This window comes from Gopherus flavomarginatus, chromosome 5 (genome assembly GCF_025201925.1).
Source record: "Gopherus flavomarginatus isolate rGopFla2 chromosome 5, rGopFla2.mat.asm, whole genome shotgun sequence".
Taxonomy (NCBI): domain Eukaryota; kingdom Metazoa; phylum Chordata; order Testudines; family Testudinidae; genus Gopherus; species Gopherus flavomarginatus.
The window spans coordinates 59,706,793-59,767,740 of record NC_066621.1 but is presented as its reverse complement, the minus strand read 5'-3'; the positions used below and the strand labels follow the sequence as shown (position 1 = coordinate 59,767,740).

Here is a 60,948-nt window from a genome sequence, read left to right as displayed (position 1 = left end):
TCACTATTACTGATCAAACTCAAGGAAAAACCAACTTCTGGATACCTGTTGCTCTGTTGACTCAAAAAATAAACACACCACACAAGCCAATTTTCTGAAGACTGCATTTTGAATATCATAATATATATATATATATATGTGCATTTCAGTTTCATTTTTTACAGATATCAACTCAGTTCATTTGAACCTGCATTTAAGTTTTGGAGGCTTACATTTAAATTAAGGTAGCTTGTTTAATATCAGTTGTAACAGTAGGTGACATATAAAAACAGCCAAAAGAATGAACGTTAATTTAGATTTTCAGAGAAGAAAAAGGGGGCAATAAACCAGCCCATTCACAGCATCTTACTGCTGGTTTCTCGATAGAGTGGTTTTGACAGTGGTCCCAGAGGGAACTTTATTTTGCCTTTCTAGCTAAAATACGAGGTACTATAACAGCTGGAGATGAAGGGGGAAATTATGGCTTCAAAAGTGAAAGCTTGGTGAAACCTCAAACATCCCATCTGGATCAGGCAAACAAGAGCACATGTTAATGCTGGGAGTGCAAAAAGAGGGAAGGAAATGTAGTGGTTAAAGCCACTACCAGTTGCTAGAAACAAACAGGATGAATTATTTTGCAAAATTAGGAATAAACTGCAATCATATATCAAGCCCAAGGTAGCCGAATTAATTTTTTAATAGATTGCATATATAGATGTTTCATCCACACACTTCAATAAACTCTTTAAGAGCAGAATTTCATGTTCAATTTACATGCTTCAGAGAAGATAATGTTTCTCAGTGCTTACATTAAGATTCTGTCTCCAAATTTCCACTTGTACATTGAGAGCTTTAAGAAAAACAAAGGACACAGAGGGTGTTGCCTTTTTTTTTTTTTTTTTTTTTTTTTTAGCAGCAATGAAATATCACTAACCCCTTTTTACATAACCGAATTCAAGTCACAACCAGAGGTGACTGCACCACAAAGTCACCAGGTACAAAACTGCTAGTTAATTTTAAATTAAAACTTGAAATTATTTTCCCCATTACATCCTTTTTTTTTTTAATAAACAGCAAACATTTTGCTATTTTTGTACATAGGCTAGCAGGCTTGTTTCAATATGAAAGTGCTAATTCATTTACAGATTTACCAGTTATGTAGTGCTACGATAAGTGTCCAATATTCTACATATGAACAATCTTGATAAATGGAAATGATGACGATTAAGTAAGGCTATCCGATTACCTTATCTTATTTACATGAAAAGAATAAACACCCAATAGAGAAGATGGACAGGGAAGGAAATTGGGCAAATACTCAGACTGCCACAAGTGTAAAAATTAAATCAGCCTTCTAGCTTGTACTGTAAATGAGACATTTTAAATAGTCCTGCAGCCCATGCCTATTTTTTCCTCAGAAAAAGAAAAGTTGCCTTCATGACGTCCCCTCTTGATTTCAGATTTCCACAGTTGTGTCATTTGAAGCTTTAAAGTCAGGTTCTTCCTATCTTCAAAAAGCCTCTGGTTTGCTTTCCAGTATTAGGTTGCATGATCAGGTCCCACTTCCTGGGTTTTGTTTTTTTCTGTCCAATCTATTTATCAATTCGTTTAGAGTGAGTTGTAGATAACATGAACCAGTTCTGGAACCACTATTGGGAGGAACACAAGCTCTTCACTACAATCACACAGTAGCAGGAAAAATGATAATTCAATTCATTCCTGAGGCCGGGCCTCCAAAATTGAACGAACTTGGCACAACTGGAGCATTGAATTTGTATCCTCCATGCTTTTCAATCATTTTGGACTCTGAAAGACAAAAATATTTTAGTAAAATGTAAGATATCAAAAAATGTAAGTATCACAATCTGTCTGAGTGGGTAGCATTTGTGAATGCCTCAAATTTTGGGGGCTTGAGACACCCAAAAATGCACCTGCTGAGTAACCCTCTAAAATCAGATTCCTTTAAGGTGTCTACATTGGGCACCCAAAAATTGCTAGTCACTTTTGAAAATCTTGGCAATAGATTTTACTATAATTAAAAATATATACTGAAAATATTAATCCTAAAAATTCAAAAAAAATTACATTTTATAAATGAAGAACTTCCTGTGTGAGGGTGTTCTTTAAAGAGGAGTCAAACACAGCTGAAAGTCCGGCCACTGGACTGCTACTGAACTTCTAGTGCTTTCTGTTTAACAAGAGATACTCTAGGGACCAGTCAGTCAAGTCACTAAAAAATAAAATAAATAAAAATAAAATAAACTTGTACTAAATAAGCACCATTTGAATGTCAATGAAAAATTCACTGGTCCTGCCAAAATTCAACAGTAGGAGGGGAAATATAAACGGAACAACGAGGAGGGGAAATTGTTCTCTGCGCACACAAAAAAACTCTCTCCTTCCAGTTAAGGCTGCTACACTGCATAGGTTGGTGCAAACTATAAAAAACAAAAAGCACTTAAATTATTCAACATCCCCTCTTCATTCCACTTATCCAGTTCTAATTCTCAGTCTCGCTACCTTTCTCTCTATCCTCATCTTGAAGGGACCAATGTTACATCTGAACTCTGACCACGCTGACTGGTCCTATAGTTTCCATGTGTTTTAAAAAATTACACAGGTTCGGTGTGTCTTTTCACAAGTTACAATGCACACACAAATCAAGGCCTGGTATAGATCAAAGGCACAACACAGAGTAGTTGTCTGATTATTTCCTCTCTGAGACACTCTCTCCCGATCAGACACATTTGAATGGTGCCTCTCTTCCTGCAAATACCAAGGGCAGTTCAGATTTCTTTGTGCTGCTTCTGCACTCGGACCAGACAAATACTTCTTCCAGGGCAGCAAGGAAACACTGAGAACCAGAACTTTGCACATGCCATGAGCCTTGTGCACTGCTCCAGTGCTGTAAAGGGGCTGAAGAGCTGTTCAGTTAGGGAAATTCCTGCACAGCACAGAGTCAGCAACAGTGACTACATTCTAACCGTCTCTAACATAGGGCATGTCAGAAGTATGCTCAGTGGCAGAGGGCCCAGCTGGAGGATCCTGTGCTATGGGCAATCCCTGGCTAACATAAGCATGTAAACATTACCAGCTGATGTAAATTACATGAGCCTCAAAGTTGCTTTAATTTGTGCTAAGAATCAACAGCTGAAAATTTAAAAATGATCCTTTTCATAACATGCATAGTTAGCATACGGAGCCCACTCCACCAAGGTATAATTAAGGCCAAGAGTTTAGCAGGAATCAAAGCAGGTCTGGATATTTATATGGATGAAGACGTTCAGAGTTCCAATAGTAGACATTTGAAAACCCAAGTGTTTGAAAATGTGTTTCAGAGCATAAACTAACTACTGATAATGATTAGGAAGAAACTTTCCCTATGGGTAATTATTCTATAGCTCCTTATTGTGTTTCTTGCACCTTTCCTCTCAAGCAACTGGTACTGGCTGCTGACAGGCAGGATTCTGGAACTAGCCATACCACTGGTCTGATTCAGTATGTTACTTTTCAAGCCTATTTAATTACATACACGGACTCAGAAGGTATATCTGAAGAACTTCTGAAGGCAAGGCAGAATGGAGGAAGTCAGTCCAAGACCTTAGATTTTTCAATCTGGATCTTGACCTATCCCCAATCAGACATACTAGAGAGGAAGTAGTAAGAAACAGAAGGAAAATATTCTCCCTTTTCTAATCTTAAAACCTTTACTCTATTATGCTTGCGTTGAAGAATGATGGTTAATAGTGTAGTATTTTATAAACCTGTCAATGATCACGTGACCACTTTAGAGATATCCTCTGGTAGCTGATGCCCTTTCTGCCCAGGCTGCCATGTGCTAGAGTCCACTGAGTATGGTCCTTGATCCATCTAGCTATAGATGGTCTTGATGCTTTCAGGCCCAGGCATTTAGGAAGAAGCCTTCCAGACTGTCAGCTCTACTAAGTTATTTGCACCACTGCTCACCTTTACAATGTGCCAGACTGTTTATGTTATGTGTTGAGATTCTGTATTAGCTAAAGGAAGACTGCTAGCTTGTGAGGCACTGGAGATGCAGGGAGCAGGGTGGAAAAGGTAAACCTTGGTTACAAGACGGTGGAGTACAAAATACAAAGTCCTCATGGATGATACAGTAAGTTACATGTTCTTCAAGAGCAGAGATTTTGGAGAGTCTTCTTACCAACATGATTGCAGCTAGGATGCATGTCAAGGATACTCAGGAGGATGCTAGATTTCCTGCCAAGTGACTTGATTATCCACTTTGGAAAGAACCTGCAATGGGACATCCTTTCCCTTAAGTGGACTGGAGGCTTGGAGTTTTGGACTTCCCCCTAAAGAGTCCTTGATCACAGAGATGGTATTCCACCTTGCTGAGTCCCAAGAGATGAAGAGGACTGACCCATACTTGCAGAGGTGACTCTAAAAAAGAGAGTCTCTGATTTATGAGGGAGGAGTAGCATCCACAGACCCAAACAAACAAGTCCTCTCACCCAGCAGAGTGAGATTTCACTAGCAGAGAGCAACTGTGCTAGAGCTTTGCTCCTCCAGCTCTTGAGAGGTCTCCTTGTATTTTGAGCACTTTGTGGTCTTCAGCTTGTCCTATTTGCCGGCTCCATTGTGATGGGGGAGGAGAGAACAAACAAAACATAGGAGCTTGGCAGGAGGTCCCCGTTTGGAGAGCAAAGCCATGGAAGTTCTGCTTATTGCTGCCTATTCTCCTCATCAGCTTTAGAAGTTAAGACTACAATGGTGGGAACAGAGACATTACTTTGTTTGCATCACTGGAGGCACAGAAACAGGCAGAAGTACAGAAGGGCCGAGAGTCTTGTGGGCAAGTCTGAACTACCTCCAATATGTTTTGAGAGAGATCACTATTCAGTAAACAATTTTAAGCAAAAATACTGACAGTGTTACATTATCAAAAGCTAAAATATTAAGCTGTAAGTTAATGCTGAACTATTCAAAACACACTAATTATCCTCTCCCCTTTGGGCTTCCCAGTGCAACCCACACACTCCGTTTAATGTCTTGTTAACATGTAAGCTTTTTTGAGTAGGGTCTGTCTGTATTGCATGTCTTGTGAAGCGCCGAGCATATCAATATTTAAATAGTAAAAAGTAATAAATGCTATAAAGTATGAATGGGAAGGTACCGTGGGCTGCCCGCCTTTGATCTGCTAAAGTTGCTATGTCCTGTAACTGTTTTCTTTGTTCTTCATTAAGACCATGTGTCAACGCTTGGTACCAAACGGGGTTACGATTCTGAATTGCTACAAAGAAAAAAGGACAATTTATCTCATTAGAATATTCCATCATTCAAAATTTGTTCTCACTGCCACCTTAATCAGAAACCAGCCTGTATTTTGACTTGGTGTCCCCCTAAGAAGAGGCAATACTAAGAATACAAGAAATCTTAAAATTGGTATTTCAGAAACAGATACAAGTGTTCTAAAAAGCAATGAAAATGCCTCAAAAAATGTTAATCTCTTTAAATACTTTCAACCTTCCCTTCTCCCACCCTGGAAGCCACACTGACTTCTCTCTCTATGGAAGGAACTAAATTAATAATTTGTCACCAAATGACAATCCATTATGTACTTAATTTTCCAAAAACAAATTAAAATTGAATTAAAAATATGTAATTGTCAGCTAGCAGATGAAATACAGTTCTTACTCTGAAAAATTGCTTTAAATATCTGATATTCATCAACAGGGTTGTCTTCATCATCAATAATTGTTGAATAGCCCTCCAGAGCAGTCTCTTCAGCATCATCTTCTTCCCAGTCCTCATCGTCTCCATCTTCTCCTGCCTGTTTTGCCAGAATCTCTAGGTATTCTTGTCCATCTTCATCAATATCATCTTCATCACTCCCCAATTCCTCTGTAAGGCGAATGTCACAGAAGAGGACTCTTTTACATATAAAGCAATGAGATTTTTATCTTCAGAACCAAATTATCTTCTTCATATAGGATTTTGGTTATACTGATCAGTGATGGAATAAAAAAAAATGTTTTCACACAAAAAGGGCCCACTCCTCTCCACCTCTACCAGTGCCACACTTTCCTTTGTGGCCCCTTTCCTTATCTTCTGAGCAGTAGAAAAGGAACATGTTGCTGCCACAAGAAACTAGTTATTAATAAAAACACTTGTGGCAAATTTTGCATGGCACTTCAGAAATTTAAGCAAGACATGGTCCCTAACACAAATGAATTTAGCATCTAAAACGTTCAGGCAGGAGCATGGGAAGAGGTGGAGATTATAGATGCAGACACAGGCAAAAGTTGTGCAAAAGTTTGAACTTAATGCAGAAAGACAAATAAGAGATCTGAAGAGGAGGAAGACTGATCAGAGAGATTGGAAAGGGCGATTATTTTTGGATAGACTGGAGACAGCCGATGAGGTAGAGGTTATTTATGCTAGAACAGGCAGGAAGAAGGTGCTGTTTCAGATATAGATTCAAAGCACCAAAACAAGGGACACACTGTAGCACAGCTGGAGTGCGGAGGAACAAGAGGTCCACCTGCAGCTCTCTTTCTGTGCCCTTCACTCGTGGTTCAAATAGATACAAGGGGGAATGGTCTGTCCCAGCAATAACCCCCTAGGAAGCAGGGGATGTCTATAAAAAGAGCTGGTCCAAGACAACCCTGGAGAGAAGCAGCCCAGGAATCTCAGCTGTAAAAAAAAAAAAAGAAAAAAAAAAAAGTTTACTTCTGCTCCAGTTAGGAAAATTGCCAAACAGGTCCGTAAAAGGGTTAAAAAGAAGCTCCAAAGCCCCAGCATTAGCTGTATCTGTGGAGGTAGAGGACTCTGGAGAATTACAAGTAGGGGCTGGCTGTCTCCATGTGTTAGAGTCTGTCAGACATGGAGGGGACACGAGACATTGAAATTTAGCATTACTGTTTCAGTTTCCTTACCAGTTTCCTCATCTTCTTCAGCATCAGCATCATCATCACTGTCATTTTCATGCTCTGCATGGCAAGCGTATGCTCTTTTCAATCCATTAAATAAAAGAATAAAAGCTGGCAGGATCTGTCCTGAAACTTGATTTAAAACCTGTGGTATTTGCTCCAGATCAATAAGAGCACACAAGCCCAGCACACACATCTTTCTATCATGAAGTCTAAAATAAAAAACAACAACAACATTTTATAATCTACTTCTTTCCAATTTCTAAAAATAGAAAATAAGTGGTAGACTACACTTGGCAGTCTTCAAACTGAGAGCAGCTTACCCCAAGAAACAGTCTACATCATTAAGCCACTGTGTGATGAAGTGATTAGTGACAGGTTCCACGTTATTGGGGAAACGAAGATTTTCCAAGGTATTTAATAACAGATGAGGGTTGTAATACAAAGCAGCTATGGCAACCTGGAGGCACATCGTTCGCAGTTCACTTGTTTTCACCTCTCTAGTCAATCTCTCTAATGCAGCTTCCACAAATAAAGGTATACACTGGAAGAGATAGAACCGTTATAAACTCAGTATTTTAATGGATAAACACCACCTAGCCCCCCAGAAACAAAAGTTAATTATATACTGTCATAAACAGATAAGTAAGAGTTAATAGAACAGGAGTACTTCATATCTCTTTTGCCTGTAAAGGGTTAACAAGATCAGTGAGCCTGGCTGTCACCTGACCAGAGGACCAATCAGGGGACAGGATACTTTCAAATCTTGAGGGAGAGAAGTTTTTGTGTGTGCTGTTAGATTTTGGTTGTTGTTCACTCTGGGGGCTCAGAGGGACCACACGTGCAACCAGGTTTCTCTCCAATCTCTCCGATACAGGCTCTTATAAGTTCAGAATAGTTAAGTATTAGGTAGATAAGGTGTGCTAGGCTTATGTTTGTTTTCTTTATTTGCAAATGTGTATTTGGCTGGAAGGAGTTCAAATTTGTATTTTGCTGAAAGGATTTTAATTTGTACTTGTATACTTAGGCTGGGAGGGTATTCCCAGTGTCTATAGCTGAAAGACCCTGTAACATATTCCATCTTAAATTTACAAAGATAATTTTTACTGTTTTTTTTTTCTTTAATTAAAAGCTTTTCTTGTTTAAGAACCTGATTCTTTTTTATTCTGGTGAGACCTCAAGGGACTGGGTCTGGATCCACCAAGGAATTGGTGGGAAGAAAGGAGGGAAGGGGGAGAGAGAGGTTAATTTTCTCTCTGTGTTAGGATTACTTTCTCTCTCAGGGAGAGTCTCGTAGGGGGAGAGAAAAGGAGGAGGGAAGGTGAATTTTCCTCTTTGTTTTAAGATTCAAGGAGTCTGAATCACAGTGATCTTCCAGGGTAACCCAGGGAGGGGAAGTCTGGGAGAGGCAATGGTGAGGGAAAGGGTTTGCTTTCCTTGTGTTAAAATCCAAAGGGACTTGGTCTTGGGGGTCCCCAGGCAAGGTTTTGGGGGGGGGACCGGAGTGTACCAGGCCCTGGAATTCCTGGTTGGTGGCAGCGCTACAAGCGCTTAGAGGAATTCATGCTGGTATCCCAATCTTTTGGACGCTAAGGTTCAGAGTGGGGGAATTATACCATGACATATACATATATATATATATATATATATATATACACACACACACACCCCCCTAATTATTCCATGTTATATCATTTTAACAACTGTATTTCATAGGTACAGTTGCAGAATGGCACATAATACTGAATAAGCAGTCTGGTGCACAAAATATACCTGAGGGTATACACATAGATGAAATTTAAAAAAAAAAGTACAGTGAAACCCCGCTATAACGCAATGTTTGGGATCCAAAAACTTCCATCGCGCTAAATGTGGGGTCGCGGTATAGCAGGGTTTCAAGCCAGTCAGTTTGTCAGTGGTCCTCAATGCGGTGCATTGATGTGCGCCGCCTAGGGCCCCTAGTGCCTAATAGGGGAGAGGAGCCACGGCTCCCCACCTGCCGGGGATAGAAAACTCCGGGGCTGCGGGCACCAGTGCTCTCTGACCCAGCAGGTGCAGGGCCGCGGCTTCTCCCTGGCTTCAAGACGAGCCGCGGCTCCCTGCCTGCCGAGAACAGAAAACTCCGGGGCTAAGGGCACCGCTGCTCTCTGTCCCCGGCAGGCGCGGGGCCACGGCTCCTCTTGAAGCCGGAGAGAAGCCGGGGCCCCGCACCTGCTGGGGACAGAGAGCACTGGCACCCGGAGCCCCGGAGAAGCCGGAGAGAAGCTGCGGCCCCGCGCCTGCTGAGGACAGAGAGCACTGGCGCTCGCAGCCTTGGAGTTCTCTGTCCCCGGCAGGTGCGGGGCTGCAGCTTCTCTCCCCTGCCATGGTGTTGGGGACCACTAGTACAGTACTGTATTATGCTTTAAAGGGGAGCCAACCTATGATCACGTTATATGCTATTTCGCGTTATGGCAGGGCGTGTTATTGTGAGGTTTGACTGTAATGCAAGGATATCAACACTTCAGTGTTGAATTGGTGGTAGAAGTCAAGCCAACATAAATGCAATACATCATTAACCGTGAGTAAACCTATATGTAGTACTTTGGTTTGTAATATTACTCACGATAGCTATACTAAATATATTTAAGTGTATGTTTAATTCTCCAATAATTCTGTAATCTTGTTTCTTTTTTTAAAAAAACTAGCTGGTGTAAATAGAATATGAACATCAGTAACTCCAGAGAACAGATTTAGTCACTTCCCATGTTAAAAAAAAACAAGACACTTTTGACTTTTTACTATAGTAATGTCAGTTATTAATACTGGAGAACAGCATTACAGGATGTAACTCAAGATATCTAGCAGAAGGGGGAGAGTAGTTTCCCTGCTTACCTCAGCAGAAGGTTAGCAGTATTATTTCAACATGGATTAAGTTTACCTTCAGACAAATTAAGAACTAGAATCTTCAGGAAAAATCTCTACAAACATTACATTGGTCTTGTACCTTTACTTCCTAGCAGCCATATGTTTGTGAAGTATATATGAGGGAGGAATGATTTCTCTCACTGATTCCAGTAAGAGACAATCTCAAGAAATTCTTGCCTCCCTACAGATGGTGCTTTTTTGCCAGTACAAGTAGGGATGCTATGGGCTTCATCCTCTTTCTTCATTCTGGGCTGCCATGTGGCTCATCTTTAAATCTTTCCCTTGCGTATGCACTACAGTGTATTACAGAATTGAATCCAACAGCTAAAAGAGGTAGTTTGCTCTTAAACCGTACTCCCTAATGCATGGAAGTGTTTTAGATTGTCAGATGCACTCTACCTCTGGAGTATATCTCACCAGATTCTGTTAGTTTCACTAAAACATGGTGGATTTTGTAACATGATTTTAAGATTGCAAGCAGATGTTACTAACCTGATCAATGCCACGCCCTTTGCACTGTAAAATGATGACTTCCAACAGCTTTGCTGCATGACATTCTGCATCTTCTCCTGCAACACCAGTAAGGACCTGAAAAACAGACTACTGTTGGTTTTCTGCTTATGGGTAAAAGCTGTTTTTGATATTCTGTTTTAATCTGAGAAGTCAATCTACAATTAAGAGCTCTATTAAAATACTAGTGTCACATAAAAACTAGAGTGCCATTTCCAGCTTTCATCAGTGAAGAAGAGAAATAAAAGGGAATAAACTACAACAAAGGTTCTGGATCATAACTGGAGATATACAAGTCGAGCAAAAAAATAGTTGCAGCTAACAACTATCTACTCGTTCTGCAAAAAAGACGGTTACTCACCTTTGTAACTGTTGTTCTTCGAGATGTGTTGCTCACATCCATTCCAGTTAGGTGTACGCGCCGCGCGTGCATGCTCGTCGGAAACTTTTTACCCTAGCAACTCCAGTGGGCCGGCAGGTCGCCCCCTAGAGTGGCGCCGCCATGGCGCTCGATATATACCCCTGCCGGCCCACCCGCTCCTCAGTTCCTTCTTGCCGGCTACTCCGACAGTGGGGAAGGAGGGCGGGTGTGGAATGGATGTGAGCAACACATCTCGAAGAACAACAGTTACAAAGGTGAGTAACCGTCTTTTCTTCTTCGAGTGATTGCTCACATCCATTCCAGTTAGGTGAATCCCAAGCCATACCTAGGCGGTGGGGTCGGAGTGAGAAGTCGCGGCATGGAGCACTGCAGTTCCGAAGGCCGCGTCCTCTCTTGACTGCTGGACCAGGGCGTAGTGGGAAGCAAAGGTGTGGACCGATGACCAGGTCGCTGCCCGACAGATTTCCTGGATGGGCACACGGGCGAGGAAAGCCAGCGACGACGCCTGCGCCCTGGTAGAATGCGCAGTCACACGGCCCGTGGGAACATGGGCCAGCTCATAGCAGGTCCTGATACAGGAAGTTACCCATGAGGATAACCTCTGCGAAGAAATGGGAAGCCCCTTCATGCTGTCCGCTACTGCCATGAAAAGCTGGGGGGATTTGCGGAACGGTTTGGTCCTCTCCACATAGAACGCGAGAGCCCTACGGACATCAAGCGAGTGGAGCTGTTGCTCCCTGCCTGAAGAGTGAGATTTCGGGAAAAAAACCGGGAGGAATATCTCTTGGTTGACGTGGAAGGCTGAGACCACCTTGGGGAGAAAGGCAGGGTGTGGCCTCAGCTGCACCTTATCTTTATGGAAGACTGTTTACGGGGGGTCTACCGTGAGAGCCCGGAGTTCCGACACCCGTCTAGCTGAGGTGATAGCTACTAGAAAGGCAGTCTTCCAAGAGAGATAGAGTAGGGAGCAAGTAGCTAACGGCTCGAAGGGGGGCCCCATGAGCCGAGACAACACCAGGTTAAGATCCCAGGTCGGGGCAGGGAGTCGGACGTTAGGGTACAAACGTTCCAGCCCCTTCAGGAATCTAGTCACCGTCGGGTGAGAAAAAACGGAGCGGCCATCCCCACCCGGGTGAAAGGTGGAGATAGCCGCCAGGTGGACCCGCAAGGACGATATCGCCAGGCCCTGTTGTTTGAGGGACCAAATATAGTCTAAAATATTGGCCACCGAAACCTCCATCGGGCGGAGACCTTTCTCCACGCACCAACAGGAGAAACGCTTCCACTTGGCCGAGTATGTCGCTCTAGTGGAAGGCTTCCTGCTGACCAAGAGTACCTCTCGTACCGGGGTGGAGCAACGCAACTCAGAACTGGTCAGCCACGCAGGAGCCACGCCGCTAGGTGCAGCGACTGGAGGTCCGGGTGACAGAGAGTTCCGTGTTCCTGGGTGATCAGGTCCGGGTGAAGGGGCAGGGGAACTGGGTCGGCTATGGCCAGGTCCAGCAACATGGGGTACCAATGCTGTCTGGGCCACGCCGGGGCTACCATGATCACGCGGGCCCTGTCCCTGCGCACCTTCAGAAGGACCCTGTGGACCAGCGGGAACGGGGGGAACGCGTAGAACAAGTGGGTCGTCCACGGAATAAGGAAGGCATCCGTTATAGACCCGGGTTCCCTGCCCTGAAAAGAGCAGAACGCCTGGCATTTCCTGTTCCCCCCGGACGCGAAGAGGTCCACACGGGGACAACCCCACCTCTGGAAGATCGAGAGGGCGACGTCCGGGTGAAGGGACCACTCGTGTGAGAGGAAGGATCTGCTCAGGCGGTCCGCCAGCGGGTTCCGTACTCCGGGGAGGAAGGAAGCCGTGAGGTGAATGGAGTGGGCTACACAAACGTCCCAGAGTTGCATCGCCTCGTGACATAGGGGAGAGGATCTGGTGCCGCCCTGCTTGTTGATATAGTACATGGTCGTCGTGTTGTCGGTAAACATCGCGACACAACGACCCCGAAGCTGGTGACAGAACGTTTGACAAGCAAGGCGGACCGCTCTCAACTCCCGCATGTTGATGTGCAGCTTCACCTCCTGCGGGGACCACAGGCCCTGTGTTCTCAGGGATCCCAGGTGGGCCCCCCAGCCGAGATCTGAGGCATCCGTCCTTAGGGACACCGAGGGCTGGGGTGGGTGGAATGGGAGCCCCGCACACACTACGGACTGGTCTAGCCACCAGCTGAGAGAATCCAACACCCCCTGGGGGATTGTGATCAGCATATCTAGTGGTTGCCTTGCCGGCCGGTAATGTGCAATGAGCCACGACTGGAGGGGCCTCATGCGGAGCCGAGCGTAACCGGTCACAAATGTGCATGCTGCCATGTGGCCTAACAGGGTTAGACATGTCCGTATTGATGTTAAGGGGGCTGCCCGCAATCGCTGAACGATCGCCGACAACGCCTGGAACCTTGGCAACGGCAGAAGGGCCCTGGCCACGGTGGAGTCCAGGACGGCCCCAATGAACTCCACCCTCTGCGCGGGGAGCAGGGTGGACTTGTCCACGTTGATCATGAGGCCCAAGGTAGCAAACAGGCCGGTGATCCTGCGGACGTGGCTGCAAACCTGTAGCTCCGACGTGCCCCGAATTAACCAATCATCTAGGTAAGGGAACACGTGGATACGACTGCGCCGAAGATGTGCCACAACGACGGCCATGCATTTTGTGAATACCCTCGGAGCCGTAGAAAGGCCAAATGGGAGGACTGCAAATTGGTAGTGAAGGCGGCCCACCACGAATCGAAGGAAACGTCTGTGGTGTGGCCATATGGCAATGTGAAAATAAGCGTCCTGCATGTCGAGGGCGGCATACCAGTCTCCCAGATCCAGGGATGGGATAATGGTCCCCAGGGATACCATGCGGAACTTCAACTTCACTAGGTACTTGTTGAGCTCTCGCAGGTCGAGGATAGGCCTGAGGCCTCCCTTGGCCTTGGGGATCAGAAAGTAGCGGGAATAAAACCCCTTGCCTTTCTCGTTTTCCGGAACCGCCTCTATAGCTCCTTTGTTGAGGAGCGTCTGTACCTCCTGCCGAAGGAATTGCTCGTGAGAGGGGTCCCTGAAGAGGGACGAGGAAGGGGGGCGGGAGGGAGGAAATGATACAAACTGCAGGCGGTATCCCGTCTGCACCGTGCGTAAGACCCAGCGGTCCGATGTTATTTGGGTCCACGCCGGGAGGAAAAACGAAAGGCGGTTGGAAAACGGGGGGGAAGGATCCGTGGGGGAAACTGTTATTGCGCCCTCGGGCGCACCTTCAAAACGAAGGCTTGGGCCCAGGCGGGGGCTTGGAGGAGCTTTGATTCTGCCCCCCTTGGTTCCCCGACTGTCTACGCCTTCCATTCCTGCCGCGGCGCCTATTAAGGTCCTGCCGCTGGCGGAACTGGGGGTATGGCCTACGCTGCTGTTGCTGCTGCGGCCGGAAGGGTCTGCGCTGCGTTCCCGGCGTGTGCATCCCGAGGGAGCGCATAATGACCCGATTGTCTTTAAGACTTTTCAGTCTGGGATCTGTCTTTTCTGAAAACAGGCCCTGGCCTTCGAACGGGAGGTCCTGGATGGTGTATTGGAGCTCCGGTGGAAGGCCAGAAACCTGAAGCCAGGAGATGCGGCGCATCGTTACCCCCGAGGCGAGGGTACGGGCAGCCGAGTCTGCAGCGTCCAAAGAGGCCTGTAACGAGGTTCGTGCAACCTTCTTGCCCTCGTCAAGAATCGCCGCGAATTCTTGACGAGCCTCTTGTGGCAGCAGCTCTTTAAACTTGTCCGCTGCTACCCATGAGTTAAAAGCATAGCGGCTAAGAAGGGCTTGCTGATTTGAAACCCTGAGCTGAAGGGCCCCAGCCGAATAGACCTTGCGGCCGAGGAGGTCCATACGCCTGGCCTCCTTGGATTTGGGGGCTGGGGCTTCCTGTCCGTGGCGCTCCCTCTCGTTCACCGACTGCACCACCAGGGAACACGGTGTCGGGTGAACGTGGAGGTACTCGTAGCCCTTGGAGGGGGCCATGTACTTCCTTTCGACGCCCCTCGCCGTAGGGGGGATGGAGGCCGGTGACTGCCAGATTGTATTGGCATTGGCCTGGATCGTCCTAATGAAGGGTAGGGCGACCCTGGTGGGAGCATCGGATGAGAGGATGCTGACGACGGGGTCCTCGATCTCAGAGACCTCCTCGGCTTGCAGGCTCAGATTCTGTGCTACTCGCCTAAGGAGGTCTTGGTGTGCCCTGAGATCTAGCGGAGGAGGGCTATTGGAGGAAGTGCCAGCCACCGCTTCGTCAGGAGAGGAGGATGAGGAGACCCCTGGCAAGAAAGTGTCCAGTGGGGGGTCCCCCTCAGCCCTCGCCTCTGTCTCAGGAGCAAGACCAGGGTCTTGCTGCTTCGATATTTCCTCTCCATCAGGGGATGGAGGGGGGCGAGACAACGACGCCTCTGGCACCCTGTGCTCTGCCGTTGCAGGCCTAGCAGGAAGCTGTTGGGGGCCCTGGGCTTGATAGTACGCCCAGGGTGTCCAAAACCCCCACTGCTGCGGACCCTGGTCCTGTTGCGGAGGGTCCTGGAATAATGCCGCTTGTCTGTCGGTGCCCAGCGCATATACGCTGTCCGCTTGTGATGACACCGACGGCTGTCTGGAAGGCCATGGCGGGGCCGACCGCGGCTGATAAGAGTCTCCGCGGTCCGGCACCGAAGATCTTCTCGGTGCCGGGGATCGGTACCGGGAGTCATACCGGCGCCGGGATCGGGACCGAGTTCTGTCTCGGTGCCGGGATCTGGACCGGTACCGGCCGCTGCTTCGGTGCCGGGATCGGGACCAGGACCTGCCACCGACGCGGTGCCGGGAGGTCGACCGGGACCGGGACCTGCCACCAGCTCGGTGCCGGGAGGTCGACCGGCGCGCTGAATGACGGCGAGACTGGCTCCTAGAGTCACGGTGCCGGTATCGACGGCTGGAGTCAGTCCATGACCGTCTGGAGGTCGATCGGCGCCGCGAGTGCGACCAGTACCGCCGAGGGGAGCGGTGCCGGGACTGCGAGCAGCGGCGGGATCTCGAGCGACCGTGGCGTCGGGACCTCGATCGCGAGCATGAGTCCCGAGACAGCGCCGTCATCATGGGCTTGCCCCTAGATGCTACCCACACCGGAGGTACCGGGGGTGGCGGCTGAGTTGACTCAGTCAGGGCAATAAGGTCCCGTGCCGAGGCGAAGGTCTCCGGAGTGGACGGGACCAACAGCTCAACCCCAGATCTTATGGGGGAGCTCGGCGGTACCGGACTCGACGGACCCACCGGGCCCGGAGTCGACGGTGCCGGTAGCGCCGCGGCAGATGTCGATGCCGGGCGCTCCATTCGAGTCTGCCTGGCTGGAGTTGCAGACGTTGATGGTCTCGTTTCTGCACCCGGTGCCGGGGAAGGTCGGTGCCGGGGAGTCTTTCCGGTGCCGGTGCGATCCGGTGCCGGCGTAGAGATCACGGCCTGCGAAGCTGGTGGGTCAAGTGCCGCTTCCATTAGGAGAGTCCTGAGTCTCTGGTCTCTCTCCTTCTTTGTTCTGGGCTTAAAAGCCTTGCAAATGCGGCACTTGTCCGACCTGTGCGATTCCCCCAGGCACTTTAGACACGCGTCATGAGGGTCGCTGGTTGGCATAGGCTTTTTACAGGCCGCACATTGCTTAAAGCCCGGCGAACCAGGCATGAGCCCGGTGCCGGGTGCCGGGTGCCGGGAAGGGCTACAGCCCAGACCGGCGAACAACTATGTACAAAATTATTTAACTACAAACTAATTAACTAACTATACTTAACCACTAACTAACAACGGTAGTAACAAGGAGAGCTAGGGACGTGGAGGACAGCAATGCCGCGCTCCACAGTTCCAACGACCGACACGGCGGTAAGAAGGAACTGAGGAGCGGGTGGGCCGGCAGGGGTATATATCGAGCGCCATGGCGGCGCCACTCTAGGGGGCGACCTGCCGGCCCACTGGAGTTGCTAGGGTAAAAAGTTTCCGACGAGCGTGCACGCGCGGCGCGCACACCTAACTGGAATGGATGTGAGCAATCACTCGAAGAATAACTGTTGAATATTAGTATGGATACAAAGTTTATAGGAGTACTTGTATAAGAAGTGCTCTTAGCCATTTTGAAAACATTTATTTGCACAAAAGATTCACTGAATAGTTATCTGAACAATTCACACAGAATTTTACAAAGCTTGTTTATAACATTTGTATTGTCCAACCAGGGACCAGAAAACACCATACAAATCTAGGACTAGCCACATGGCACTAATAGAAAACAACAAGTAGTAAAGACTGACAAAGACCAGGTCACAAATAATTAAGATGAAGTGTGTTGGAAAAAACTACTCAATTACAAAATAAACAGATGAAAAATCAACCTGTCTGCAGCTAATTCACAAACACAGAAAAGGCTGTAACTCTTCACATAAAGGTTATTCACAATAAAATTCAAACACTTCCAATCACAGAATCAACCAAAGGAAATAACGTGAGCACTTAAATCTAAAGAGCAAGCTTGGCGCAGAGTACAGACAACAAAACGTACATATATAATACACAAGTCTGGAAGAGAAAAACTAACTGCATTTGAGAAGGTTTTCATTCCCCTAGACTAACTAGAGCTAAGGTTCCAAAGAACGCTCTATACCCCCACATGCTGATAGGATTAAAACGCCAACCAGTTGGCATCTAACTATACTGACAAAATTGAAGTGAGAATGCAAAGGATGGAAAATGTTGAGAGGCAGCGTAGTGCAGCGGAAAAGATGGTGAATCAGGAGTCATGAGAACAAGGTTCTATCCCCAGTTCTACCACAAATCTGCTGTGTGGTCCAGGGCAAGTAATTTCATCTCTCTATGCCTGTTTCCCTTCCCATGTTATTTATCTTGTCTATTTAGATTTAATCTGTTTGGGGCACTATCTCCTACTACATGTCTGCATAATAAAGTTCCAATTTCAGATGGGACTCTAGGCATTGTTGTAATACAAATACTACAATAAAAAGACAACTGACTCGAGCCCTGCTTGTGCATATTTCTAATATTCTTATGTCCTACACAACTCATTTGGGGGGCAGGGGACCTTATTTTAACTAAACCCCTGATAGTGACTTGGTAATTTCCTTTTTTTCAGCTGCTGTTCCTTGCAGAGTCACGGCAAATACCGAACATCATATATCAGAAGGGTACAATTTAAAAATCTCCAGTTTCAGAGACTATTGCTATAAAAGAAAGTACATTTGTACAAAATATTTTTTTTCCATTTTGTACACAAGCCAGTAAGTTTTAGACAGAAGGAGGAGTCTACCTACCTTTTTGCACATACTGTAGATCATTTCAAGATATTTTGTGTCAGACAGAAGTGTGTCTGTATCGACAGTTACATAATTATGCAAGAGAGGCATCATATCTATTAAACAAGAATAATCAATTAGCCGTTCTGTTATTTTTTTTTTTTACAACACTAGCTGTTAATATACAGCTTTCAGGTTTATTGTAAGCTAGTTAAACATGGTGTTGGCTACTGTAGTAGGATGTCACCTGACAAACCTGGTTATAAAGATGGCTTAAGCAAAACTATTTTGATCAAAATAATGTATAGCAAATATAACTCTATTTTGAATATTCGTTAAATTGCAATTAAGATTTCATTTATGCCCCAAAACAAATATATCAAACCCACTAATCTTAGGACATAATTTTTTATTAGGATTTCTTACCTGTAAAGTAATCAAAGCCATCCTGCTGAAAAACTTCAAAAACAAGAGGCAAAAGCTGCCACATCTGTGCAGAGACTTGCTGACATGTCAGACTGTGAGCCAAGGAAAAGATCTCTTCATAGAATTCTAAAATGGAAGTAGCACTTTATTAAATTTAATGCTAATGACAGACAAATAATTAACACAAACAAGGAGACACATACCTAAAACATGCTGCTGTAAAACTGTTCCAATAACTTGCAAACAAATCCCTTCCAACTGTTGGGTAATCTGAAAGAGAAAGTTTAAATGAGTTTCAGGCACATGTAAAAACTGGTTTTAAGTAAGTTTTAAAATAAAATTCTGTGAAGTACCTTTACTAGAGTGTCACCTAACGAACAATACAAAAATTACACATCTCTTGAACACCACATGTATTATAACTGCACCATTATAGCTAACAATCCGTCAGGCTCTCTTTAACGCAATCTTTTTCTTGGAACGCCATTCTTCTTTAGATCTTGAAGGAATCTCATTTAGGGATGTCTTTGCTTATACTTACTCTTATTTTAATTTAGTTTTTGAGTAACATTTTTAGTCCCCATAAAAACATAATAAATTAATATATATAGCACAACAGTAAACTAGTTAAGAAACCAGAACGTCCCTTGGTTTGTTATTTGGCAGCATCATGTTATGAGCTTTGTACCTTAAGACTTCTGTGTCATCTACACTGCAATTAGACACTTGTGGCGACCTGTGGCAGCTGACTTAGCTCAGACTTAGGGGCTTTTTAACTGCAGCGTAGAGGTTCGGGTTCAGGCTGCAGCCTGAGCTCTGGGACCTTTCCATGATCCAAACTCCAGTCCAAGCACGAACATCTACAGCACCATTAAACACCCTCTCACCCTGAACCCAAGTCAGCTGGCATGGGCCAGCTGTGAGTTTTTAATTGCAATATAGGCATACCTTTAGTATATTTTCCTAAGACCGCTGGAACTTTAAAAACATATTTATTACCAAGCTGTTTAGGCACCATGGAAATAAAACATTTATCAGAAATCAGTAGCTGTAGTAGCATAACACTCAGTAATGTAGCTTCATCAATCTTTGCTGCAGTATTTTACAACACAGATTAAGGCTGTGTGTACACTACAGAGCCTATGCTGGCATAGTTATGCCAGCAGAGCCTCCTAGTGTAGCTGCAGGGTATGTCTATGGTACACCAGGGTGGAACAGATGCAGTTGCACCGCTGCGGTTCTTCAGGGTATGCCTACACTTAAAATGGTACAGCGGTACAGTAGCACAACTGCAGTGCTCCAGTGCACACTACTGATGCAGATAGGATGGCTTCTCCCCTCGGTGTAGGTAATCCACCTCCTCAAGAGGCAGTAATTAGGTCAGCCCTGTCTATAATGGGAATTAGGTTGGCAGAGCTATGTCTTTCAGGAGTGAACATTTTTCATACCCTTGACCGACAGATATGCCGGTGTAAGTTTTAAGCGCCAACCATGGCAAAGTTGATAAAGAAAACCCCCTACACTAGAGTTTGGCCTTATACCGATTTCCCAATACTTTGCTGTATGGCAGACAGGAAACTGATACATCAGCAGCGAATGGCCTCAATATTGTATGTTTATTACTGACGCATCTATTTTCCTCCAAGGGTAGATGGCATCAAGTCAGACATTTCTCAGTACAGCTGACAAGACTGTTATATTTGCTACAGACAAACTGAGCAAGTGACATCACTCAATTTTAGAGGTTACTGCCTCCATCTGCTGGTACACAAGAATTATGTCCAAGTATCTGGACTGCTACACACATCTGTAAGATGTCCAAGATCTTAAATATTTATGCTCCTAGGTTGTACATGCAACAGTTATGATTTTGTGTGTGTGTGTGTGCAGGTGTAAATAAGCTTAACAAGGTTTTAACTAAAAGGATTTTAAAACATTGGCAGAAAGCATATGGTTGGATTTTTATTCAGTGCACAATAACTATTTTCCAGCATCTTAAAGGCATTTAATTGCTTTGAAAGAGTTTTTCCTTACCTCCTTGTGATCTTCAACTACACTGAGGAGTGTATCAATGGTATTCAAAATTCCCATTGCTGTCACTGCTTTGTCATCACTGCCTTCTTCATCTGGCCCAGTCTGAATGACCTGATTAAATGTCATTGCCTGAATAGTAACAATAAAATCCCAGATAAGTGTCACTCATGTAGTTAATTAAAAAGGGTATGTGTGGGGATAGACTATTGTACAAGTTTGAGACTCTGTACGCTGAACTTTTGAGATACTGTGTGTTAAAAAAAAAATCAGTACAGGTGAACACCAATTATTTGAAATATCCCTCAAGCTCAGAATTTTGTTTTTCCAAACTTCCCATTTTCCAAAATCTCAAATTTCTTAATTCTGAAACTGTCTAAAGTCATTTGAATAAAAGTAGATTAGCAATTATATATAAAGGAGCATCATTTACAATACAGACTTCAGGGCATAACTCAACAGTTTACAAAAACAGAGACTGACCGATTCTAAAATTGAATAGAATTAGTAGTTATGTACCACATAGTAAAGTGGATTATTGTACGTGTATCATTAATTTAGAAGAAACAGAAAAGTGAAGTTCATTATAGACCATAAAACCTAAACACTAAGGGCCTGATTTTGAGATCAGCACCAGCCTGGCCTCTGTACTTATGAAACTACAGGTACAACATATGATATGTGGATGTCCCAAGAACACAGCAGGTATTTTCAGATGCAACTAATTTAGCCTAAAACATCTAACTACTGGCACCCACAATTTGCTACCAAGAAATACTTCTAAATTTCTGTTTTAATAACTTTAGTAATGAGGTCAGTAAGACTTCTTACTCTAATCGGATTCTGAAGTGTGCTATGAAGGGTTATCACAGCTAAAATCAGGATTACTATTTTTCTATGGAAGACATTTGCTTATTGTGCTAAGAACACAGCAGCTTCTCAACACAAGGCATGCAAAACATTGGCATTAATGTGTTTAAATGGCCTAGTCTAAAATCAGCTGGCAAATGACAAACCATCTTGAATATAAGGAACAAAATCCCTCATGTTTAACAAACTTCTCAAGTGCAAAGTAACCAGGCTTACCAAATGCTGGGTCATTTCTACTGCAATGGGAGTAACCTCTTCACTATATTCACAGATCATTTTCTGAATCACATTAGTAAGATCATCATTTTCAGTCTCTCTTATAATATGAAGCAGAGCTTGCATTACAGGTCTAATAAATGGTGTAATATATTCCTTAGCTGCAAAGTAAGTGGAAATAAAACACCAATTATATTGATTCTTACATTTTTATAAAAATTATTGTTATCGGTCTAAGAAAACCAGAAATTCACACTTTACTACTACTGAAATATTTGACACATAATAATCTAAATATATTTTTCATACAACTAAGCCAACAGAGACAAAGTGTATCAACAAAGCACTACGATAACATGAAACACTTCATATTAAATTAAATGTATACAGCAAAAAACTGTTAACAGCACATAACTATTACAAGACTCTGAACAGTAGCTGGGAATTCAGCACCAGAGCAATTATATATTACAAGTTATGTTTCTTTCTAAGGGTACGTCTATACTACTCACCGGATCGGCGGGTAGAGTTCGATGTATCGGGGATCGATTTATCGCATCTCGTCCGGACGTGATAAATTGATCCACTAATCAACGCCTATACTCCACCTCGGCAAGAGGAGTAAGTGGAGTCAATGGGGGAGCCGCGGCAGTTGACTCACCGCCGTGAGGACAGCCAGGTAAGTCGAACTAAGTTACTACGACTTCAGCTACGCTTTGCGTAGCTGAAGTTGCGTATCTTAGTTTGAAACCCCCTGCTAATGTAGCCCAGGCCTAAGCTTGCTGAGCCACAACAGAAGTTTCCTTGTCCAAAAATTACTTATGTCAAGCACTCCACTTGTTTTAACCACAGCTGGCAAATTACTATCAATGGACGATAAAACAAATCTCCCAGAAGGTAACTCCAATACTAGTATATTGGTGCTTAGCCCATGAAAATAGTGCATTATATCTTTTCTGCTTAAATTATGTCCTCTTTAGAAATGTTACAGAGATATTTTCTCTAACTTTAACAAAAAAGAGTGTACCTTTCTCTTGATTACTGATCAAAACCTGAAGTGCTATGGCAGCTTCCACTTTCACAGGCATTTCCCTATCATCAATCAGACATCGTCTTGTGAGTTCTAGGGCTGTCTGGAGGTTCTGGTCACTCTTAAATTTAACTTCACAGAAATAATGAAGGACCCAGCAAGCCTGTGAAAAAATGCATCTAACAACTTCAGAAAGTGGTCATTTTAACGACACTTGTGGATTGTCAGTTCTCCAAGAAAACAACGAATAATTAATTGGTACTACATAAGCTATTTATTAACTAAAATACTAAGAACTTTTAAAAATAAAGATGTTTGAGAGTTTGGAGGCTGGCCAGTGGTAGGTTTGTCTTTTAGACATCACTAGACCAGTACTATGATCTCAAGTTCATCTTTGGCCACAGGTTTTGCGTGAGCAGTATGGTCTAAATGCAAAACACAAATGGACCATACCACTAGACACAGAGGAAAAACTATGCACACAGTACTGCAGCCATTTTAAAATTGTATGTTGCTACATCTTAAGAAACTAATACTTTTATGATTAAAACTTGAATGTACTTTATTATAGGAGGGATGCAAACAGTTTGTCAATTTAGAGCATGATACAAATCAGTAAAAACTGAAAGCTATTCAACTGTAGATCAGCAAGTGAACAAAGTAATCCTTATACATTCTTACCCGTGCTCTCATATAGCCCAGCTCATTGCTGAAGAGAGGGAACACATGATTCTGCAACATGTACTCCATCTGATCTTTGTATATCTTCTTCTGCGAGAATATTAAGGCAATTACATCAGTTGGTATTTTTAAATAAAAGCCAGAAGTGGGAGAAAAAAATTGAGTTATTGTTAATCTTATTTTATACATAAAAGTGTAAATAAAGAGACAGTGTGATGTCTTAACATACCAAAAAAGAAAACCATGCCACAAAGTGACAGATAGCCTATCTATTCACTATCACAACCAACAAACTAGGAGGATTCTATATGTTCAAGACTGATTAAAACCAATGCTTTATGGTGCAAAAAAAAAATTTTTTTTAATTATCTCTTATCTTTGGATAACTAAGGCTTCTCTATTTTGCAAGTTTCTCTCTCTATTTCAATCAAAGACAAACTACTTATGACAAGGAAGAAAGGGCAACCACCTCAAAATGCAGTTGTAACTGATCCATCTTAAGAGAAATCAGCTTCTTCCAAGTCATCCTCTGTTAGCGTAAGCAAAGAACGTTGCTAAACCTGCTACACAACTAGTTTTCTACAAGAAAATGAAATACCTAAATCAGCAGGCTCTTTCTGATCAAATAAATTTTCTGATATGAACAACCAGGAATTTCATTATCAAATGGAACTGAAGAACCTATGTAGCAATTTACTGTTTATCAAAAGGCAGCATGGCAGTTCCAAGAAACTAAAATAAACAATTTATAATGAACGTTGTCAGAAAATCAACTTTCAGTTATCCACATTCCTTTGTTGTCAACACACCAGAACTATATGTGCACGTTTTTGAAGTCTAGCTTCTTGCAAGAGATGGAAGAGCAAGATTTGTATAATGAAGTCTGCAACTGTACAAGAGACAAATCATTAAGCTCCACCATAGAAGAGTTGTATCATGATATCTAAACCAAAACTTTCAAATTCAGGGAGCTAATCTCAATTATTCTAAATACTGGGTTAGGTGTGGAGGGGATGGGTGGAAAAGGAGAAGGAAACAGAACCAGAAGACCCACTAGAAATCAGTACACTTACTTTTAGGAGAATTTCAGCCAAAGAACCAATCATATGTAGAGCACCATCTTTCTTACGAGGATCAGCATTTGGCTCTGTGAGGATCTGATAACAAAAGCCCATCGTCTTCTGCAGGACCTAGTTTGATAAGGGCTTTTTGTTAGTAAAAATACTTCAGCCAGTCTTCTAAAGTACTACTGTCAGTTCTCTAAAATGCTCACATTTGAAGAAAAAATGGAATATATTTTAACGAAGACTGGGTTTAGGCAGTGCTTCATGCCATCGCTAAAACACCATGCCGATTTTATAACTCCTGGGTGCATTAGCAAATATGGCTATCCAGCCTCAAGGAGTAAACTCATACCAACAGGTGAGTACAAAAAAAACCTTGTAGAAAATAATGGGATTATGATGAACATTATAGTTCCTATGTATTAAGCAGGAAGATTTACGACTACCTTAATAATAGATTCTTATCTTTTGTTTCAAATATCTCAGCAAGTTGCACAGAAAATATCAAATAAGACTATTTGGTTTGTTTAGTCCAAAGCTAATCCTTAAATCGCTTACCTCTTTTCTTTTACTACATGCTGTAAACAACAATGTCTGAGCAGCAGTTGTAGGAGAAATGAAGTCTTCAAACACATCTATTAAATAAATTTCATAGGCTATAAATTTTTATCCTTGAATACAGTTCACAATGTTAAAATAAATTAGATCTAATGTAAAATAAGAGCAACAGTATTCAGATATGTCACCCAGCTGTGCCTTGATATTACAAGCATTTCAATGCAGATCTCATAAGAAAAATTAAACTATGAAATGACAAGACAAGACATGTCTTGAGTTTTCTGGCATAGAAACATTCCACCCTTTGTTAGCATTATGACAAATGTCTGATTATAAGATTCCCAGGGCCAGGACCTTCTTTTATATCTGCACAAGGTCTATCACACTAATTACACTGGGAAAATATTTTTTAGTTGTAATAAGTAGGCAAAACTGGGCGAGTTGAAAACAAACTAGATCTTTAATTCTCTTCTTGTTCAACCTTCTTCAGAGGCTTTTAGAACCCTTGTCAACAGCCATATGGTTTGCATTTTGGGGTTTAGCCCCTTCAGGCAAAGAATATCCCATCGGGATCCTAAGCAGCCTAAAGCCTTAAGTGTACCTTCAGGAAGGTCCAATTCCTTCACTTTCACACCCCACTTGAACAGGCTATAAAGACTTTTGGAACACTTCAAAAGACACAATGAAGAGCCAGTGGAAATGAACATAAAAATGAACAGAACACCCAAAACTTCCATGGCTACTTTAGTCTCTATATAGATACATCTACCCTGAATTTATGCCTTATGTTGAATTACTTGACCTTGTAATGAGAAATTTTGGCACATGGTAAAGATCAGCATCTGAAAAGTAGCTACTGCACGTAAGCCATGCATGATTTTAACGATTAAGTTTAACTGCATTTTTAAAGAAAAACAAAACAGCAATTTTAAAAGTTAGCTCTTTCACAGCTATAAAAAAGTTATTGCACTGCCATATAAACATCTTGTGTTCTCTCTCTCTCTCTCACATACACACACACACACACACACACACACACACACACATATTGTTCACCTACACTGAGAACCAAGATAGCTGAATTTAAGGTATCTGGAGCCATGTTGACAAGCACTGATCTATTACCTCACTTAAGAAAAATGCACAGCACTTAAAAAAAAAATCTAGTTATCTTTATTTTCACAATGCACTTTTAAAAATACTGGCTTTGTTTGGCATATTTTTTTAATGTGTATGTAAATATTAAAATTCTCACCAAATTTCATACGTATGTATTCATATGGGTCTTCTTGCCACAACTCCTCATCAGCATCTGTATAGCACATCAATGGAAATATAACATCTTGGATAATTCCCTGCAATTAATGAGTGACAAAGAAAAAGGATTTAACCTATTAAATCAATCATCGTTTGCTCTCTTCTCTTTAAAACAATTTAAATTTTTCTCTTACATCAATTTTAGATATGGGATGGAAACCTTTTAAAATTACATTGTCATAACAGAGAAAAGCCAATTGCTTCAAATTAAAGGATGACCTGCAATGCAATGCAAGCTATTGTGTTTGCTTTGGGCAATGGAGTATTAAGCTAGTAAAGTGGCATAAATTTTGTTGCTGACATTAACACTAAATTTTTGCGGTGTTACATTGTATGTACAATTCTTGATCAGAAATACAATAGTTTAACTATGGGCTCAGTGTGCTAAAGGGCTGCTGATGAAACTACATGATTGTTTTGGGATCTTATTTATATTGTAAGGGCTTATTTAGTTTCCATTTGGATGTCTCAGTTCACACCATTGTATTAAGTCATTATGATACTAATAAAAATGTATTCTATGTTTTACATTTTAAAAGAGCATCCCAGTCCACAATAAGGAGCATCAACCAATCTGGGTTTTAGCCTTTAGTGGGGCTGCAATCCTGCAAAGAGACATGCTTGAAATTAATGGGACTACTCACAAGCCTCAAGTAGAAGTCTTTGCAGAAATGGGGCCTAAATATTGCAAATGTTTTTGTTTCATCCAGAGAAAATGAATATTTCAACTATGCTAATGTAACAAGATGTGCTTCTCCAGAGCAGATCTGAACTCTCAATAAACAATTTATAATACAAACTCATACATCTTAAGTTCTAGTAGGCATAGAGAGTTTATAAACAAACTGACTTATACATAGTAATTTGGTCATTTAGAGACTATTCCCAGAAAATGTTTTACTTGAATATGGGGCTTCAGATTCTTCCAGGTCACAGCATGTGACACTCCTTGATTGATGTAGTTCAGTGTTTGCTGAAGAACTCTAGGAGCCAGGTACTGCTTTTCCTTGTACTGATACAGCACCTTCAGCAACACCTGTGAAAAATCAAGTCTCATTAATAGCTTACAGAAATCTGCGCATTTTGCCAGCAACCAAGAAGCCATTTAATCCGCAGGACCGCCCGCACAAAGCCCCTCATAGGCTTGCAAATGTAAACAGATTTTTACTACATTAAAATAGTGTTGACTAGTCTTGAGTTAACATGTGGCGGGTTCCTCTGGTCTGTGGCACGTTCAATTCTCCAACACAAGTTTAGTTAATTTGCTCAAGTAATATTTAGTGTTCATGAGAGATGGTGGATTAACAGCCCTGGAGACTGAAGTCCTCTATTTAACCAAACAGGTATGTCTCATGCAGCAGTAGTGCAAGTTCTCTACACTCCACTATCAGCAAATGCCTCCTGGGAAAGGAGAGAAAATGGGCCTCAGAATTGTTTGGGTAACAGTGACTCATGCTAACTCTACGTACCACCCCGCACAGGATGATGGGCCCTTTCTCCCCTCAGATAAGGAAGTTAATAAGCACCACTGACATTTCATCTTGCAATTCTTTTTGCGACCAATCTGCTGCATTGCTTGGCCTGCCAAACTGCTTGCCCTCCTTGGCTGGTGCCCTCCAGCTGTTTGTTGCTTTGTGTTTGAATTTAGTATGGCATTATGGAGGCGTCTCAGTCACCTCATAGAATATACACAGGTATAATAAAACTCTTCATTCAAAACACAACATCCAACAGAGAGGGTAAAGGAGGGCTGGCTCCGTTTTCTTTCTCCTGTGCCTTCTGGTCCTACTCTTCTAAAGGGATGGAGCTCCTCCAGATAAGTCTAGCAATTTAAATTGTAAAGCCAGGGGCTAACTGCAAGCCAGAACTTGGATCCATTGCATTAATGATTGGTATTTAATCTCCAAGTGATTGGAAGAGCCTGGGGGCCAACATCCTGCAAAATTTCCTTGCAACTCAGCCAAGCCTGTAATATCATAATTGTTCTAAAAGAAACAACTGGTGGGACTAAAGGAAGAGGTCAAGTTCAGTCTCTGCTTATTTGATCTTTTGTCTCCGCTAAGACTGAAAATGGTGAAAACTGATTAAAAGAAAGTATCCACTGGGAAAATGTCATTCACATCTACCAATCCTCCAAGATCTTACCAGCAGTGAAATATTGATGAAGTTGAGATCCAAATATTTTGAGAAATAATTCAGTTTTTTAAAAATCTATATACGAGATTACAAAGTTGCCGTACACCGTCACAGGAGTTTAACTAGGGATCTAGCCACATATCCACCATGGACATCACTGCTTTATAAATTGTTTCATGATTTTTGCCTACGTATTAGCCTTCACTGAAATTAACTGGGCTCTGATCTATTAAGGTGTTTGAAAGCCCATTCGTTATCTTCGCAGACCTTGGAGATGCAGGATTTTACCTATCGCTCTATAGATGGCTTATATATTGCCTTAGACAGTAGAGTGGCATAGCACAAAGACTTTAAATGCTCTAGGTTTATAATAGCACACATGGGATGTCAGAAAAGCAATCCTCATTTGTATCAGAATTGCTCTTTACCCTCTAGTAAGCTAAATGAAGAGAAATAGGATATGAAATTGAGTCTTGAGACTCACAGAAGATGAAGTTTGTTTTACGGATGAAACTTTGGTCTGTCCACAACATCATTTTCTTGAAAAGTGTTGAAATTCAATTGTTATAACTTAAATGTTTGTTGAAAAAGTTATAGTCATTAAGATGACTACATTGAGGTTACAAAAATATTCCAGGCAAAAAAACCTAACATTTCTGCATTAAGACTGAGAAATGAAGTATTTAAGAATCAGATTCTCTAAGCTCTGTTATTATGCCTTAAAATATGGTCTTTCTACTAAATAATCTATTAAACAATACAGAGTTGGAATGTCTTATACAGCCTTATATATATATACACACAGTAAGTTACAATACATTCAGAATTGGCTTAATTTTTAAGGCCTAATGTAAAAGCTACAAAACAAGCCAAGTTTAGGGGAGGAGGAGGAAATCACTTCAATAGTTAAAGATAATATTTTATGCTTAGTGATATTTAACCTATGAATGTGAAATAGAATGACTTTGACCATGGGAGCCTACCTGTGTAGTATTCTAAAATATATTTCAGGCTACAGACTTTGAGCACAACTAAGACTAAACAACGTAAATAAAGTGTTGAGATATAAGCCAAGTCAAGAGTGCATATCCTATAATGTTATTTCCTGCATGTAAGGTTGTATCAGAAATTCCAGTTTGTATTCTATATTGTATTTGACAATGACTAGATGTCAAGAGACCATACTATAGAAGGCAAAGCATAAGGGACCAGTGTTAAAATTGGAGTTTCAACCTTCTGCATTTCCTGATTCAGAGAGCTATTTTTTTTTTAAAGTGTTAGTGATGCACTAATTATACAGTTTTACATTGAATTCCCTTAAAGGTTATCAGTACTGCTAGAAAGTTCCTTTATCTGGCTACTAAATTATGTCATGTCTAACTAGGGACCCTCATACACAGCTTTTTCAAAAATTTAAATTGATCAAAAAAAAAAACTTATCAAGTACTAAACATATAAAGTTTCCCACTTTAAATACTTAAAAAACTACTGAATCACAATTTCTTTACACTTGATTTTAAGTTGGTTTGTTTTGTAGATATTTAAATCTAAGGAATAAGAAGTCAATTCAGCCATTTGAGTTATGAGTACATAACATATGGAGAAAAGGTTTTTAAAATAAACCACATAATTCAAACACACATGCAGACTTCAGAAGCAGCTGAATACATTTTACTCAAACTCTCCACAAAACTTCACCTTCGGTCCGAGATCAAGTGTGCACATTTTTTGTTCAAATTAAATTTAAATTACCAGCAACCGAAATAGTGGAATAAAATCAAAATTGGAACTCCATCATAATTATACCGTGTGCTATGCATGGGCACATATATGCATAAAGATATGGCTGCAATGATTAGAATATAAGATGATTTCTTGTTAAACCGGTTTAAATTCTGTGTTGGATAAGTATCTCTGAGGATTCCATGAAGCTGGTACATATAGATAAGAAATCAGCTGTCCCTGGGTGCTCTTATCAAATGAGCAATAGCTAAAACCTGGACTCCAAGAGTGGTTTATTTTTTTTAAATTGAGGGAAAGGCCATCTGGTACAATTCTTGGATATGATTTAGTTTCACATCTTTATAGTAATTCCTTTGTTATTCCCTCAACGTTTGAATTTGAACAATAAAAAACAATAAGCTGTGAAGGATTTTCTAGCAGCCAGAATATGGTGCAAATACTCTCGATCACTTCTTTCCTCACCCTATTAACAGTAAGTAATACTTATTTGAGTATTATCATAGGACTCACCCCTAATTTATCAGCAAAGCTGTCTGTTTTTGTGAAGTCCAAGATTCACAGGTGTCTCAGACAGACAGTGAAGATAATTCCAAGTTATTGATTCTGTCCCTCCAAATGTTCTAGATTAATTTTGTTAGAAGTAGGAATGGGCATAATGGTGTGTATAAACGGCTTTTTTGGCCAGGTTTAAGAAAGTTCATCCAGAGCTACTTCTGAAAAAGATTATTTGTCTTCTTTTTCTGGGATGTCAATATCTATAACCAAGTTCCTGAATTTCCTTGTTACAGGAGCTCCACTCCCACACTCTATTTCAGCATAACATTATCAGTTGGCTCTGGTGTTCATTTGTTCTTTGATACCAAGTGTGGTGGGATAAAGGTTTTGTTCTGCTCTGCCCATTTGAATACAGATTGTTCCATCTCGACAGCTCAAATGACACCAACGCTATTATTAAAAACCTGTTTGCTTTTGACATTACCTATCATACTCTCCAAAGCTAATCAAATTGGTCTCCGCAGCAGCCAGCTGATAAAACTCATTAGACCACTTGTCCTGTGCTATCTGGGTTCTGGAGTGTACTTCCCAGGTAACTGAACTCTTTCAATTCTTCCCAGTTCAGCATTTTCTGAAAGAAGTTATATTTTGTTGCCCATCATCCTGGTGGTACGATGACCTCTTACCACTTGCTGTACATTCACTGTGTTGTTTAAGCTGTTTAGAAGAAGAGTGCAGAAACTTTATTTCTGCATGAAACTAGTACAACGAATAGCTTCACCAAACAGTCAAAATGACATGAGGTGTCCAAAAATTCAGTGGTTGATAACCTTCAGTTACTATTCAAATAAAATCCTGGGTCTAAGATCATATCCAGAGCTAAATGACTCTTCCCATTTATCATTTGTTTTGTGAGATGCCTTCTTTCTTCTGGGAAGCCCATCAGGATATAGTGAACAGAGGGGCAGACATGTACTCCACTCCTTTCAAGTAGTAATTAGGACCCTTCTGAAAACTCATGGAGATATGACCAAGAGAGCCTCATATTGGCAATCACTGATGTTTTGTTACCCAAACAGAGGGAAGGAGGAGGAGCAGGCCTACAGTCACCAATAACACCTTCAATGAGTTTCTGCCAAATCTGCACTTGAACAATTTGTAAACCCACAATGCATATTTACTTCCCATTTCTCTTTGATAAAATCAGAAAATTCATGACAGTGTCAGTGGAACTTGTGAGCCTGTCCACAAGTGTCAGAAATTGCTTTTTATTTTCTTGTATTTCAGAAGGTCTCTTGATTTGCGATTAAATAAATGTTTTAAGAATTGTTTCCAATGTGTAGTTGAGGGATCAATTCCCTTGCGCACATGCCTCAGGCTGACTTCCACTGCTGCGCAAAAAGTCAGAGTTTTGAATAGCGTGGACTCCGTGTCAAGTGTTGGGTTTGATTTTTGCAAACAGTCTGTTGGAATAGTATATTCTGGACTTTCCTATTTTTATGTATATACACACACACACAAACACACACGTGCACGCATGCACCATCTTCCAAAATTTGTGTCCTTCCCGAAAATCTGATCAAAATAACTCCCTGTTTCTATGTAACTTCATGTTGTTGAGACATGAGAAGTTTCTATGGGTTCAAAAATCCTGCCCCTCAAGAATTTTCCTTTAAAGACCTGAACCACAGCTGTCTCCTAGATAACATGGTAACAGACAGAGAACAAACTGTCTAAGAGGCAAGTCTAAGAAGTACACCTGAAAAATCTTCTCTATCAAGCAGTATCAATTTGTAATTTTTGAAGACATTTTTCCATGCAATCATTTGCCCAGACTAAAATTATCTCAGTGGGGAAAAAAGCCATCCAGGCTTCATAACTCCTTCTTAGAGTGGACAATCTTGGTACTTGACTCCTTAAGTCCTATTCACCTTCAGACAGCTTATTAGCACCTCTAAAAGGAGTTACTGCCAAATCCACTGTAGAGAGAGAATTAAAGCTTGCCTTTCTAAACTGCACTGAATATTGAGAGACAAGGTGGGTGAGGTAATATCTTTTATAAGACCAACCTTTGTTGATGTGGGACACATTTTGAGCCACGCAGAGCTCTTTTTCAGTTCTGGGAATGGTACTTGCTGGATCATAGCAATAAGCAAGGTACTACAGCCTGTTTAGCATAAATAGTTAAAACATACTGTACGGGACCGCTGAAGGTTATGGACCGCTAACACCTCTGCAGAGGGTGTTAATGGGTTACATATTGTTGTAATAAGCCATAAATCCAGTGCACCTGCTCAATCCTGGGAGCCCAGGCTCTAGGACTCTGTCAGCTGGGAGGGTCCCAGAGCCTGAACCTGAACATCTTCACTAAAATTAAACATCCCTTTAGCCTAAGCCCAAATCACTGTCACAGGCCTAACTGCGGTATAGACATACCCACAGTGTACTTCAACAGATTACACAAGCAACAAACAATATTTCTTAAGAAGTGAACACTGGATTGTTTCAGTTGATAACTAAGCGTAAGTATTTCCTGCATAGTCCCCAATAGGACCAGGTTAATGCAAATATTTTGAAAGGAGCCATATCCTTCAAAAAGATGAGGGAAGGAAGAAATTATTTTTAAATGTCACATTTACTCTAATACCCCAGGTTCAAGCATTTCTTACCTGTTGGACACCAACAGCAAATGCCTTCAGGAACACTTCAGCAAATTCATTGTACTCCTTGGAAACATTACCAGGGCTTCCATACCTAGAATTAAAAGTGAAAAATTCAAGCATGCAGAAATATTTTGCTGAATTTCATATTAGAAGTTAGGTTTTTTCAATTTGACGGCATGGGAAGAACAGCTACCTCTCAAAAAGTCTAGCCAAGATGTGCAAAGCCCATTTCTTGGATTTCCACCAAGGCAATTCTGGTCTATCATCTTCATCAACTTGAAGAGTTTCCTTTAGGAAGAAAGATTAAAATTTGTTGAATATTGCTGAAATGTCCAATTTAAAAAAAATTTTGCTTCTCTTTTAGCACTGCTTGTACAGCTAATACTCTTCCAGCTCTACAGAAATATCAGATATAAAAATATGAGTTAAAAAAAGAATGCCCACAATAAAAAGGTAATGTATAAATGTTCAAATACAACTTTCCTTTGTAAAAAGCCAACATGAGTTACAATACAATTTGCAAGTTTTTGTTTTGTCTATAAAGAAGAGGTAATATTTTAAACTTTCTCCATTTAGTCTCTGTTTAAACCACCATATTAACCTTACAATATCTTATTTGTCCTGCCACACATTTAGAAGACATCTTGTAGAAAGAATAAAGAAAACAATACTGTTAACATTTTTAATCAACTTTTAAATACAGGAAATTGAATTCAGAAGCCAATTTGCAAGCCCAAAGAGAAATACACACATTAAAAAAAAAAAAAAAGTACTTACAGCAGGTACATCTCTGTCCACAACTGTTTTTAGAATTTCTATCCATTCTGTCAGGTTTTGCTGGTTTATCAGCTCCAGAGGTAATGTATACTATTTAAAAAGCATAAAATAAGTTCAGTATAAAGCCATTTAAAACAACCTGATCAACTGCTTGAATTATGTATGTTTGAATGCTCATCAAAATCTTACTGAACATCTGCTATACACTTGGATATACTATGAGCGGTGAGCAAACTAGCGAGCGTGATATTGGATGATATTAGACAGCGATCTTTTGCAGCCTATTCTATATCCTCAAAAACATTCTGCTTCCTTCCAATTCTGCCTTACTTTGCATTTTGCTAAAAGATGATTTCACAATATCTAAGTTATTCTATCTTTCTGAATCAGAAACAATTATTTTCTTCGCTTAAAGTATGATAGAGGGATTGGTAAATCTGGTTTTAAATTTCATCGCAAGACCACCCAACCTCTCTAATATTAGAATATATGTTCTGAACAGCATGTTCGTCCAGTTTCCTTCTTGTTAGATAAGCTCAGTATAGTAACACTCTACAAAAGTATGATAAATGGTTGTTTCTAGTGTTAGAAAATGCCCCTTGTTCTCTCATAACCATTCTCGTTTACTCAGGGGTAGCACTGGCAGGTTCCAGAGAGTTCAAAGATAGTAGGCTCAAAAAAAAAAAAATTAACCCACTTTTAAACTAAAATAGATCTGTATTATTGGGGTTATGGTACGCAGAATCATACCAAAAGCTTGTTACTCACACCATAGTTGAGCATTGGTGAAAAATGACTCAAATGAAATCTAACTGGTAATGTTGTTTCAAGTACATTAGTACCTAGCGTGTAATACATTTGGGGGGAGGGGGATGAACACAAAAAGACTAACTGTCAGGGACCGTACTTGGTCCTGCTAGTGAAGGCAGGGGACTGGACTCGATGACCTTTCAAGGTCCCTTCCAGTTCTATGAGATAGGTATAGCTACATACATATATTTTATTTTTATTTTAAACCTTCATATTAAACCTTTGCCCAAGAATACAGAAAAATTTGCTTCCACCTGAACAAGAGCATAGAAGATTTTGAAGATCTGTTTCTGGATGAGGACAGACTGATCAGATGGATCAGACAGAAGCTGAATGAAACGATCTTTCAGAACAGGCAGGAAGTGCTGCATTGCTGCTATCAAGGGACTCCGCTCCTCTGGTTTCTTGTACCTTTAGGCAAGAAGAAAATGCTTTACAAAAGATTTTACAACTAACTTACTAATATGAAAAGTAAGTTGAGCACGCACAGAAGAGAGGCACATAGGCCACTGTGGCTTCTGAGGATAGATTATTTTAAAAACCGAGTTATATCTTACTATGGCACTCATGGGGTTATATAAAAAGTGCTATACTAGCACAGAGCCAAATCCAAAGTTAGAAAACAACTTAGCTTCCATTACTTTACTATCGTTCAACATTACCATAATGTTCTCCTGCTGACTCACCCACTTTGAATGCCACATCACACATATGCCACACAATTTTCTATGGTAAAACAAGGTCATAGTAGCAAGAAAACAGTGAGCAAAACCCATAATTTTATAGCCAAGGAAGTTAAAAGTAGAGCTGGTCAGAAAATATCCAACAAGACACTTTTTCATCAAAATTTGCCAAAATTGAAACATTCCGTGGACGCTGTTTGATTCTGACAGAACCAAGACAATGGAGGAAGTCATTTCCTATCATCTCGCCTACCCAACTCCACTGTGTTGTTGGAGGGCCTGGTGCGTCCATGGATCTAAGGCAGCCTGCCAGGAAGACTTATGTGGAGGCAGGGCTCTATTCCCTTTCATGGGGTATTTCAAATAGTTTTGCTTTTTGTTCCAGACGGAAACAAAACTAAAATTCAAAATATAAAAATTCTCCACTGTGATGGGGTGTACAAACACCACACTGGAGAGCAAGGGGTTAAGGAGCAGTTCTGGGTCCAGACAGCTTCACCCAACCACACCTATGACACCTGAACAAGCTGCAAGCAGGGTAGCAGAGCAGCTCAGAGGCAGGCAATCAAAGGGGAGCAGACTGATGGCTCTCTACTCTGGGGGCAGTGTTGCCCAGGAGCTTGTTGTCTGAGCATATGTACAAAGGAAAGGCAGGTGACTGACTGTGTAAGTCAGTGACTTTATTTGAGATTATTTGATTTACTCTGTGAGGAAAAGGAGGCTTGGTAGAAAGTGGTCCGGGGGCAGTTACTTAGAACCCCACGGTGAAAAGCATCACAGCCTACTCTTGGGCCCTGGACCAGAGCCTGCTGGAGAGGGTGGACCTGAGCCCCCCAACCCACTCCAAGATGACAACAGGAGCCTTCATCTCAGAACATGATCCTAACCTCAAAGCCCCCATGTAGAAGGGAAGGACCAGAAACTAGGCCAGGGAGTGGGAGGAGGGGGAGAAGCTGTTGAAAGACAGGACCGTATTTGCAATGGGGAGATGACCTGCTATATTCCCACCTCACCATTAGGCAGCACGGTTGGAGTTTGTTCACCTTCTACATCCACAAAATGCTATTACCATTTTTCACCCAGTTCTAGTTATAATAAAGGAAAGATCCTATTAACTGAACAATTGTCAGATTAGAGTATTATCTGATACTACCAGTGTTGTTCTAAACTAAGGATTTAAGAATAAAGTTTTACACTACAATACTTCAGAATTCACAGCTTTACTTAAACAACACCTACATAATCTCATATTAAATATATGTCTTATAAAAATTGTATAATAAGTTAAACAGCAAGAGTCCAACCCAAAAATCATAAATATGGGTCCTACAGATAAGCTTTATGTTTCTGATTAAGTTACAGAAAAACTGGAGAACGTAAAAATGTTCCTCAAGAAAAGTCCACTACCAACTTGCTTGAACACAATGATAAAGAACATGGTAACAACAGAACAGGAAAGATGAGAGAAAATAAATCTGACCTATGTAAAGGCCTGCCAGCTGAAATACTGGCTGGGTTTGAAGCAACAATGCTGAAGGGCCTAAGCGATTCACTTTCCATCTGAGAAGTCAATTCAGCTCTTAAACAGATCTAAAGTTTGTTAATATTTTTAGATTAAGTTAAAGCTGATTGACCCACAGGCTGCAATAACATGCCTTAAGTCATTACACCATATAGTGAGGGACAGATTTTCAAAGTTAACACATGTAATTGCATGGACTGAATTTACACTTAGATGTACCTGGTTTATAGCCAAACATCAGATGTTCACAAACAAATTAAGCATTTAAGGCATTAGATTGGGGGCTAGAGAAGTGGATTTTATCTGTGGCTCTACTACAGCTACAGACTTCCTATGAGAGGATGGACAATGCATATGCAAAAGGGGCCCAAACTAAGATAGCACAGACAACCTTAATTCTGACATTTAATAACTTCTGAATTTTTCGACTTTGCAACCTTTATGTATTTTTTTTACATGTAACACAATATCTAGATTACAAATCGTCTAGATGTCTAAATCGTCTAGATGTCTAACAAATGTTATTTCTCACCCTGTTTTTGACAAAGCCATGCTTTTGTCCCCTGGACACACTTTCCCCTATCACTAAGAGACTTGTGCTACCAGACCCATCTTCAACTCTCAAAGTGACTGCTTTAAAGAAACCATAGTGTTCTGATCTCAAATCTCAACGTTTTAATATGAAGAAAAATTGTTATGTACTGTGTTTATGGAAATAGTTAGGAAAGACAACATGAGCTACTACTATCTCCAGATGGTGAAATATCATCAAGACTTGTTATTGAATTCAGAGGTTTATATTAATTACCTCCAATACAACACACACACACACACACACACACAGAAAATATATTGCTACAAATGGATAGACTTTCTATATTTTTTGTTTGGGGAAAACTCACTCATAGTTTTTCACGAGTTGATAAAGACAAAGGAGAATTCCAAGCCAGCAAGCACTGTTATCAGACTGAAGATAAAAACCAATTTTCTCCACAACTGCAGTCCAGCGGTTGGGGTAATCATGCTTGATAATATGGTGAATGCAAGTAGTAAGCTGTACTCTGGAAGTCAAACACACACATGATTAAACAAATAACTACCTTCATTATTTCAAGAGGGTTTTTTTTGTGATGATGAAATAGCTCATTTTTGGCTGAACAGATAAAACTCAACATGCATTCAGAAGTCTTGTTTACACACAGAGGAGTCTAATCTGATCTACTTCACTTCTGCTTGGCATTTACTATCTTTTGACATTTCGTAAAAGGGTTATTATAATCTAGGAATCCATTCCTCTCCAAGTACAAAAGATGTTACACCAATAAATCACTTACATGTTGTACAATGTACAAATGAAGAATGAAAAGCCATTTTCTTTTACTGCATTAATTCTATGCTCTCCAATATATAAGAACATCAGAATGGCCCTACTGGGTCAGACCAAAGGTCCATCTATCCCAGAGGTTTTTAGACTTTTGTACTGGTGACCCCTTTCACACAGCAAGCCTCTGAGCGCGACCCACCCATATACATTAAAAACACTTTTTAATATATTTAACATGATTATAAATGCTGGAGGCAAAGAAGGGTTTGGGGTGAAGGCTGACAGCTCGCAAACCCTCCATGTAATAACCTCATGACCCCCTGAGGGGTCCTGACCTCTAGTCTGAGAACCCTTGATCTAGCCCAGTATCCTGCCTTCTGACAGTGACCAGTGCCAGGTGCCCCACAGGGAATGAACAGAACAGGTAATCATCAAGTGATCCATCCCCTGTCGCTTATTCCCAGCTTCCAGCAAACAGAGGCTAGGGACACCATTCCTGCCCATCCTGGCTATCCTCCATGAATTTATCTAGTTCTTTTCTGAACCCTGTTATGGTCTTGGCCTTCACACCATCCTCTGGCAAGGCATTCCACAAGTTGACTGTGCATTGTGTGAAGAAATACTTCCTTTTATTTGTTTTAAACCTACTGCCTATTAATTTCATTTGGTGACCCCTAGTTCTTGTGTTATGAGAAGTAGTAAACAACCCTTCTTTATCTACTTTCTCTACACTAGTGATGATTTTATAGACCTCAATCATATTTCCCCTTAGCCGTCTCTTTTCCAAGCTAAAAAGTCTGTTTTCTTAATCTCTCCTCATACAGAAGCCGTTCCATACCACTAATCATTTTTGTTGCCCTTTTCTGAAATCTGTGTGTTACAATCCAAGACACAATGAAATGTAGGATGCAAGTGGTATTAATTTTAAAAGAACAGTATCAAAACTATGACTACATTATAAGCAAATTAAAACTGTATACCTAATTAGTTCAGGAGAATGAATAATGGCTTCTACAATATTTTCACGAATACAATGTCTATCTTCTTCTGGGATGGAATAAGGTGGAATATCCCCTGGTGCAGTTTCACGATCAGGCCAATACTGAGTTATCATATTCTTCAAGTAGATAACACCTGTCAGATAACAGCAAGACATCACTTGGTATCAATACAAAAGTCAGTGATTATGCAGATATGCGTATTTTTACATTTAGAAAATGCACTCCATAAATGAACTCTGACTGAATGGATAACATTTAACATATCAGAGGGCCACAATACCTGCACTCACTAGCCACTAATCTCCCAATTTTCTACATGGAACAAAAATTTCCTCTTCTTCAGTTATCAAGTATGGCATCTGTAATATTTCTTAAGTCTGCTACTACCAACACTTTATCATCTTTTCAGACAATGTTTTTGAAAATAAAGAGTATTGAAAGCCATATTTCCACTTGTTATGAAGAGTTGTAGTAATTTTTTATTAAAACACATCTCTGAAGAAGCTTCCTTTGTATTTTCAGATTTTTTTTTTTATTTTTTATTTAAAAACAAGGCTAGTCAGCATTAAATCTCTAGAGTCAAATATTGCTTGTATTTTAAAAGTCTGATTTTGTTCTATAATGTGACTATATTTGGGCTACATGGTCTGCTTTACATTCAGGTGAATCCTGAAAGCAAATTAAGTTTCTCTGTACAAAGATTATAGGTTATCTGCTATAGAGAGTCACATTAGATTGCTGACATAGATGCATGTTTCCGCTAATTGACAAAAATTCAAAATACTTATGTGGCAGAATCCAGATTACTATGCTTTATGAATCTCTTTTCTTTACAAGTGAAAAAGAAAGTCCAGATTTACAAATAGTTACAGCAAAATTAATATTAACTGAATTCTGACTACACTTGTATAATGTATGGTATAATGTACCACAAGTTCTCCGTTGGTTTTCAAGTAAATGTTTATATGGTTTGTATGGTGTCTAGCACCAGTATCAGAAAGGATTCAGAGAGCATGCCTTGTAAACCTGTTATTTTGAATGTGATAATGATGTAGTTCCTGATCCTGCCAGCTGATCCGTATGGGCACAAGAATCTGCCAGTATAAGTTTTAGTTCAGATTATTTCTGCTGTCCTTTTCCTTATTTTCTGTAACCGGAAGTTATCCGACTTACTGCAAACAGGATACGAGCCATTCCCAAAGAAACAGAAAAGGATGGTGGGATAATTATTTCCATCACAGTCAGATAAGACATAATGTAAAAATCAGTTCAAAAGACCCAAGAACCTCCACAGATTGCTTAGCCTTTCCTTGGTTTACTATGAGATTGTAATATTCTCTTTAAAAAGCAGTAACACTTCATCTATCTTTTCATTTTCAAAATCTTTTAATATACGTCAAAGCTTGTAGCCTTTTGATTCTGAAATTCTAAGTTCTTCCCATGTAATAATACCCTGGCAGCAAACCCTGGCCATGTGCTCTGACCCTCAGTCCTGGCTGCTGACCCCATATGCTGACCTGTAATCCCAACCACACGGAAGTGGGTGCTGGCTCCGGGCACTGATCCTCAGGCCTGGCTGCGTGGCAGCAGGTGCCAATCCCCGGCCCTGGGCATGCCCCGATCCCCAGGCGCACAGTAGCAGGTGCTGGCTTCGGCCTTGTGGCGGCAAGCACTGACCCCTGCATTTGGTCATGCAGCTGTGGGCTCCGGCCGCATTGTGGCTCTGGGCTCCAACTCCCTGCCCCAGCATGCAGCTCCTGCCCCCAGCTCTGGGCTCCACCCTCCCCTGCTGCCCCCCCCCCCCCGGCCCACGTTTATCTCACCACATCTCCCACTGCCTCTGCCTCCAAACCCCCTCCCCCCAATCCAGGACTTAACTTGTCCTGGGACTTACTGAGAAAAGTGATATTAACAAATATGCAAGTATCACTTCTCACAGCCTTCCAGATAGTGTCCTGTGAAAAGTGATTGATATTAACCTACATTCAGTAATAAAAATATCACTGTGAAGTGGTATTTGTATCAGCAATAAATAAATTACAATGATGTGGATATGTATATGTGCTATTTATTTTTTTCCCTAAACTTAATCAAGTACTTTAGGGAAAAAATGTCAGTTCAGCCACCAGCAAGAGAGGCCACAAAAAAACTTGTTAAGAGAACTCCTGCTTTAGAGTACAAGCCCCTACAAAATCTGGAATTCAATGCAAAATTCGAGAGTCTCAATCTTCCCTTGCTATCTAGCAGAAATCCATTGGCAAAGTGTGTCTGTCTCACCCACCTCTAGTGGCTGGTCCACATACTGCTACCAATTACTTCATTAGCTCACACGGTAGAGGTTTGGTGCAAGGATATAACGGTTACTCCTTGGGAAATGCTGCGCCACTGCGCAATGCAGAATTTGCGCAGATTTAATGTCCTGCACAGAATTTCTTTTTTTTTTTCCTGCAGAAATGGTGCTGCAGAGCTGCTGGACCAAGCAGAGCCCGGCTCCCTAGCTCACAGTTCACCTGTGCTGGAGGGCTTTGATTTCCAAGTTTGCTGGCCCCACTTAGTCACATGATGCAGCTGGGCTCCCTTCCTGTACAACAGCTGCGCTCTATGAGGGCTGGCCAACACTACGGGGGGGAAATCGATCTTAGATACGCAACTTCAGCTACGTGAATAACGTAGCTGAAGTCGAATATCTAAGATCGGATTACTCACCCGTCCACACCGCGCGGGATCAATGTTCGCGGCTCTCCTTGTCGATTCCGGAACTCCGCTGGGGTTGACGGAGTTCCGGAATCGATATAAGTGCGCTCGGGGATCGATATATTGCGTCTAGATGAGACGCGATATATCGATCCCCGAGCAATCGATTTTAACCCGCGGATACGGCGGGTAGTCTGGACGTAGCCTCAGAAGAGACAAGAGCAATACCTGGGGTCTGCAGGGAGGGGGCGCTGCTTTCTGTGAGAACAGACAGAGTAAGCAGGAATAGGGGCCTGCCGGGCCCGGGATGAGAGTGTAACTCGAGCTGTTCCAGGGGCAGCTGAATCGTCAAATTGTGTCCCCCTACACCCAATATCAGCAGGTACAGGTCATCGCTACCCAGCAGGACAGTAACCAAAGCTGAGCAGAGCCTGCAGCTGGGCTCTGGGGGTGAAGGGGGTGAGGGTGTCTGGGCCAGGGGCACCATGCAGCCCCTCCAGCACCCCCAAATACCCTATCCCAGTACTCAATCCCCCCTCCTCCCTGAGCCTGGCATTTGGGAATTTGAAATATGGTAACTCTATGGGAGCAGGGCAAGAGACAAAAAATTACTAAAAGACCGGCGAGGCATAGTTTTCCCTGCAAGATGTTCCCAGATGGCACATGTGACACATCCAGACTGAGGTGCCCAACAAAAGCATAACAGAGAAACAGGAACTGGATTGTCATAGGGGTTTCTTTAACTCTCTACTCCTGGAACAATCTTTTTTTGTTGTCTTGGTTATAGACATACTTGCTGACAGGTATTCTGAAAGAAATGACCAAAATAATTGAAACTGGTGTGATTATATTGTGTTATTTTGACAAATAAAATATGCAGAATTTGAAAATAATGTGTGCAGAATTTTTAATTTTTTGACACAAAATTCCCTCAAGAGTAAAAAGTTCCAGCCCTGCTGAGGGACCATGAGGAGGTCAATATAGTTCCATGTGATGGAATTTCTGAGCATTGTTTTGTATTTTAGTGTGCTAAAAAACAAAATAAACTTAGAAATTACTTCCAGACACTTCATTAGAAGAATGTTACTGTTACAAAGGTCAGCATTCAAAAATTCAGAAAAACTAAAAAGTTATGGTTACGCTTGCCATCTTAATTTGGCCTCCATGTATGTATATGCATGACAGTACACAATTATACTGAATTGCATAATAAATTAAGATTATTTTTTCCATAGGACACTCATTCACTGCACAGAATGGACTGTGCTCACTAAACTGGTAGCTTATTCAATATTTCTTTTTATCCTCATCATTCAACATATGATTACAAGTCTCATTTACTATACAGGCAATCTTAATTCTGGCACTTTCTAGCTTTTGAACGCTTGCTTTGCAACCGTAATGTCATTTTCATTTTTTTGTATGTAATGTGTATACAGTGTGTAAACATTCTGAGTATAAAGAAAAAGAAAACTTGCCTGCCTGTCTCACTGGTAAATCCAGTTGCTCTGACATAGTAATCTGAAGCAGAGTTGAAACGAAGTTCACTGACTTGTGAGCCTGCAAAGCAGAAGACAAAACCAAATAAGTCAGATGTCAAAAAATAATATTGGAAACCAATCATGTCTTACAAATAAAACTTTGAAGCTTCCGGATACTCCAAGTAAATACATTTTCAAAAATGTCTGAGTACCATGTGATGCAAACATCATAACATCAGCAATTCAAACTATGTTGCAATATTAAATGACAAATGAAAGCTTTCAAACCCCTTGAGTCTGATGTATTCAAAAGATCACATGGTGGGGGGGAAATTCTTATTCTTTACTGAAGACTACATTCCCCGCCCCCCATGTCTGAAACAGATTTCTGTAATCAGATGTCTTTACCACAGAACAAATTATCCCGTTTAGGACAAATATATTACAGCATGACAACACAGCTATAACTACACTGTGTAATTAAATAACTTGGCATTCTGAATTAAGACCACATGGAATGGTGGTGGTAAGTCATTATTTGATCTTTTTAGCATTTGGAGATGCCAGGCTGTACATATTTTCTAACATCATAGTATTATCAGATTTCGTCCAACATTCATCATTCATTGATCTGCTACTGTAATCTGAGGCTATGAGTACACACAAATTTGAACCAGACTAAAACATATTTTTAAAGATATGTGTTCGTATTTAGACAGAGCCTCTGTTTATAGACCTATATTTAATCTAATTTGCTGCCATGTGTAAAGAAAGATTTGATTATCTAACATTATATAAAATCACCCTCCATTAAAAATGTTTTAAAACATGATATCCTAAATGTTTAGATAAAGTGTGTGAACATCTACAGCTCAAACAGAGAACAATAAGACTTTAGTCTATTAATATCAGACTATGTGAGCTATAATTGCTCTCAGAAAAAAGGAAACTGATAAGTTAGCTCTTTCCTAAGTAAAGGAGATGATTAATATAATTTAAGATACACGCAAGGAGAAATGAAGGCAATTTTCTTGTCTTATTGCATGTAAGTGCAGTTGGGCAAAGTCCACTTTGCTGTTAAAATTCACGGAACAATTTTTGCAACAAGTCCAAAGTTTTATATTCTTAAGCAATGCTGACACTGGGCACTCGATGTCAAAAGACTTCCCTTTACATTGAGACATGGATGATTCATCAAGGCATGAATTCATGATAGACTAATAATAGAGTTGCAAACTGCTCAGATTAAGCACTACATTCTCTTACCACAACTGACTGGTGATTCCCTTTTACCTCACTACCAATAAATATGGCCTTCTGTAACAAACGAATTGTATTCTCAACATCAGAATACACTGCACAATGGCAAACTTACAGAACCTTGGCTTCTGCATGGAAACCTAAACAGAGTAACATCAGCAATGTAAAAAAATTGGCAGGATACACACAATAAGTCTCCTCCAAAGAATAGTTTTCTTCACTACACTGATTAACTTTACCTACAAGAAAATGTTGTATGCATTCTCAATATTATTAGTCTAGTTTAAAAATATGACAGCAATCTATATGCCCCTAACCCCAGCACGAAAAACTGGAAAAGACTAAAAAAAGAAAATTCCTTGAGACAAAGTGACCTTGACTTAAACCTACACAATATATAAGGCTTTGTTTATAATACCCTGTTACAACTTGAAAACATTTCTTCCTTGATTTTGTCCTTTATCCACTTGTGAAATGTTGCTTTCTTACTTGTCTTTGCACAACGTAAGTCAATATAGTGGCTTTACCTGCTTTTCAGTACATAAGTATCGATGATGTGCACCTGGGAACGAGCAACATAACACCTACATTTTTTAGGAAAATGTTTGTTACCTACACATTATGCACTTTGCTACGTCCTATATGAAGCAAAGAAAATATGAACATCTTCAAGATCATTAAAAAGGCCATTATCTAGGACAGGGGTAGGCAATCTACGGCACGGATGCCAAACGCGGCACATAAGCTGATTTTCAGTGGCACTCACACTACCCGGGTCCTGGCCACCAGTCCAGGGGGCTCTGAATTTTAATTTTATTTTAAATGAAGCTTCTTAAACATTTTAAAAACCTTATTTACTTTACATACAACAATAGTTTAGTTATATACTATAGAGACTTATAGAAAGAGACTTTCTAAAAACGTTAAAATTTATAACTGGCATGTGAAACCTTAAATTAGAGTGAATAAATGAAGAGTCAGCACACCGCTTTTGAAAGGTTGCCAACCCCTGACCTAGGACATTACAAAATGAAAGAATTTGTATTGTATTGTAACAAGAGGCAATGATAAATTTTACCATATTTATCAATATATTCCAGCTCCTCTACAGGATAAACAAGCCATCAAGAAAAACAGACTTATCAGGACCAACTATTCTTTGTTCTTTGATCAAATAATCAGTAACAGCATGAACGCTTCTTATAAGCATTTACAACATCAACAGATTGGTTTATCCAGTTGTGGTATTCTCTCCAGACAAGTTTCATAAAGAAACATCTCCTAAATGCTCTAGATACAAATTCATTTACACTTGTTCTATATTTGAATATTCATGCAACTTGAATTCCTAGTCAATTTCATAAGTTTTTAATAGTTTGAGTTCTGATTTTTTTATTTATTTTTAACTTTAAACATCTTCATTTTAAACAATAGTAAGAAGAAAACTGGAAGTTAACAAGGTTCTTTGTTGGAGATTTTAAAAAATAAACATTTATGCAAGCACATTCTAAGCACTGGGTCACAAAATCTACATGTGATATGCATCAGATTGTGGAAGTCTACAGAAAGAATGCCTCTACTACATATAGCTCAAGTGTCCATTTTTTCTTTTTCTTTTTAAGAAAAGTGCACTGGAATCATTATTCCTACAGATTCCAGGGGTTCAAGATACAGGAGCAGAGAAAAGGCAAGACAGGAACAAGTAACTGGGAATAACAGACACTGCAGAGTTTAAGGGTCTATGGCCCTCTACCTCTCCATAGCTCAGTGTCCTAAAGATGTGGAGCTTGTCATCAAATGAAGCATATTGGTTTATATTCCAAAAAGGTTGTGTTTTGTTTAATCATCTGATTACATGAATTTCTACACCTGTTTAAGATTTCTCTAGTCACTGTACTTGTGGAAATGGATGGAATTGAAGTACTTTTCTTGTAATATGTTTCAATTGCAGGGACTCATGCATTAGGTACCAATTCAGCAAAGTAATGCAGCACACGACTAACTTTAAAGTCAATGGACTACTTAAAGTTGGGCATATGATTAAGGATTTTGTTAACTGGGAGTTCAGTGAGAATTTTTTTTTTATTTAAAAGCTAGCCTATGCACAAGATGATGCCATCTATGTAAAAGGTGACTTGAGTTACCCAAGTCACTTGCTATGGACACACCAATACAAAAAACAAAAAAACACAGAAATCTGAAATCATTTGTAATGTTCTTCAGAATTAGTCTGGAGGCAGAGGGTAACAAGTCCTGGGTACCCAAAGTCCTGGGTACCCAGAGAATCATCACAGTCTCTGAAAGTGATAAGGTGGCTATCAGGGGATAGGGACAACATTCCACAAATTAATCTGAACTAACTAAAGGCATGAATTTAATTCAGTTAAACTAAATTAAACCCGTGTGGACACTCTTATTCATAACTAAAGTGGCCTTAATTTTAATTGAATGTATTCCCTTTAGCAGAGTAGAGGCTCATTTTTGAAGTAGCTGCACTAGTAGCACAGTAGCGAGATAGGCTCTGCATGAAAGACGCAAGTTGTTCTCCTAATCTATGCAATTAATAAGCACTACATTCACACACAGATACACATCAATATTTACATTTTATATCAAATTTGGGCTCTCAAGATGTGCTTCACAACAACCCAATCTTTCCCATACTACTAAATTGAAGGTAGGTTCCAGTGTGAAAAATGTTGAGAATCACTGCATATTTATCATCAATACATATGCAGCTAAGCCTTAATCAGACTCATTTTGGTAGGTCCGAAGAAAATTTAGGCCTCAGAAGTCAAGTAAGTTTCCCCCTTGTTTTCCATTACTTTATTAAAGAAACAGCCTTCAAACAAGTACATTCAAACATTTAAGATGCTGATTGAGCACCCACTGAAGTCTTTCCACTGTCTTCAACAAGAGCTGAGCCTGATGAAGTTGACTATAAAGGGCATGGCTACACTGGAAACTTAAAAGCGCTGTCACGGGAACACTCCCACAGCAGCGCTTTGAACTGCAAGTATGGTCGCGCACAAGCACTGGGAGAGAGCTCTCCCAGCGCTCCTGGTAATGCATCTCCGCGAGGGGATGCTCCCAGCGCTCAGAGCCTATTTACACTAGTGCTTTAAAGCGCTCAGGGAGGTGATTTTTCACCCCCGAGCCAGCAAGTTAGAGTGCTATAAAATGTAAGAGTAGACAAGCCCAAAAAGTTAATGAGAAATTTGGGATGTCAACAGGGGCTGGATTTCACCCTCAGGTTTTGACTACATTGGGGTGAGATTCCCAGTTCAAGGAGACACACTCAGGCAGGCTCTCATTGAGCGAATGCACGAAAAATAGAATGTAGCCCTCGTAGCACAGGGGGCTAGCTACCCCAAGTACGTGCCCAGCTAAGATTCTAGGCAGGTACTTGGGGGTAGCTAGCCCATACCCACTGCTCAGGCTACACTCTTGTTTTTAGCATGTGAACTGAATAACAGCTAGCACAAGCATGTCTCCAACTTGAATTGCAGACATATCCTAATTGTCTGAGGCAAACCAACAAAACTAAACAAACTCATTAATTCTAATGGATCAATCTGTTGCACCTGAATTCTTCATTAATTTTCACACAAGTGGCCTTACATACTATAACTAAGAACCATATATTGGAGGTAGTCATTGTGATCACAGCATAAAAGTTTTTGGACAGACTTTCCTGTTGCAGCCATCTCTAAGCTCCTACCATATTTTTGTTCTAACAAATGGCTGTGTCCCAGCATTCCAGGTCCCTGTTCACTGACATAAGAGCTAAAATAAAACCTCTGTTTTAAGCACTTGTTTTATACAGCCATTGACTTCTTTTGTTTTGAATGCCCAGGATGAGCTGGAATATCTGAGAACATAAGAGGTAAGTTGGAAATGAGAACTTAAAATAACGAGAGGAAGTTCAGGCATAAATTATATCTGACTTCCAGAATATTTCACATTCAAACAGTAACAGCCTGAATGCACAAAAGTTTATTTCCCCTTATGGCAATTGTTTGAATTTAGAATATTTTGTTTCTATATATTTCCACTTATCACAGCCTTCAGAAATACCAGATATGGGTATAAAATATCCCACAAGTAGTTAACATCACCCAAGACAGGAATGGAAAACAACAGATTGCAGGCTTCCAAAAGTGTTTCTACTTAATGCTCAAATTTTAGAGAGAACAGGAGAAATAAGTCTAAGTCACTGGCATCAGCAAAATGTAGACAAATTAGTATTATCATGCTCTAATCTTCCTTGTTTACATACATTATTTTAATATGTACAAAATTTAATGAAGTTAGAATTACAATTATGTTTAATTGCAGCAGAATTTCTGGTAATAAAAGCTCGTCCTTTTCTACCAAGTAATACAGCACTTAATAGCTAGGCTGACCTACTGCTCTTTCCCCACTCCAATATGCTGTGTCACTGATATGACTTTGTTGTCTCAGAGCCAAAGAATTCAGGGACTTATCCCCTGAGCAATCTTTGCCATTCAGCTTTACTAGCTGAGGAATGTTTTCTATCAGACCACAGATGTTACCCCTCTGTTTGTTAGCATCAGTTTTCCAGAGCCTACACAGCTTCATGAACATTTCAGAAAGTTGATTCACTAGATATGTGCTTGCCTACCTGATACAGTCATACATTCAATTATATTACAAACAGAAAACTGTAATGTGCTATATAATCTCCCCTATAAAATTCAGTCTGAAATGAACATGATAGAAAGCAAATCACTTCAGACAGGTAAGTAGTACAGAGAAAAGGATTATTTTCCCACAAGATCAATATAACTTTAATGGATATAGTTCATACCAAAATATATTTTATGAAAAACTGAATATTAAATGATAACCCCTAACAACTTTATCTCATTTCTGCTAGACAGGTAACAAACTTTCTTGTTCTCTCTTGGAGCATGAAAATTTTAGGCTTTCATAAAAGCCATACTGCATACAGTATTTTTCCAAAATTATTACAGTTAAAGCAGCAAACCAAAGGACTGTTTTTAAAAATAAAATATTTATTATACTTTGCTAAACTGGAACCAGAAGTTATGTAAACAAAAAAACAAATTCTTCCAGGGCAGCATACATTTTAATAAACATCAGATGAATAATTTACATAATAGGTCAAAATTAAATAAATATAAACTACTAAAAATGTGTTTATTTCGTATCTATATGGTCTCTGCCACTAGTTGAGCAAGTAAACTATTTTACAATAGTTTACAAAGTATTCTAACACTGAATTCTTTATTTACCTGTTCCAAGAAAGACAAACACATCACTGAACACTGATGTTTTTAAAAAATTAACAAAAATAAAATAAAAAAATTATCTTCACCAATCCAGAAATGGTAGTCTTAAACAGCAAGACATTATTACATTAGGGTGAAGAATTCAGTTGGCCATTAAAAAGATGCTGAAGCCATTCTGATTTCATCTTTTCACAAGTTGGTTGTATCCATCTAGTCTCTCTTGTGAAGTTATTGTTTGCTACATACAAAAAGTGTAAGATATGCAACATTACTAAGCAGCAGTGTTGGGACACCAATTCAAGCATGAGGTAGATGAGGTAATATCTTTTACTGGACCAACTTCTGTTGGTGAGAGAAGATGGTCCAATAAAAGATATTACCTCACCCACTTCGTTTCTCTAATATCCTAGGACGGATACAGCTACAGTAACACTGCATATTGTAAAGAGAGCATACATTCACATCAGATCTTGCCAAGCAAACCATTGCAACCCTAACTCATCAGAATAGTCTGCAAGTACAGAAGCCTGTTTTGTAAGAAAAAAAGTACAGTCTAAGGGTATGGCTACATTTGGAATTTCAAAGCGCTACCGCGGCAGCGCTTTGAAGTGTGAGTGTAGTCAGAGCGGCAGCGCTGGGAGAGAGCTCTCCCAGCGCTGCATGTAAACCACATCCCTTATGGGTGTAGCGTGCAGTGCTGGGAGCCGCGCCCCCAGTGCTGCTGCCCTGATTACACTGACGCTTTACAGCGCTGTATCTTGCAGCGCTCAAGGGGGTGTTTTTTCACACCCCAGTTGCAGCGCTGTAAAGTGTGAGTGTAGCCAAGGCCTAAAGCTATGTCTACACCACAAACCTTGCAGCAGCACAGCTGTACCACTACAACTGTGCTGCTGTAAGTTCTCCCATTTAGCTGCTCTCCTGCTGGGATAATTAAACCACTCCCAATGACCAGTGTTAGCTATGTCAGCAGGGGAGGCTCTGTCCACACCAGCACTTTTGCCAGTGAAACTTATGTCAGTCAGAGGGGTGTTGTTTACCACACCCCTTACAAGAGTGCTAGTGTAGACAAAGCCTTAACTAGAGTTAGCCAACTCCATTGTCTTTTACTCCACCTGATAACTCACATGGAAACTACAAGATGCCTTGTCTTCACAAGGATTTTACCTAGTATTAATTAACTTGAAATAGCAAGCTGAGGTTAAGACAACTATGCCCCGACCCCACACCCAAGTGAAGACAGCCTTCTGGCCCCCTCCTGTCCATAAAGGGATTTCAGGTGTTGACCCTGCCTGCAACAGTATTTTCAAACTTTCTTTTTCACAAGCTAATCTCTCCCATTCCTCCTCTTAGGCTAAATCTATACTACTAAGCCAATACCAGCACAGCCCCTTAGTGCAGATGTAGCATACATATTTTCCTCAGTCGGTGTAGGAACACCACATCTATGAAGCACTCTTCTATCAGCATAGCTTCGTCTACACTGGAAGTTTTGTCAGCATAGCTATGATGACCAGGGAAGTGTTTTGTTCACACCCCTGACTGACACAGCTGTGTTAATATAAGTTTTAAGTACAGAAAAATCTTAGACAAGAGTATAAATATTAGGATTTTTTCCCTCTTAAAAATTGTACACCGAAATGTATACCAGGGAAGGAAGGCAAAGATGATGAAGTCCTTTTAGAAAGATGGTTTTTGAGTAGTGGGGAAATATGATGGTTACTAAGAAGCAAGTGCACCTTATAATAGTAAGCCACTTGAGAAAGCATGATTTAGTGGTTTGAAAATGGCACATAGCCAGGACTCCTTTGCTCTGTTCTTGGCTTTACCACTGATTAGCTGCACGACAATAGTGGACAAATCACTTAAAACCATATTAGTTTACCCATCTGAAAAATGGGGACTACTACTACTTACCCTACTTTAGAATGCCAAAAAGCTTAATTAATGTTTGGGTTCTGCATTTGGAGATATTTGGATCAACGGAAGGGCTGTCTAGTGAAAGGTTTGGAGTAAAATGCATAATTTTCACAGCCGGTCTTGGTTTAAGAATTTTATTTAAACAATTATTTCAGCACCAAGGCATTTACGTGTGTGTCAAACAGGAGATTAATGCTACTCAACTGATTTACACTGATTTATTTTGTCAGGCTGAGGGTATGCTTTGGTGACCAGTCTTCAATATTGTACAATATTCTACATATTATATTTCAGACCAAGGAGATGTCAGATTATGCCTGACTTTTGAAAGGAGTGGCTTCACTAGAGCAAGACAAAGAATAATAAAAATCTGAGTTTGTTGGGGAAACTGTTGTTTTGTTTTGTTTTAAGGAAAACAAAAGGTTGCTGGGGTTAAGTAATGCTATGCAGCATTGCAATCAGTAATTTTTTGAAAGTTCTCATACAAAAAGGCTGTATGACTATTATTTGAATGGATCATCTTAATTATAAGACCTGCATTTGAGTTATTCTTGTGTCTTACCCAACAAGATTAGCTTGTAATGTTATGTCAGACAGAGTCAAGTAGTAAACCATCACCATTCTCCGGAATCACAATGAAGAACATGCCAGAGAACACCAGCTACCAAAATAGTGACTGTTCTGAGAAGGTAGGGACATACAACCGACTGTCTTCCCATAGTTGCTTTCTCACACCACCTTATTTTCATATGCATTTCTGAGGTACTGATCACTGTAGTATCTGAGCTCTTTTTATATACCATATTCAATGTACAAAATTGCCCCAGTTGGGAATATAGCACATCCTCCTCCTTTCTGATATGCTTACTTGAAGGGTAAGGTTCCAAGTAGAACCTAAGTGTCTCTGTAGAATGTAGTTACTCTGCTTCTTGGCTGGATGGGAGATTGCTAAGATAAGTCTATCCGGACCCACCCAGGTTGCACACATCTTGATAACTTGGGACAGATGCCCTCTAATGAAGAAGTGATAAAAGACTACCAGTTCTTCTAAGTGTTTCCTCTCTTCTCTATCAACAAGCACTACCTCTGTTTTGCCCATACTGAACCTCAGACAGCTGGTTATGATCTAGGTTTCTATTTTGTTAAGATACTGAGATAAGAGTTAGCACTCAATGAGATGAAGAGCTGGGAGGGGAGGACAGGGGAACAGGTTACTGGCGGCATCATAGTCAATAGTTTATCTCCCCTAGAAGTGTCACAAATATTGACTAAGAAAGAGAAACAGATTAGAACCCTCAGAGTTCTCTGTATTTATAGAACATCTTTCAAACTCTGTAAAGTGCTTTGAGATCTGCAATCAGCCAATCCCTGACTCAAAAAAATAAAATTAAAATAAAAATCAATGAAGTAAGTAATATTAAAGTCAAGAGGTGATTAAATGACTTGTCCAAGGTCAAACATTCAGTAGCAAAGTGTGGAAGAATCCAGAAATTTGCATCTCAGTCCCCTACTCTGATGACATTCCCTCCTTCAGAAAGAAGTCTCATAAAATGTTTGTTACATCATTTCAAATAATGTATTTGCCGGTTATGCAATTATGTATGTATACCTTCTTATATATTGCATATCAAGACCAGGATGAGCACTGGTAAAAACATTTGGCTCTCACAATAATTATGACTGTCAATTCATTCTTTATGCTCCTGCTGAAAACTGCTTCCCCTTGTCAGAAGGTAAAATCAGAAGTAGCCTCTTAAAAGGAAAGAGGAAGAGTAATTCTCAAGTTTTCTACAGAAAGAAAAGGTCTCATATCAGTCCATCAGAACCATTTCAGCCAAAGCAGAGTAAGAGAAATACGACAGCCAAGAGGAATTATTAAACTAAAAATCATGTGAGCTGCTAACTACTTGCACTGTATCATTCAAGTGCTAGAAGCAGTTTAATCTTTACAGTAGAAAGGGAGGTCCATTATAGAGCAGAAAACATCAACTTGAGTAAAGGTTACAAATTAAGGCCCTAATCCTACAAACAGATGCATAATTGACTATTCAGATAAGAAAGAGACCATTCATATAAGTAAACTTACGCACATGTGTAAGTGCTTGCAGGATCAGGACTTAACATAATGACATTTAACTAGGAAAATTCTCTCAGTTGTCAATGATCCTGTATTTATATGTTGGTTCAGTAATGACCGAGGATTTCAAAATAACTGGGATATTTGGATTTTACAGAGACGCTTCTATACGGTATGGTAGGCCATCATGCTTCAAAGTGAACAAAGTCAGTTAGTTGATGGTCAGCATGATTTCTCCATTAATAGTATTAGTCCGTTACCTGGAGTCCCCCACTACCAGAGGATCTAAAAGTTTCCTGAATGTTCAACAATTTGGACCCGGCAGCAAATATCAGTACAAGTAGATCTGAACTGAATTACCATATATGTTGATTTACATGTGTATAATATTGTATTAATTTTAGCCAATTTGTGTGTTTTTCTGTATTACTTATACTCAAAGATGAATTAAAAGAGTAAATCTGAACTGAGGATTAATACTCATCAAATACATTTTCTACAAGTATATAGAACGGAAGGCAGCCCAGTCCCTCACCAAGTCTACTCTGTGATACCACTATCTTCACATCAACCCTTAAAATGCAACTCTTCCAAAAGGTCTACAAGTCCTAGTCTCCATCCCTCTGGCACGGAAGTATGTTAGCAAGTTAGGTGGACTGAAACAAGTCACAAACTTTTTTAAAAAAACAAGCCATGGAAATAATGCATGCTATTTTCATTGCATCCCATCCTCCATCAGACATAGAGAGTGGAACCTTGTCTTCAGAAAAATGCCACCTCCTGGAATTCTGGCTAGGGCGCCAGAAACCCTGCCGCCACTCCTGTATACACTTGTGCTGAGGTTGAGACAGACGTGAGGGGCAGACCGGTTGAAAGATTCTGGGTAAAGATAAAAGGAGTAAAAGAAAGTGTGATGGTAGGGGTCTAATATAGACCATCAAACCAGGAAGAAGAGGTGGATGAGGCTTTTTTTTTAAATAAACAAAAATCATCCAAAGCACAGGTCTTGGTGGTCATAGGGGACTTCAACTACCAGACACCTGTGGATAAAGTAATCTGTGTCCTGCTGTATTATCACAAGTTCTTGGACTGTGTTAAGAGCAGAGGGATAGCTCAGTGGTTGGAGCACTGGCCTGCTAAACCCAGGGTTGTGAGTTCAATCCTTGAGAGGGCCATTTAGGGAACCGGGGTAAAAATCTGTCTGGGGACTGGTCCTGCTTTGAACAGGAGGTTGGACTAGATGACCTTCTGAGGCCCCTTTCAACCCTAATCTTCTATGATGCTATTGGGCATATAAATTTACACTTATGTAAATAAGTTATATACTAACTGCATACAAAACAAAGCTGCATCTATTGAATGAGGGTCAAAAACAACTGATTTAATATTATTTAAAAGTTTCAAGCTACTAGAATTGTATCTGAAACTTTTTTTTTTTTAATAAATGCTAGCGGTGGCATTTAAGTCACAAAGCAATGGAGTTTCACCTTTTAATTTTCCTTACTAGTTCTCAAATTTAGAGAGAGATGTCTTTAAACATTCATATAGATGGCCACAAACCAGATGCAGACCCTTGGAGCCATAAAGACCACCAACCTACACTGTCAAACAAATTGTTTACTGGTGTTCAGAAAAGACAACAGGGAGAATTTGCTGCTGATGTTAGAGGAACTGAGCATTTCTTGGCCTGCAGAATGGGGTGCTTTCTGCCACCAGCTGAACACAGTTTGTGGCAGTTTGTTACACCCCTTCCTCCCCCTCTCCCAAAACTTCAATTCAACATTATGCGGATTAACTACATCCGAAAGTGATATCAAAGATTATTTTAATTAGGAAATAATTCAGCGTGGTTTCCTTTCCCCAGACTCAGGACCGACACTTTACAGAAGCTCATGGAACCCGGACTTGTCCGACTCATGGCTCCTAATGGGACAAGCAGCGAGCTGACCCGGGCACTCAGCCCAAGCGGCTGCGGAGACCCACGTCGGGGGCTGGCTGGCAGGTAGCCGAGGACAATGCTGACGGAACAGGAAGGCAGCACGACATCAAGCGAGGCATTGCACTGCCGGGGCCTTTCCCCGGCCCCTCCAGCACACAGACCTCTCCATGCCGCCGCCTCTCCCTCCACATGGCTTCTCCAGCAGGCCCCCCACGCCGCCGCTTCCCCCCGGCTACTCCCCTCCTACTCCGGCTGACGGCCGGAGACTCCCCTCCCCAGCCTCCGCGACCCCCACCCTGGCTGGGCTCTTCCCATCCCCGGGGATCCCGCCAGCACTCCCCGGCCGAGTCCTGCCCCGCTGCAGGCCCCTCAGGCCTCCCCGCTGCGGCCCCGGGAGCTGAGCTCCGCCTCCTCCTCCGGGCCAGGCCCCGCGCCTGTCCTGCCGGCGGCCGGGCTCCTGCTCCAGCCCAGGCCCCGCTGCGCCCTCACCTCATTGAGCTGCCTCTCGGCGGCTTCCCGCAGGGCCGGGTCCATGGTGCCCCGCAGGGCCTCGATGATGGTGTTGGGATCCATGGCCTGGCCAGGGGAGGCGGAGGGCAGGGCAGCGCCGCTCGATGCGCACATGGACCCGCCGCTCCACAGCGGCAGCCGGCGCGAAAGGAAGAGAAGCGCCAAGGCCCCGGATAGAGCAGCTACCCCCGCGCCGCGGCCAGCGGGACCCTTCCGCTCCGCCGCGGGGCACCACGGGAGCTGTAGTCCGGAGCAGCGGCCTCCTGCCCCCAGGGCTGGGCCAAGCTGTGCGCCTGCAAACCGAGCACCCCTCCGCAGACCCACACCCAGGGGTGCCCTCCAACCCCGTCCTCGTGGGGGGAGCCTTCCTCACCCAGAGCCCCCCGCAGCCCCGTCCAATTGTCCTTAGGTTATTTAACCTGTGTCTTAGTTCCTCCGCTGTAAAACGTGGAGAATATTTTTTTCTCTTTCACAGGACTGTTGAGAGGATAAATTAATATCTTGAAGGACTACTATATTATAGAAATGGGGGACATGTAACTATCTGGACCCATATAAAGTCCTTCAGTCAGAACTGCTGTCTCCAAATATCCTAAGTCTTTATTTGGAGAGTAGGGAAAGACTTACCTTATATCTCAAAGCCTCACACTCACTTAAGGGGAGGTATGTTTCTTCAGGTATATTTCTTTTGTTTTTTTTTATCATACAGATGGAATAATGCTGTACAGCACCGGGGCGGTGCGTGTGCCTCCCTTTAGCCTGAGCACTGAGTCACCCCCACTGCTGCCCCATTGGCCTTCAACCGGAGGTGAAGCTGAGCCCCCTCCAGTTTGGGCACCAGTCCATTAGTAACTTAGAGGATGTTAGACCACATCTACTAGGGATAAATATTCTTTAATCAGCAGGCCCAGATAACTTGCATCAAGAGATTTAAAAATTGGCTGAGCAGACTGCTGGCCCACCTACGTTAATTTTTAATAAGGGGAATTCCACAAGATTGGAAGAGTGTTAATACTGTGCTAATATTCAAGAAAGGTTAATAAGAAGACCCAGATGACTAGCCCAGGGGTAGGCAACCTATGGTATGCGTGACGAAGGCGGCACGCGAGCTGATTTTCAGTGGCACTCACACTGCCTGGGTCCTGGCCACTGATCCGGGGGACTCTGCATTTTAATTTAATTTTAAATTAAGTTTCTTAAACATTTTAAAAGCCTTATTTACTTTACATATAACAATAGTTTAGTTATATATTATAGACTTATAGAAAGAGATCTTCTAAAAATGTTAAAATGTATTACTGGCACGCGAAACCTTAAATTAGAGTGAATAAATGAAGACTCGGCACACCACTTCTGAAAGGTTGCTGACCCTTGGACTAGCCTGACATCAACCCCACACAAACTAAGGCAAAAGCTGATACAGGATTAATTCGATAAAGAATTGGAGGATAGCAATACAATTAATGCCAGTCAGTGTCATCATTAATTTATTAAAAGTAGGTCTTGTCAAACAATTGTGATTTCATTCTTTAATTTGATTATAAAGTTAATTGATAAAGGTAATTGTGTAGATGTAATAGACTTTTGACTTAGTACTGCACAACATTCTCATTAAAAAAAAGAGCACTATACACTATCAATAGAGCACACGTTAAATAGATTAAGAACTGTCTGACCTCAAGATCGCAAAGAGTTATCAGTGGGAAATTATCATCAAAGGGGAAGGGGTTCCTAGTGAGGTTCCACAAGTATCCGTACTAGGCCTCATGCTATTCAACATTTTCATCAACGATCTGGAAGTAAATATAAATAAAACTTGTGGATGACCCGCAGAGTAGTAAATAATGATGAGGACAAGGCAGTTGTACAGAGCCATCTGGATTACTGAATAACTTGGGGGCACTCAAACAAAATGCGTTAATAAAGCCCAGTGCAAAGTTATACATCTAGGATCAAGAAATACAAGCCATATGTACAGAATGGGGCACTGTATCCTGGAAAGAAATTACCGGTACTCTGAAAACAATTTAGGGGTCATAGTGGACAAGCAACTGAACCTGAGTGTGATAGTGTGCAAGAAGGGCTAATGGGATCCTTGGTTGTATAAATGGGAGTGGTGAGTAGGAGTAAGGTGGTGATGTGTGTACATCATTGATGAGTCTGTTACTGGAACGTTGCATACAGTTCTGAGGTCCACATTTTTAAAAGAATGTTGAAACACTGGAGAGGTGGGTGTAGAAAAGAGCTGCAGAAATCATTCCAGGGCTGGAGAAAATCCTTTGCAGTGAGATAATTAGAGCACTTAGTCTGTTTAGCTTATCAAAAAGAAGATACAGGACTTGATTACAGTGTGTAAGTGCCTTCACAGGGAGAAAATATTGTGTACTAAAGGGCTCTTTAATCTGGTGGAGAAAAGTACAACAAGAATCTACCATTGGAAGCTGAAGCCAGACAGATTTGAATTAGAAGTTAGGAACAAATTTTTAACAGAGAGTGTGATTAACCACTGGAACAAACTGACAAAGAAAGTAGTGGATTCTCCATCTCCTGATGTCTTCAAATCAAACCAGAAACTGTGGTGTACAGGCAGCAGACTAGATGAACTAATGGGTCCCTTCTGGTTTTAAACTCTATGAAATCATGATTTTTTTCCACTATGTTCTACAGGTGGTTGGCTCCACCTTGGATTGCATGGTACTGTCCAGGCAACACAGCTCAGAGCCTACGTCCCCCATTTGTGCCAGGGAATGAGGGGGGATTGAAGGTGGCTTTAGCAATTTATCTCCCTCGGTTGCTACACTGTTCTCCAGGCTGTCTAGCTCACAGACCTACACCGAGTTCTTCCCCTGGTTGTTGGCTGCAAGTTGAACTCCAGCTTTGACTCTCTGACACCCAGGTGCCTGGCTACATGGAACAGAGCAAGGACATGTGTTGTAACTGAGTTCACTTCTGTGTGAAGGGAAAACTGCTTCAGGCAGAATAGAGAAAAGATAAAATAAAATGTCAGGGGACTGGAAAAATAGTGAATTCAGTGACAAAACTGCAAAAAATTCATGACAACCTGAGAAAATGCCAAATTACAGAGCCACAGAATTGTGGAATTCACATGGCCCCAGCTGAGATGATTGGAACAAATCACATCTGTCAGAGCCATTGTTTCAGGACTCTGCTGACACTGATAAGAGGACATGGCATCACTTTACACTTATTTTCTATTTTTCAGGTTATAACCACAAACATAGGAACTAGGAGTGTTTTGGTTTTTTTGTAATGAAAGGTCATACTCTAGAGCAGTGGTTCTCAAACTAGGGCTGCTGCTTGTTCAGGGAAAGCCCAACAAGCCAGGCCGGTTTGTTTACCTGCCGCATCTGCAGGTTCGGCCGATCACAGCTCCCACTAGGCCCGTGCCCCTTCCTGTAGCCTCCATTGGCCTGGAGTGGCGAACCATGGACAGTGGGAGCTGCGATCGGCAGAACGTGCGGACCCGACAGGTAAACAAACCGGCCCGGCCCGCCAGCAGCTTTCCCTGAACAAGCGGCAACCCTAGTTTGAGAACCACTGCTCTAGAGCACAGTACTGCAGCAAAGATGTAAGTTCTGTGGCCTCAGAACAATGAAATACCTCCAAATACTTTTCAGTTGTGTCCATTAGGAGCATGATTCCATATTCATTTTGCCAAAAAATAAAAAATAAAAAAAATCACACAATGAAGTCAAAGTCAGTGGGAGTCTTGTTTTGTATTTTATTTTGTTTTTACCTCAATATGGAGCATTGAAGTGGACCCAATGTTTTACTGGTAGGACAAATTTGACCCAGAATTTAAATTCTGTAAAAACAAGCTTTTACAAAATTAATAACAACTGAAGTGTTTCTGTGATTTATTAAAAGTTGTGATGGAAACGTTTTAAAAAAAATAAACATTTACTGAAGTTTTTACAACCAACACATAAAAATATTATTCTAGTGCTGGGGTCGGCAACCTTTCAGAAGTGGTGTGCTGAGTCTTCATTTATTCACTCTGATTTAAGGTTTTGCATGCCAGTAATACATTTTAAAGTTTTTAGGAGGTCTCTTTCTATGTCTATAATATATAACTAATGTTGTAAGTAAAGTAAATAAGGTTTTTAAAATGTTTAAGAAGCTTCATTTAAAATTAAATTAAAATGCAGAGACCCCTGGACTGGTGGCTAGGACCCGGGCAATGTGAATGCCACTGAAAAGCAGCTCGCGTGCCACCTTTGGCACGTGTGCCATAGGTTGCCTACCCGTTCTACTGCATTAGAACATAAAAGTGAAAAAATAAACTTAGACAAAATTTTTAAAGCTTCATAGGATTTTAGTCTTTCAGATGTAATAGTTTAAAATGCTAGTAATATTATAAAAATAATTAAATATATAATTTTAACCTGACATTTTACCTTTAATT

General features: G+C 41.1%; 1 protein-coding gene and 1 non-coding gene across 2 annotated transcripts; both read right to left on the bottom strand.

Annotated features, from left to right (window-relative positions):
* Positions 1 to 658: 658 nt before the first annotated feature.
* IPO7 (importin 7) lies at positions 659 to 56,640 on the bottom strand. Its single transcript, XM_050955036.1, has 25 exons — positions 56,502 to 56,640; positions 43,541 to 43,622; positions 39,348 to 39,501; positions 37,946 to 38,104; positions 35,093 to 35,249; positions 34,029 to 34,118; positions 33,445 to 33,539; positions 33,258 to 33,342; positions 27,116 to 27,250; positions 26,153 to 26,252; positions 24,898 to 24,974; positions 24,349 to 24,465; positions 23,276 to 23,365; positions 22,592 to 22,757; positions 21,565 to 21,725; positions 20,482 to 20,610; positions 18,651 to 18,717; positions 18,448 to 18,573; positions 18,040 to 18,137; positions 10,287 to 10,382; positions 7,211 to 7,431; positions 6,894 to 7,099; positions 5,653 to 5,859; positions 5,132 to 5,248; positions 659 to 1,785 (listed from the first exon to the last, which is right to left on the bottom strand). The coding sequence occupies exons 1-25, from the start codon at positions 56,634 to 56,636 to the stop codon at positions 1,688 to 1,690; spliced, it is 3,168 nt and encodes a 1,055-aa protein (XP_050810993.1). The 5' UTR covers positions 56,637 to 56,640; the 3' UTR covers positions 659 to 1,687.
* Positions 22,904 to 23,085, bottom strand: LOC127053015 (small nucleolar RNA SNORA23). Its single transcript, XR_007774937.1, has one exon. It is a non-coding gene; the product is annotated as a small nucleolar RNA SNORA23 (small nucleolar RNA).
* Positions 56,641 to 60,948: the final 4,308 nt, after the last annotated feature.

Bases quoted from the DNA above. Each gene is read 5' to 3' on its own strand.
- IPO7 (XM_050955036.1), bottom strand. From the start codon at position 56,636: ATGTGCGCATCGAGCGGCGCTGCCCTGCCCTCCGCCTCCCCTGGCCAG. The intron at 24,466-24,897 runs GTAAGCGATTTA...TTATCAAACTAG, and splicing joins CATGTAGTAAAAGAAAAGAG to GTCCTGCAGAAGACGATGGG. The intron at 7,100-7,210 runs GTAAGCTGCTCT...TTTTTATTTTAG, and splicing joins GATGTAGACTGTTTCTTGGG to ACTTCATGATAGAAAGATGT.